The 71,688-nt window shown below is 45.3% G+C and overlaps 5 protein-coding genes and 2 pseudogenes across 8 annotated transcripts; 5 read left to right on the forward strand and 2 right to left on the reverse strand.

Annotated features, from left to right (window-relative positions):
- Window positions 1-11,644: 11,644 nt before the first annotated feature.
- Window positions 11,645-14,194, forward strand: LOC136476570 (uncharacterized). Its single transcript, XM_066474452.1, has one exon. The coding sequence runs from the start codon at window positions 12,429-12,431 to the stop codon at window positions 13,395-13,397; it is 969 nt and encodes a 322-aa protein (XP_066330549.1). The 5' UTR covers window positions 11,645-12,428; the 3' UTR covers window positions 13,398-14,194.
- An 841-nt stretch (window positions 14,195-15,035) lies between these two features.
- Window positions 15,036-22,824, reverse strand: LOC136476569 (putative 1-phosphatidylinositol-3-phosphate 5-kinase FAB1D). 4 transcript variants are annotated; one of them, XM_066474450.1, is made up of 13 exons: window positions 22,276-22,824; window positions 22,033-22,126; window positions 20,783-21,484; window positions 20,536-20,680; window positions 20,081-20,428; window positions 19,007-19,927; window positions 18,554-18,909; window positions 18,325-18,451; window positions 18,066-18,236; window positions 16,585-17,982; window positions 16,243-16,503; window positions 15,326-16,154; window positions 15,036-15,099 (listed from the first exon to the last, which is right to left on the reverse strand). In XM_066474450.1, exons 2-12 carry the CDS (start codon window positions 22,071-22,073, stop codon window positions 15,795-15,797), a joined length of 4,830 nt encoding a protein of 1,609 aa, XP_066330547.1. In that variant the 5' UTR covers window positions 22,074-22,126; window positions 22,276-22,824; the 3' UTR covers window positions 15,036-15,099; window positions 15,326-15,794. The 4 variants fall into 4 exon arrangements, with proteins under 4 accessions (XP_066330547.1, XP_066330545.1, XP_066330548.1 ...); XM_066474448.1 differs by having other exon boundaries at window positions 15,037-15,099; window positions 22,033-22,123; XM_066474451.1 differs by having other exon boundaries at window positions 15,039-15,099; window positions 18,554-18,888; window positions 22,033-22,123.
- A 13,322-nt stretch (window positions 22,825-36,146) lies between these two features.
- Window positions 36,147-36,903, forward strand: LOC136476572 (ferredoxin). Its single transcript, XM_066474454.1, has one exon. The coding sequence runs from the start codon at window positions 36,288-36,290 to the stop codon at window positions 36,708-36,710; it is 423 nt and encodes a 140-aa protein (XP_066330551.1). The 5' UTR covers window positions 36,147-36,287; the 3' UTR covers window positions 36,711-36,903.
- A 570-nt stretch (window positions 36,904-37,473) lies between these two features.
- LOC136476571 (ferredoxin-like) lies at window positions 37,474-38,121 on the forward strand. The gene has a single exon (XM_066474453.1). The coding sequence runs from the start codon at window positions 37,574-37,576 to the stop codon at window positions 38,012-38,014; it is 441 nt and encodes a 146-aa protein (XP_066330550.1). The 5' UTR covers window positions 37,474-37,573; the 3' UTR covers window positions 38,015-38,121.
- Window positions 38,122-40,305: 2,184 nt separating this feature from the next.
- Window positions 40,306-41,000, forward strand: LOC136472382 (ferredoxin-like). The gene has a single exon (XM_066470089.1). It carries the CDS (start codon window positions 40,397-40,399, stop codon window positions 40,826-40,828), a length of 432 nt encoding a protein of 143 aa, XP_066326186.1. The 5' UTR covers window positions 40,306-40,396; the 3' UTR covers window positions 40,829-41,000.
- A 21,552-nt stretch (window positions 41,001-62,552) lies between these two features.
- Window positions 62,553-62,973, forward strand: LOC136469262 (SEED MATURATION PROTEIN 1-like; annotated as a pseudogene).
- Window positions 62,974-63,917: 944 nt separating this feature from the next.
- Window positions 63,918-65,536, reverse strand: LOC136469263 (uncharacterized; annotated as a pseudogene).
- Between the last annotated feature and the right edge of the window lie 6,152 nt (window positions 65,537-71,688).

Genomic DNA, 71,688 nt, shown 5'->3' on the forward strand with positions numbered 1-71,688 from the left:
TGTCTGTCATAGCAAACTCACGTTGTAAGGAGGTAATGATATGTTGAAGAAACCCAACTGAGGAGGTAGTGAGAACAATGTCATCAACATGTAATAGCAGATAGGCGGTGTCGGAGCCCCGATGGTATATAAACAATGAAGTATCTGACTTGGCCTCAACAAACCCAAGGGACATAAGGTGTGTGGCAAACCTGGTATGCCAAGCACGAGGAGCCTGCTTTAGACCATAAATAGATTTGTTGAGTCGACAGACAAAATCCAGACAGGACGAGTCAACGAAACTGGAAGGTTGACACAGTAGACTATCTCTGTCAGAGTGCCATGTAAAAATGCATTCTTGACATCAAGCTGATAAATAGGCCAATGCCAAGAGATGGCCAAGGACAAAACCACCCGAACTATCGTTGGCTTGACCACTGGACTAAAAGTTTCGTTATAATCAATACCGAGGTGCTGTGTGAAACCCCGTAGAACCCAGCGAGCCTTGTAGTGATCAAGAGAACCATCGACGAGCAGCTTATGACGATAAATCCACTTGCCGATTACCAGATTGACGCCAGGGGGCTGAGGAACAAGACTCCAGGTGTCATTGGCGAGAAATGCATCATACTCAGCTTGCATAGCAGCACGCCAATTGGGATCTGACAGAGCATCCCAAACAGAGCGTGGCAATGGCGACATAGGCACAGCGTGGAGGTTTAGACGATCCACGGGCTACGTAATGTCAGCCTTGCCGTGCGTGCGCATTGGTGACCGGGGTGATGGAGATCGGCCTGGTGGTAGCAGTGCGGCCAGTGTTGCTGGCAACAACCTGCACACGAGCGTCAGGGGTAGCAGAACCGGCAGCACTCAGAGGCGCCGTGGAGGACGAGCCGCCAGCGCGGCTGGCAACAGCCTGTGCGGGATGCATAGGGGTAGCAGCGCTGGTCGGTTGGTGCAACACAGTAGAACTAGGCAGTAGTGGCCCGGGCGACTGTGGCATAGGGGCATGCTCCGGAGCAGCTACAGGACCATGCACATGCACAGGGCCATGCATAGCATGCGGCGCCGATGGTGGTGAACCTATAGGTGCGGCTATAGGGCCACGCACGTGCACAGGGCCATGCATAGCATGCGGCACGCCGACAGCTGACAGTGGAAGACCTGCAAGCCAACACGGGCTCCAGGGAAGGGAGCGGTAAAATCATGTTCATCAACTAAAAAATCTAGGGCGAAGGATGCCATGGGTGTGGTGGATGTGGTAGGGAAAGAAAAAAAGATTCATCAAAAACGACATGTCGAGAGATGAGAATGCGATTGGATTGGAGTTCAAGACACCGATAGCCCTTGTGTTCCGAGGAATACCCAAGGAAAACACATAAAGAGGAACGGGGGGGTTGAGTTTGTGAGGTGCCATGGATGACGTGTTGGGATAGTAGGCATAGCCGAAAACCCGAAGATGGGCATAAGAGGGCTGAGTGGAACAAAGAGAGGTGTGAGGGGTTGAAAAAGCAAGGGTTTTAGTGGGGAGCCAGTTCACAAGATATGTCGTGGTGTGAAGGGCCTCAACCCAGTAAACCGGATGGAGGCTCACCTAAAACAAAAGGGAATGCAGAATGTTATTGATGGTGCGAATAGAACATTCTGCTTTTCCATTTTGTTGGGATGTATATGGACACGACATGCGGAGTGCAACACCGTGGGAGAGGAAGAATGTGCGGGCCTGAGAATTGTCGAATCCTTAGCCATTGTCGCACTAGACGCTCTTGATGGTGGTGCCGAACTACGTGCGAATATGAGCAAAAAAATTAGAAAGAATAGAAAAAGTCTCAAATTTGAGGCGAAGAGGAAAGGTCCACATGTAGTGCGAGCAGTCATCGAGAATAACAACGTAATACTTATAGCCTGACACACTAACAATAAGAGATGTCCAGAGATCACAGTGTATTAAATCAAAATTATGAACATGCCAAGAGCTGGAGGAACTAAAAGGAAGACGCACATGACGACCAAGTTGGCACACATGACATATGTGGTCTAGATCATCCTTATTACAAGAAATAACACTGGAACTAAAAAGTTTGGATAGAGCTTCACGCCCAAGATGCCCAAGACAACGATGCCAAAGGGAAGTGGGAGCGGCGAGGAACGCGGTGGCGCTAGTGGAGGTGGGGTAGAACGGGTAGAGGTCGCTAGAGCTATTGCACCTAGCGATCACATTCCTGGTGTGCAAGTCCTTCACAGAAAGGCCAAAAGGATCAAACTCAATGGAACAATTATTATCGGTGGTAAAACGACGAATGGAAATTAGGTTCTTAATTATGTTTGGAGAGACCAGGACATTGTAAAGAACCAGATTATGATGCGGAAAAGAAAGAGTGTGTGATCCAGTAGCAGTAACAGGAAGGAGCACCCCATTGCCCACAATGATAGATGAAGGAGTACTTGATGAAGGTGAAAAATGGTGGAGAGTTTACCAGCGTTCGTAGTCATATGAGAACCAGCACCAGAATTGGCATACCAATCAGAGGAGGGCGCTGGCGGAGTGAGTGTCATGGTGTTGAACGATTGCGCCAGTGAGTCCTGATTCCAGGAGCCCCCTTGGATAGGGTTCTAGGGTGTCACTAGGATCGACCAGGGCACCACCGATGGAGTTTGGAAGGCTGGCGAGGCCCCCTAGAAGGCTGGTGGTGGTGGTGAAGCTTCCCCATAGTACGAACTGTACGGGGCAGGGCCATAGACGCCGCCGTAGGTGCTGTCGTAGATGCCACCGTGGTTGTCGCCATAGTGTGGTATGACGGCGAACGCAGGTGGAGCTTGCAGAGGGCGGCCATACCTATCATATGGCCACATATGGACGGTACCCGACCACGGATGCATGAAGGACGGATGAAGTCCTAGTGGAGAGCCACCCGCAGGTGCATTTGAGGCACCACGACCACCACGGCCACACCACCGGTCGTTGCGCTGTCCGCCGCTGCCAGTGGTAGGCGGGGATGGGACACTAGGAGGGCCCACAGGGAGAGGTGTGGGCGGCCCCTAGCGCGGTGGTGCTGAAGTCCCTAGAGCCGACAGGCGAGGTGCAATAGCGACGAGGGTAGAGGACAACGAAGGTGGTCGTGCATCGTTCTCGATCTCCTCCAGCAAGAGATGAGTCCAAGCCTCCATAAAGGTCGGGAATGGACGCATCTTGAGGATGGAGACCATGTGGCGGAACTTGTCGTTGTGGCCACGGAGAAGTGTGAGGACAAGCTATCGATCGCCGTACTCGGCAAGCGAGGTGGCCATCGACTCAAGACAATGGCAGTAGTCGGTGATGTTCAGAGAACCTTGACGGTGGTTGTGAAACTGCATCTCGAGGAGGAGCACGCGAGATTCGCTATGGCCAAGGAACTTGCCTTCGAGATAGCACCAGACATGGCGAGCTGAGGACTGCTGCAGGTCGTTGGAGACGGTGCCGTAGATCCACGTCAAGACGACGCAGTCTGTCTGCACCCACACGGGGCACGTGGGGAAGGACGCGTCCTTGAGGACATGGCGAGTTAGGGCATATTTGCCTAGGATGGTGAGGAACAAGCCATGCCACTTGGTGTAGTTGTTGGCAGCCTGATCGAGCATGATGGGGATGAGGGTGCGAACGTTGATGACGGCGGTGGCCTATGTCCAGAGAGCCTCGTGGGCAGACTCGTATACATCCATGGCGGCGGTGCGGAGGCGCGCCTCCTCGACGCGACGGGCGGCCTTGGCCTCTTTGGCGAGATGGCGGTCTTCAGCAGCGTGGCAACCATGGCGGCCGCAGCGTCATCATCGTCCGGCATCAGGATGGGGAAGGGCAGCGTGGCGAACCAGCGGCTACAAGGGCACTAGCGATTGGATCAGTGACGGCCCCCTACGATGGAGTCTACGGCGAGGCAGGCGATCGTATCGGCGGCAGTGGCTAGCGTTGCAGAAGGGAAGCAGATCGTAACCACGACTGATACCATGTAAGTATGATTAGAATACCTTGTCATTCATATCTTGTACAGGTGTACATATAGTCGGGGTGGCATGCAGCCAACCACACAGGCAAGATTACAGGCACAATCAATCAAGGACAACCTACTATAATTACATCAGCCTACTATAATTACATTGTGCTAACAATTATTATATTAACATACATACTACATCGGACAGTTTCGTCGAGCACACCCCAAGGGAGAACTCGAGCAATCCACGTTTTTCACCTAGGATCCAATAATGAGTATGAGCTTACAATACTTAGTCCATTTCATACAACAAGAGTTCTCAGAAATACATTATTACAATACCTAGTTCAAAGTGCGGAATTTAAACAGTGGAATTGAAATAAACATCTAACGATAAGATACAAGGATCTATTTATGCCCACCAGAAGAATCCTCCACACAATAGTCACTCCTCAAGCTATACCTGCAACAGGGGTAAATAAACCCTGAGTACACAATGTACTCGCAAGACTTACCCGACTAGTGAGAATAATTTCCCGACTCCAAAGGATATGATAAGCTTTATGGTTTGCTGGGTTTCCTTTTTGCGAAAAGCATTACTAGTAGTGAATCCTTATGTATGCATTTTATTAGCAGTCATGATTAGTTCATTAGCTAACCATTCTATGTAAGCTCCTGTTCTACTTTCAAGCAAGAGTTGAGCGATCAGATCCATTCATCCCCTTTCATCTTTCAGTTCTTACTACGGTGCTAAATCATAGCCAAATTGTACCATATCACATGGCGATTCATGAACCAATGTATCACAGCTGGGTACCCCAAAATACACGCCCCGCTTGTACCCTAGGCACAAGCAAGACCAACCCACCACTCTCCTGTCAAGGGGTCCAGGTCCTCGTCCAAACTTGGACTCCAAGCCCCCACTCCTGAGTCCCGGACTTAGTGTGGTGCTTAGACCTCCACCATCCCCGCCTCTAATCAGTCGGTCTAAAAAGAGCCGAAACCCATGACAAGAGAGCAATGAGTCTTTCTGCTCCCATAAGCAAGTATGTGCTTAGGATAATAAGTCTATGACCTGACTACCATCCACAGCAATGGACAGTCCTTAACCGACACGGATAGAGAAAATAGTGTAACCAAGCTATGCCTCGTGACCACGGGACACAACCTATTACACCCACCAATACCCGTACCATATCCCTGCCCGGTCTCCATTTCCGTTCACCATTTTATCATGAGTAATAATAATAATCACCTATTATGAGTAACGGTAGGTTACTCACGCTACCGATAGCCCAAGCATAGCAGCTACTCGACCTATGCAAGTAGGACTCATAGGTAGGTTATCTATGCATGTAGTTTCAATATAAATCCTGTAATGTAAATGCACATCACATATATATATATCCAGTGATCATTTAAAATAAGGGTTATGCACCGGGTCTTGCCTTGGGTTGGCAGGGTGTCAGCTAAGTCAGTCAGTGACATCTCTGGGACCTCCTCCTGCATGAGGGCCTCCTCCTCTTACTCCTCGATCACCTCTTCATACTCCTGCTCTCCGGCGGTCACGAACTCCACCAACTCGTTCTCTGCATGCATGCAATGATGATGCAGCACTTATTATTTTGGCAACAGCAACACTTAAAATAAGAATACACATGCTAAGCTACTAAGCTAGCTCTAATGACTAAGATACTAAACTAATCATTATCTCTACCAAATAGATTTCAAGCTTACCCTATAAGTGCTTAACTTTTATAAACCAACATCATGCCATTATTCCTTTAGCCTTAATGGGTATTTAGCTACCATATTAAGTAGTCTATTCTAGGGCTACAAAATACAGTGAGCACATAATAATACCAGAAAACTACCATAAAAATTTCAGGAGTAAAGCTATCACCAATTTACCACAAAAATACCTACAGTATTTAATCTAATAATATTAAGCACTCTCAAATGATTTAATAGCTCCTAGTATCAACATATATTTATATGAACTAAATGCACTAACAGATAGAGCACAATTTTAAGAACTTAACAAAATTTATTACATAATTTTTGGATACCTACATGATTTTATATGATTTATCAAATATCAGCTTAAAATTAAATCAGAAAACTATTTCTAATTCCTTATGAAAAAGAAAAACGAATTCTCCCACGTGGCCCACACGTGCGGTCCACGCGATGCAGCGCACGAGCACGAGCACGTGCGGCCCACGTGAGGCCGACCTACAGCCCGAGGCGGCCCACGGCGATGGAATCCCTCGCGCGCTGGCATATTAGCAAAAACGCCCCTGAACTATGAACAAAACAACCCAGATGAAAGCTCTAGTTTGGTTTTGGTGAATTGATAAAACCCTAAGTGCTAACCTAGTTTATCAAGTGATCTTGAGATAGGTAGCACATTCCAAGTGGTGAAGCAAATGAAGATCATGACATGATGATGGTAATGCTATGGTGATGATCAAGTGCTTGGACTTGAAAAGAAGAAAGAGAAAAACAAAAGGCTCAAGGCAAAGGTATAAATGGTAGGAGCCATTTTGTTTTGGTGATCGAGACACTTAGTGAGTGTGATCACATTTAGGATCGATAGCCGTACTATTAAGAGGGGTGAAACTCGTATCGAAATGCGGTTATCAAAGTGCCACTAGATGCTCTAACTCATTGCATATGCATTTAGAATCTAGTAGAGTGCTAACACCCTTGAAAATATTTATGAAAATATGCTAACACATGTCCACAAGGTGATACACTTGGTGGTCGGCACATTTGAGCAAGGGTAAGAAACTTCACCGACAAAGTGTTCGCCTATAGAGTGTGGACAGTCCGACGGTGCCACCGGCACCCTATACAAAAAAAGATAGGATTTTATAGAGTGACCGAATGCTGGATGTGTGCGTCAGGTCCTGCTGATGTGGCAGTGCACAGAGGAGACAGAGGAGACTGTATATGATTGGACGCTAGGTGAGTCTGGTCGAGCATGACCGGACGTGTCCGGTCACGAGTGGAGGCTTACTGGAAATGACCGGACGCTGGGGTCCTGTGTTCGGTCGTGATCCAACTAACGCGTCCGGTCATAGCTGGAACCTTAGTGGAAGTGACCAGACACTAGGGTCCTGTGTCCGATCGTGGCACTATGCTGTGTTCGGTCATCACTTGATCGTTGGGATCGGGCGCACAATATTTGAAGAGAGGGATGACGTGGCGGCCATCCGTTGACCGGACGCTGGCAGGGTGCGTCCGGTCGATATGATCGGAGCGTCCGGTCATCCCGTGTTGTGCCCAGTGAAGGGATACAACAGCTCTATTTCGTGGAGGCTTCTATTTAAGCCCCATGGCCGGCTCTAGCTCACTCTCTTGGCCATTTGTATTGACATAACAACCATATGAGCTTAGCCAAAGCCCTCCCACTCATCTCCATCATAGATTCAACCTCTTTGTGAGATTAGGAGTGAATCCAAGTACATTGCTTGAGTGTTTGCATCTAGAGACACTTGGTGTTCGTGTTTCACTGCGGGATTCGCTTGTTACTCTTGGTGGTTGCCACCACCTAGACGGCTTGGAGCAGCGAGGATCATCGAGCGGAGGTTGGTGATTGTCTTTGGGTCCGATCGTGATGATTGTGAGGGGTTCTTGACCTTTCTCCGGCGTAGAGCCAAAAGGTACTCTAGTAAATTGCTTGTGGCTTATGTGATCCTCATCTTATGTTGGTTGTGCAGCACCCTATTGAGGGTTTGACGTGTGATGCCAATTAGCGCGTGAACCTCAAAGTGAGTGAATCGCCACAACGAAGACTAGCTTGCCGGCAAGCAAGTGAACATCGATAAAAAATCATTGTGTTCATCATTTGATTTTGAGGTGATTGGTCTTCATTGGTATTCATTCTTATGATTGATTGGTTCACTCCTCGACACGGCGGTATAAATAAATTGCTCACTCTCTTTACATTACCGCAAACTAGTTGTCAAGCTCTTTAGTGTAGCTAGTTGTGAGAGCTTGTTAGTTTGGTTAGTGTGGCTCTTTAGTTAGCCTTTGAGAGCACACTAACGTAGTGTAGTGACATAGCTATTGTATGGATAGAAACTATATAAACTAGAATTGTGATAGGTGGCTTGCAATTTTAGTAGGCTAGCGCAATACTTGCTTCGCCTCATAATTGTCTAACCGGTTTGTTAAGTGTTGTTGTAGAAATTCTTAATAGGCTATTCATCCCCCTCTAGCTATTAGGACCTTACACCGGAGTCCATGTTACTATTGCTAGAGACAACACCTATGCAAAAAGACCCTTGTACTCTCTCCTCTTTTACAATGACATGGTCCCTGGCCTCCCCCGCACACTCCGGCGTGGCAAGCGGTGGCACTAGCGATAGCGCCGGCCACCCAGGACACATGCTAACCTAGCTAAGAGGCCAAATCTCATCAAGGGTTCGACGCGAGGCGATGTGTAGCAGTTGCATGAGTCAGGACGCCGTAGAAGGACGTCTCCATGACGGCAGGCACCCTACGGCAATAGCGACGGCGTTCAAGTGAGATGCAGCAACAACACGACAGTAGGGGTAGTGGGTGAGCAACGATGACTCACCAGTGACCTAACCGAGGTGTCGACTCGGCCAGAGATGACCCAAGCAAGGCTGGCCACTTGCGTGCTGCGAGGTGAACGGCGGACCGCAAAGGCACGGCCGTGTCAGCGGCGAGGAGGCAGCACTAGAGCTGCGACTAGCGTGCGCACGACGAAGAGGGGTTCTAGGTGGGGCTAGTGGTGTGGTCAATTCAACATGAGATGGCGAGGTTGGAGCTAGCCACGATGAGGCAGGCTGGGCCTTAATGGCACGACGGTGGGAGCAAAGCTCCAAAATTGGAGCTTAGCCTGGCCGTAATCAAGGTGGGGTGGGGGTGGTCGACAAGAGGACGTAAAGGCAGAGACGTGGGCACGAGGAATTGATGATAGGTGCTCGCTCTCTGGCTCACCGTGACCACGACTCGACGACGACGGAAAGCAGCGGGAGAAAGAGAGAAACAGGGCACGACAGGTGGGCTCAGTTTGTCCTCGCCTTAGCGGGACGTGAGCGGTTGTGGCCGAGGGACCTACGTCCAAGCACGAGGGGATGAGCGCGAGCGTTCGTGATCGGCCATGGCCCGCGCGCCACAGTGCCATTAATAGCGTGACGACGGCATGCACAGCCATGTGCGGACGGCACCCAACCGGGCCAGGGAGGGGGCAGCGCGATGCAGCGAGCAGACATGAGTATGGGAGTGACACGACGGCAGCGACAGCATCGCGACATGAGGTAGCAGTGGGCGGACGTGACGGCAGCAGCAGCGCGGGGTAGGACAGTAGGGCGTGGGGCCAACGACTCGCTGCGGCCGGCCTTGGCCAAGCCCAGGCAGCCCGACCGACATAGCGTGGCGGCGCAGGGTGACCGCGCGAGACGTGACCATGTGCGCTACGTGGGTAGGCCGCGCGGTGACCGCGCACCCGGCGCCAACCAACCCGAGACAAGCACGAGCACGAATTTTAAAGCGCTGATCACGACCAAACCGTTGCTCCTAAACCTAAACCGGCTTCGCTACACTCAAGATGGCATATGGAACTACTAAATCGAATCATAGCACTACAACAATCCTTAACCCAATCTCTCCAAATAAATTGCTAAACATAGCAGCGTCTAGCTGTTGACAGACTTGGAAATTTTCTGAACTTGATTTCAATTTGCGATTTCTAGGCTATTGAAAATATTACAAAGCAATATTATTTTTAAAAGCAAATATTTCATTGTCATCTACAAACACAGCGTTCGGCTGGTAGGGTCTCGGCTCGTTTCAGCTTGTTTCAGCTTATTCTCTCTCACAGAATACTATTCAACCATCCAAAATCATCCAAAACCAGCCAAAACCTGACCAACCGAACGCCCTCAAAGTTTGTACTTCAACTTTATTTAAGTATCACACACATGTTCTATAGTATTTTTGCTTAATAAAAATTGGTTGAAACCATACTTGATATGCATGAACCATCGAACCAACTTTTGTTTAGCATTTTTATTGATCATTTTGAGTTATAGAAATTGATCTACATACTTCACCACATGCATTAACACAAGAGTATGATGCTCATGACATGTTTTAGTAGATGATTAATGGGGTAACACCGATGGTGTTACATAAGTCCACTTATCTTTGTCCTAAACTTTTATTTTAGTTTTGACCATTAATGGCTAAAAAATATGTATAAGGTGATAGTTTTGACAATTAGTGGCTAAAGAATTATATAAATCGATAACATGATGATGTTTATATCTTTGTTTATCATGGAACATACTTTCATGGAGTAATATATATCCTTTTCTATTCAAAGCAACATATTCTTATAGAAATTATTTGTCAAAGTGCACTGTTGAAGATCGTGTCGATGTATTCTTATAGTATATAACTCTATAGTAAAAGAATTATTTTCTTATATAGATAGATATTATTAGTCAAAGTGCGGCATTGAAGACCGTGCTGATGTCCTAATTAAGGCAATTCCCAATATTATACTGTGATGCTATATCCAATACTGGACCTATGGGTACACCTAGGTGTTTGGTTGATCTATTTCCTTTCTACTCAAGACAGAATTATTAGTTTAAATATGCTTTGATTCAAACACATATACTCTAGAACGGATGGCCCTCTCAAAGTTAGAGATGTGCCAAATAATAGAGCCTTATTAGGGTCTGTCTGGAACGCATTAATTATTTCACAAGAATTATAAAGAAATTTTATCGAAATCAGTTCAATTTAACAGAAAATGTAGGACTGAAGTAAAAATCCCCTCATCCCAAACATGGCCAAGATATGTATTTAATTTGCGACTAGAGAGAGTACTTGGTTTGTCATGGGTTGGGTTTGGGAGGGCCAAAGGCAAAGGCAAAGGCAAAGGCAAACAATAACATACAACATGCTAGCTCTTTGCATTGGTACGGTTTCCCAACCAATGCAATCCTAGTAACACATATAATCACACTCTCGTTCTCCTAAACCCCACGAGCGCCTAGACAGTAGGGTTATTAACATATGCAGTCCATCATAGAAACTGCTTGTAACAAGGAGCTAGGAGGAGGCATGATTGCTGGGTTGGTTGGGTTGACGGTTGGTTCTTGGGGATGATGGGGAGCCCCGGCCCTGGCCCGGGTGAGAGGAGAGGCTGTCTGTGCCTGCTTGCTGGCTGCCTCAAAAGGCGGTTTGCGTTGTAGCGGCCAGAGAGATTTGTACGGGTACAAGGAAACCCATCATTCCGGTTGCAGCGACGCAGCCTCAAACTGATGCCCATTTCCAGGCCATCCATCATCCTCCCGCCCTGTGCCATGGGGACTTGGATTCCCTGAATATACTCTCCTCAGCCCCCTAGAGAGTAGAGACCGGGCCTGTGTCCTCTCTCCCCAAAGACAGATCTCTCGTACTCCCTGCCCGCCTTTGAAACCCTGTCTTTCTTCCTTCTCATCCTCTCGGTAGTCTTGGAAACAGACATTCTTGCTAATCATCACTAGCGACGAACTGGACATCTAGATAATCTCACGTGGAAGGGGATGCTTTTTACACTAGACTAGACGCTCAGTAATTTCTGAAACGAAGACGCGTATAATACTTGCTGAACGGTGACAAGCGCATGTATGTACCGCAGGATCGGAGTATTTTGCAGCTGCGACGGAGGCCATGGTACGGGCTCCAACATGGCCGGCCTTGTGAGTTGTGACGCCAACATGGCAGGGGGTCAAGGGCAGACAGAGGAGAGGCAGCACAGCTCAGAGACCATACGTATATGCAGGGATGAAGGGCGCAGCCAGCCGTGAATTGCAGCTGCTACTGCTACGGTCGTCTCATCTCATCTCTGATACGATACGCATGGTCGTCTCATATTCAGAGTTGCAGCCTTGCAGGCCAAGAGTAGACTAGGCTGTTGGGTTTTCCGATGCCGGACGGCTGCTCTGCTCCTTCATCCTGCATGCCATCACTTGTTCTTGACTGGGAGCAAGGAAGCACGGAGGTTGGCTCACAGGGCGAGGCGACCACCCAAGCAGAAAGAAGCAGTGGGCATCTGGCAACCGGCATACGGAGTACTCTGGCATGGAAGCCATGGATTGAAGCCAGACTGTGAGAGTGAGACTGGTGCAGCAGCATCGAAATGAATCAATCATCGTTCCCCCTGCGCAACAGACACCCCATCATTACCCATTACCATAGTCCCTCCCCTCCCCTGCATTGCTTTCACTCCCAGCTCTGACACCTCTCCTCTGATGGCCCAGGGAGTCTGTCGTGTGTGCCTGCGCTGCGGCTGCCTGCCTATAAAACCCAGCGACCAGGCAGAGGCAGGCTCAGCGCACACCGCACCAGTGTCCTCCTGTCCATAGTCCATCTGTCCAACATCTATCTGTCCATGCACAGCCACCGCCACCACCATTGAGCAGAGCAGCCAGGAACAGCAATAGCAATAGCATGAACGCGTTCTACTCTTCCATGGCGCACGGGCTGGACGCGCTGCAGCGCAGCCAGCACGCGTGCCTATCGGCGGCCTTCCTGCAGCAGGTGGCGGCGCTGCTGCGGTCGCTGCACTCGCAGCTACTCCACCTGGTGCAGCGCCTCCACCTGCCGCCGGGGGAGAGCTGGCTGGACGAGTACATGGACGAGACCTCCCGCCTGTGGGACGCCTGCCAGCTCGCCCGCGCGGGAGCCGCGGGGCTCGACGCATACTGCGCCGCCGCTGCACGCGTCGCCCCCGCGCTCCGCGACTGGCTCTACGGCTCCAGCGGCTCCGGCGGCTCCCACTCCCACGCCGCGGCCGTGCGCCACCTCCAGCGCGCCATCACCGCGCCCAGGCGCCACGCCGTCGCGCTCCACCAGGATAACCGCGCGCTCGCCGACGCCAGGCTCGACCCGGCCTCGCTCCTGCTCGACGACCGCTCCCCGCTCGAGTTCAAGCTCAACGCCTTCAACGGCTTCCGCGGCGTCCTCTACGCGCTGCGCAACGCCACCTCCTTCCTCCTCGTCCTCCTCGTCTCCGGCACCGTCACCTGCCTCCCCGACCTCACCGCCGGCTGCTCTTCCGTCACCCACCACCAGCTCCGCGCCTCGGGTGGTGGCTACGTTGCCTCCGTCGCCCACCTGCGACAGCGCGTCGCCCAGGAGATGGAAGGATGCATCATTGGCGGCGGGATCATGATGTACGAGTTCCGCCAAGCCAGGGCTGCCATTGACGGCCTCAAGCAGGACTTCGACAGGGTCGTTGCCATGGGCGGCTACCGCGACGACATCAGCGACAGCCTCGGCCAGAGAGCCGAGATCATCAGTGGCTGGGTTGGGATGCTGCGATCAGGAGCCGAGGCCGTCATCGCTGAGCTCGATGACTTCTTCGACGAAATCGTCGAGGGCAGGAAGATGCTCTCCGACCTCTGCAGCCATCGCTAGCTAGCTCCTCCCGTCCTTAGATTATCAGCTGGAACAAAATTAAACTTCACAATCACAAGATGAGTTGTTCAGAGGAACGGTTTCAGCAGGCAGCTCCACTTCTTCTATTCTATGCCACCCTAGTAGTACTAGTAGATACTCCAACAAGAGGCTAACAAATCTAGGCAACCCAAGAAAAGGTGCTTTTTGTTTGTTTGTTTAATTTGTTTTCCTCTCCCCTTCTCTCGTTAAGTGCAGTGCAGTGCAGTACGTGCTGTTTACTCTCTAGCTAGCTTAGCAAGCTAGCAACCACTCTAGTAGGGTGTCCATACTTTAAGTCATGCATGTAGCAGCAGAATCATCATCCTCTTTGTATGCTTCCCAATCAACGGCGGTACTGCCACTTCCTATTGTGCCTGCCTATTGTCAGAATCAGAACCAGAACATATCTCTAGCATTCTTTTCAACATAATATACTTCAGATTTAGACGTACTTTTAGTTATAGTATATAGTTATATATATATGGTAATAATATCACAGCTGATGCTGAAAAGGAGAATCCGCGAGTGCCACCAATCAGACCTCCGAAAAAGGAAAACCAACTCTTCGCCCTTTTCTATAACTGGGAAAGCACTGTGGTGGTGCGGCCAACTTGTTGGACATATATGGGAGACAAAAAGGAAGAAGAAACTAGACTTTTCTGTTCTTATTCTTTTTTGCTTGTTCGTTTTGTTTTTGGTGGTAGGCTTATGCTTTCGTCCATTGAACCGTATCGTCGCTTCCCACCAGCCCAAGAATATGGTGAATGGTACAAAAAAGACCGGTCATTTTAATAAAACAGAGAAGATGAACAAACGGCCTAAGGGAGGGATGGTTGTCGTTTTAACAAAACAGAGAAGATGAACAAACGACCTAAGGGAGGGATGGTACCTTTGTGGCCGCTTTTGTGAGATTCTTTTCTTGTGATGCTTCTCTTTGATATCTGACCCCAGTCACCATTTGGTTGTATAATCATGAGGAACAGCCTTCTGGAATTGGAACAGAATGATCACTTTGTGAACGTCTTTTGAGCCAGAATCATCCTCTGGACCTCAATCTTATGAAGAGAACCACTGCCGGCAAAGTTTGCAATGCCAAATTGATTGAGCTGCCTTGCAGGGCCAAAAGCAAGCGATATCACGGTAAGCAGCAGGGCAATCCATATTCCATACTTTGGGTTAGGGCTCTGCCTCTGGTGGGAAAAGCTGAGCTTCATCAGCCCACCAAATCCAATCTCTTCCTCAAACAGACACAATGATCACCTCTTAAAGCAGCAATCAGAATCGCTTGACCAAAATATAAGCTGCTCATCATGAATTCACACTGAACTGAAAAATCAAAATACTGATTGATTAGAAAAAGGTCAGGTTAATATTCAGTCAACCTGCTGAGCCAACAGAAGAAAAGTTCTTGGTATCAGTTATCTGGTCAAGCAAAAATTATATTACAAGCTCCAACTTAGATGATAATGTGCTTTGGCTCAAGAAGGGAAAGTAGCATATAATTAAGTACTGAACTGATCAGTGAAGTTTGTACTCAGTCATGAATTGTCACAAAAAAATTACCTCATCAATGGTCCAGGCATACCTGTATAGCAATAAATTAGCACATAGAACAGCAATCAGTAGGCACATCACCAGGCCTGTACTGCCTGATGCAGAACCTCATCTACAGGGAAGATATCTGAAAAATAAAAAAAGGCATAAATGCGTATAAAAATGGTTTCAGGGCATACATGCATATTGAGTGAAATTCCAGAAACAGAACAATTAAACTTAATTACCCATTCTAAGTAACAATGGAACTCCGTTTATAAAAGAAAATACAGAGTAGCTTGCAATATGTTCTATACCAGATCTGAAAAAGCTGTACATTGTGGAGAACCAAAAAGAAGTGAAAGGGGGCATACCGAAACTGGACAGTATCCATCAAACACAAAATCTGTATTGTGCTGTGTGCAACAAGATCAGAGGGCAGGCTTTTATACGGCGCCGCTTTCAGATCCCAGCAAGTACACTGGGGGTACATAGTACAACATAATACTAAAATTGACCTAATTTCAATAGAGGTGGGAAATGTCTATCTTGGACAGTTAGTCATAAGTGAAGAATAGACTGCTTCAGTCACACAAGTGGTACGTCCAAAAAATGATCATATGAATTCTTAATTTCACTATAATAATTATGAAATTAACAATGAACATTTGTATAGGTACACGTCATGTAGACCTCACTTGCCCAACAATTTGCCTAAAAACCGCAAACTTTTGGATAGATTAACAGTGAGGTCCTCCTATGTACACCATTTTACAAAGTGAAAAGTAGCCAAACAACAATGGGATAGACTTCAACAAAACTGCCAGGAAGTCCTGCACAGGATTAGGTACACCCCTCAGTTTCATTTAGGTGCTGAAGCAGGTTATCACCATTCTGGACTTCCGCCAAGTTGTGATTGCTCTGACCAAGGGATTTGCATTGCTTAGAAGAATTATCAGGACTCCATGTGTCTGGAACTGACAGGAAGTACTTCGCCATGAACTTCCTAAACCTTTTCTTGTATTCCTTGGGGGAAATAACAGTTGGTGAAACATTCTTGGGTACTACCAGAGAAGTCTTCACCCATGTCTCCAGTTGTTTGTCCCAAGTATATTGCCTCAGATAATCAATGATGCCAAACACAAGTTCGTGCTTCTCTTTGTCCACTCCCACAAGTAGAGAATAGTCCATGACATTCACTGACTGCAAGTACAATAATTATGTTCACAAATGTTATCATTGAAAAAACATAACTGCCAGTAACTGTGGCAAAGATGTGTTTTATGCTTACAGTGAGGAAAGCTGTGTCATTCCAGATTGCGCGCTGCAAAAGATGCTTTGTTCTTCCACCAATATAGATTGGAGAAAAACCCATGTCCTCAACATAATTTTGGTCCAGGTAAACAGTATCATGATCATTTGAGTCAGTGACGCGTCGCGAAAAAGTAGCACCTTTGAGGTCATAAATTCGTGAAATATTGTGGCCAAAGAGAAGATTTTCCATCACCATCAAGTCGATCTTTACCTCTTTGCCATGCCTAATTTGCTTAACCTGAAACAGGCAAGTGAGTCCACATGAAAAAAAAAGCAGGAAAATGAATCGAAATCAAACTCGAGCTCTTGATATAACTACCTGATAGATTCCTAATATCTTGGCAAGGCAAGTTTGGCTTCCAGTGTCCAGAGAATGGTAAACATGCTTAAAGTAATCAGGGGCAAATGTAATAAATGACTCGAACTCTGTTTTCTTGATTTGCTTTATGATGAACCTGTCATCTGTCGTCTTTGCAAAATAGGCCTTGCTCTTTCCACCTTGAGCATTCCACTTCTTGCAGCGGCTTAAGGAAGTAATATATGCAAGCTCGGATGGGCAACACTTTTTTCGGAGTGCAAAGAATTGATTGTCATATACAACAGTGACCGAATATTTGCCTCTGAGAGTCACTTTCCCGTTCACAGTCATTTCTGGATGCATCGGGGACAATAAAGATGAGCTATCATAACCAGAAAAGTCATCAGATGAAAATGAAGACACAGATGACAAGCTTGCTTCAGAATCTGTAGATGACCATGACGACGAGCTGAAAGAATTTTCAGACAGAAAACTATAAGATTTCTCCATTGCTTTAGCATGCTCTCCCTTGGAATAATCCATTCCATTCTCAAATTTTAAATCTATCAAATGGCGGCGTTCATCAGATATGGCAAGAGCACGAGCTATTATGCTGGATATCTCATCTTCCATTATGCACAAAATATTACCACCTGGACCTACCGCAAACTGCGGAGCGTATGCCTTGTCATGTTGTTCAAACAAGGGAGGAAGATAATGTGGCAAATAATTGTTAATGAGTTCAAACTTTTCCAAATATCCAATTTGAATGTCATTCCTGTAAGCCAATTGAGACTTGGCAATTGAATTCCAAATCCACCTTTCCCTTTCATCCCAATAAGGATATTTGAACTGTTGGGGAGTGCTACAAGGCTCCTGTTCCATGGGTATTGGATCTGCTACTGTGTCATTGACCTGGACCTCATTATCATTGGATATTTCGGAACAAGGATCATTTGTGCTTTCTATTGTGCCATCTACCTTTATTTGACCATGAGCAATGGATGATTCTTCAGCTTTACTACCTCCATTGCAAGTTAGTTCCGAGTGCCCAGCTTCCTGGCTTTCATCAAGCAAGGGTGCTGCAGCATCACATGATTGAGGATCAAGTTTGTTACTTGCAGACTCCGTGGTACTGGCTACCCCCAAAGCTTTTGTAGTTTTGTCATATGTAGATTCACTGATTTTTTTATCAATACCAGAGTTATCGCCATAGATCCCATCAATAGTGTCAGCAGGATTCTTGTAATTAGCAACACTTTCTAGTTGGACAGATTTACAGTAGAATAATTGATGTAGACGGTGGTCCCAAATGTAAAGCTTAAGTAGAAGGTCCTGATAGTACCAATTTATATTCAATAGTTCATGCACAGACGACGAGAGTATCCCATTTTGATCAGCGGCCTTGTCCACAGAACTCTGCAGGACAACACAGATATAAAAATTCAATCAACAATAATAAACAGAACAAACACCGAGGCAAATAGAATGCATATACCCACCTCAAACTGGGCCTTTTCTTTTATCAACAACTCTTCTAGTTCAGTGAAGTCCTTAACAGGGAGTGCGAGGCCACAATTGATTGCTAATGTTATTGCATCAGGATGTTCATTCTTCAAGTTTTGTAGAAATCTTGCAACCCCAGAGAAAAGTGCCATACCTTTAGCATGAATCTTGAGAGATGGAGCATAATCGTCAGGCACCATTGTACAATAACTGAAGATAAGTAATGAAAAAAACAGTCAAGAGAATGAACCATACATTTCTCCTTTGTCCTTCAAACCAATCCTGTCTGATGGGGTTGATGAACTGGAGAGTAGGTTGTGGTTTGCAGGTAGCGTAAATTTCAACTGATGAGTACCGGAACATAGCAACTTTAGAGCCCAACCTGAAATTAGTAAGAATGAGGAAGTATTCATCACCAAACTGCAAAAAAGGTAGTTTCCATGGAATTGTTATATGAAACCCTAATGGCTAGCAGGAAGTTTACCCGAAAAAGCGCAAGCAATCCCTGTTGACCAAATGTCCACATATGGATAACCTTCTTGCTGCAGAGTGGCTCGAAAAACTGAGTTCAAGGAATTTCCCAAACGAGAGGTTGCATGCTTCAGCTGATATTAGTACTCTTGGAGTTGGTTTGGATACCCCATGTTCATGATCACATCTTGAGCACCTAGTCCACATCCATATTTTTCCTTCGGATTCACCTGGTAAATGGTGTTGGGGCACCAAACGTTTCACTAGAACGGTCAAATTTCCATTTCGGTGCGTGTAGGAGTACATGTGCGACTCTGGAGGCTCTCCACATGAGGAGCAACTCAGTTTCTGCAAGGGAAACATTAAAAGCTGAGCCTCCAGCAACCGAGTCAAATTGTATTACAAACACAAAACACAGATATTTCACGTAAGAACAAAACACTAGAAGGTTATGAAATAGTGTCACCTGATTCTGCAGAATGTCTTGCAAATATCGCCCCAAGGACACATCAAAACTCCCATAGTATTTTATACGGGTTAAATGGCTTTGTTCACAGATAACCTGCTTTTCCGTGCACTGGCTAGACATCAAAATCAGTATGCTGTGAGAATCAAGTGCATCATCAGTTTGATCATCGTCGACATATTTCTCTTTGATAACAATACTTGTAGTACTATGTGCCCCATTGTCTTCCATAACAGGTGATTCTCCATTTTTACCACTTACAGAAGAACTACTCGGCATTATCGCTTGAGTAATTTCTTGTTTCTGGGCATCATTTATGGACTCCCCATTTTCAATGGAAACCGCAGACTCTTCTATCTTTGGCCTATGGAAACCATTACTAACAGTTTCTTGACCGGATTCAGCCCTGACTTCCTTCCTATTATCATTTGCCTCTTGCAATGAAGTAACAGGTAAGTAAATATTCTGGTGTAACATGTCAGCGAACAATTTCCTTAGTGGCCCTTGGACTGGTAATGTTAACCTCTCAGTAGTATTGAGCCTTGCACCTTGTTCAAGGTCATTTGCAGAGCTGCTGGATACTGAACTGAATGCATCCACATTTCTTGGAGATGTCAAAGGTTTGTTCACATCAGCATAGCTGTTAGAAGTGGCATGGAACAGTCTAAGTGCTGGAGAGTCATCATGTGAAGGAAAGCTAGGGATAGCACCACTAAGAGCAGCAACATCATAAGCAGTTGGTGATGTCCCTTCTGTAGCAGTAACAGAAGTTTCTTTTGGGGTACTTTTATCATTTAGAAAAACCCTTTGATCTTCAAAGAAAGATGTTTCAAGGATCAAGTGATATGCTGCAAAGACCGTAAAATGCATTACTTGTTTGACTTTCTTCAATTCTTCACTGTTTGTTCCTTTTAGCAGTATCTGAAAAAGAAAGAAAACCACTCTAACTGTAAATATTAATCCAAAAGGTATGGAATACCAATCAGTTTGGGACTTGCTACTAATTCAATAAATGGTATTAGTGCGCATGGAATAGACTATTTCCAGTATACAATGAGCATGAACTATACATACCGTGCAACCGAGTGGACGTGGAAAGCCTTCCAAGAACATTAATGTTTTAGATGTCATCTTCCCACCCTCACTGGCGTTGTTGTGCTCCTCGATAAATTTTTCGATATGAAAGTAGTCACATTGCTTCAGCTTTGGTTTATCCAAAACTTCTGAAAACGATATTATGGGAGAGCCTGTACAGCGTGCAATTCTTTGTAGCCGGTTGAGTTTCATATCAAGAATTAGCGTGACACCTTCTTTCAGAAGAAGTTCTTGAATGTTTCGTGAAACAGTTTTCTCGACCAGAACAACATTGGGACTGCATATCTCCATCATTTTACCAATAGCTCTCTCCAACAGATCCTTTTCCTGATTGTTAGAGGCATAGAAAATAGAAGGTATTATTCCTCCGTGAAAAAAAAAACAGAAGCCGAGGTTTAATATTTGCATACATATATAAATATGTAGCATCTAACCTGATCCATTGAATTAAATGATGACAAACCGACATCAGAATGCCCAAGGACTCCTTTGAGAAGTAGAAGCCTAGGATTGTGGCAATTTGTCGGCATGTGCTTATGAGCAGCATTCTTCTTGAAGACTAACCCCTTGAACACCTCACTGCAACCAAACCAACATTGCCACAGGTTAACGGATATAGTTTGAAACAGAAACAGAAATCCTATTCCTATGTATTGATGTGAAGACAAATTATTGCTTCACCTTTGCCGGCGAGTACCAGATGCTACGCATTTGACTTTGATGTAAGAGCCAGGGTCCATTTCCTTTCCCATGCTACCATCAGGTTTAATAAGTAGCGCTGCTTCCCATGACAGGGAGGTGACGATGTCAAGCCAGCTATCGCTACCCTCTTCGTTGGAAGACGGAATGCCAGCAGATGCGAGAAACCGACTGACAAGTATCTTCAGCTGGCCATTCATAGCTTCTAACATCGCCTTCTCTCGTTCCTCCCTATGATTGCTAGTGCCGGAGTCATGCTGCTTACCAGGGGATGGGAAACTTGACTGGCCCCACTTTATCCCGTCACTATAATCATCGTCGTCGTCGTCATAAGCGATGCTTGTAGCAAAACTCTGGGCCTCATCCTCCTTATCTGCCGCTTGAGGTGGTATCCAGATTGTCTCATTTTCTAGAAATGAGATCTCTGTATTACTGCTTCTGCCATTGGTACTCTCGGCCCCATCAGAATCGTCACCGGACTTGATGGAGCGGTCATCAACAGAAGATGTGGATGCATGACGGCTGATACCACCTTGTCTGTGGCCTGAAGCGCTGGGGGGAACATTGTTGTCATCTGTGGACTGATGATTTATATGCTTATCGGCATCCGCAGCCTGACTCTGCTCGTGATGATCCCCACCATGGGGACTGCGATGGTAACCATTAGCCTCTGGTGCATCCTCCCTGTTGTGTTGGGCAAAAGGGAAAAGGGTGAGGATGGGGGGCCTCCATACATATCTATGTGCTTTTACACTGGATTGTTAATAAAAAATTAAAGCTGTACAGGTTTAGCTAGTTGTTAGCAGGCAAAGAAACAAAAATATCCCTATTCAGTGTTACCAACACATAGAGTGCCAGAGAATAATTGAGTTAGATTCAAGCTCTGCAACACTAGTTTTCAGGAAAAAAAAGGGACATATGCTTAAGAAATAGATGCTGTATAATAACATAGCCTGTTGGTGGTGGTGGTAAAAATAAAAAGGCTAAGGTAGGGGAGAGTATTCTGCAAAAAGGCTAAGGTAGGGGAGAGTATTCTGCAAACGGTCCAGTAACATGAATGATACACCTGGACCTGATTGAGGAGGGGAGGAAAGTTAAACATGGAAGCAAGCAAAGTAATAATAAAGTGGATTTGTTAATCTGATGAATTGGTTTGGTTGCAACCTGAGCCAAGCCGGAGGAGGAGGCTGAGGATTGATTAAGCTCGACGCAAGAGAAGAGAACTGAAATACCTGGTTGCGTGGTGGTGGCGCTGATCCATGTCGGAGCACATTGCCTGTGGCGAAGGCAGGCGGCAGCTTGTCACATGCCCTTGCGGTTGGTCTGCTGGAATTGGTTATGGGCCAATGAAAAAGGGGAAAAACCCAAGTTAGTAGCAGGCATAATACACTTGTAAATTACTACTCGTAACTTTAAGGAATTGGAGCAGATCAGATCCGAATCCGAATGCATAAAGGAAGGGAAGAGAAGGGGACCTGGTGGGTGTTCGTCGCCGGCGAAGGACCTCCTAGACCTGGGCACCACCTGGCGCAGGGAGGGCGGCGGTGGGCCGGTTGCGGTTGGCGGCAGGAGCTAGCGCTTGCGCACGTGGGGCGAAGGGTAGCTGAACTCCAATCCAATCGGAATCGTGTGGATTGGATGAGGAGCGAGGAGGGCGGCCGCGCGCACACCCCCGAGCGATCGATCCTGGAATCGGAATCCCAATGGTACGGTACGGGGTGCCTGCAAGCAATTCGGCGGATGGATCTCTCTGCTCCTCCGTCCCGTACCCCGAGATACCAAGCCGGTGGTGGAGGTGTCTACTAGTGCTCGGTGTCGGGCGCTAGAGTCCCGTTGCTCGACGGCGCTGGAATCCTCCCCGGTAGCTTGCGCGGGGGCTCTGGCCGCAGCGATTGGACCAGCTAGGTAGCTAGGTAGCAGAAGCACGCACACCAGGCACACCAGGAGAGGAGAGGAGAGGAGAGGGGGAGTCCAAGGTAAGGCAACAAAGCCAAGCCAAGTCTAGTCTAGAAACGAGAAGAAAGAGGGAGGAAGGCGAGCAAGGAAGACGACGGCAGGTGAGGAACGCTCTCCCTTGGTCGCCGCTGGGCCCCACCTGCCTCGAGTGCCGTGGGGCCCGCGCACAACTATCTTCTTCCCTTTTTCTTTTTGGGTTTGGAATTAATTAATAATACTGTACGCGCAACTTAGAATTATAATAATTACTGTATTAAATTCTCCTGTACGGAGCATATCTCATTTTAATTTTTGATTTATGTATTTATACGATCATTAGTACTGTGCGTAGTAGTAATTGCAGACAGACAAAATATAAATAAAAAAATAAAATTGGTAAGCGGCGGGCGCCGACACGACGACACGGTCAGGTCAACAAGAAGGCCTCGAGATGGCGTCACCACGATAGGCAGGGCTGACTCGGCTCCCTCGATCTACTGCCTGAGCCGTAGGAGTATGCCCCGTATGTATATCGTAACACCACCGGATGGAGTAGATTCTGGCCGGACGGAATTCACGTAATGTCGTTGTCTATCGTAACAAAATATCTGGTTAGACAAGCACTTTTATCATAGAATCAACTTTCACGTGTAATCCGAAGCATGAGTAGCTCTATCAAATAGGCGTCTAGTCTTAGGACCCATTTGACATAATTCTGCTCCACCTCTGACAGACGGTAGAAAAGCTATACCCAACACTTTATAATTTAAGGCTTCTCCTCAAGTGCTCCATTTGAGGAGGTGTCAGGATGCTGAACAAAACCCTTATTCTTATTGCCTATGCTGCTATAGATGGGATACCACGATCGTTGTCGTCTCTTCCAATTTTTTCCAAATATAAATTTAATGCTGCCAAAGAAATCTACTCCATGACCCATTCATATTTCCCTTTTTTTAAATATATCTAAATCTAGTGTGTTGTCAAAGAAAAACCTATTCAACGACCCATCCCGCCAATTAAAAATCCTGTCTTACGTGTTCGTTGCTTTATCGCTTTACGGTTGACAACTCTCATTCAGTTTTCCTACCTATTACCATGTCCTTGCATTCTTTATTTTTTTACAGTAAGACCGCTATCAAACAGAGAAGGACGATCTTTGTCTATTGTACTACGACTCCTATTGTCTTATCACCTCCTCCTTCGTCTTTCATCGTACATACATATATATATGTATAAATAAATAAACATATAAAAAAGTTGTAACTCTCGATCAGTTAGTTGCTTTGCGGCACCGACTAGCTAATTAATCCATGGCGTTAAGTTTACAACGTCCCTAACAGGCCACCAGCTCCGCGACAAAGTCATAGATGTGATGATGTGATGTACCTTCGCTTCGATTCTCTTATTGGAACAACCAACCAATGCAACAAATAACACACCACCAAGCAAACGCAAACAATCATGGATCACCAAGCGGGAAAAATACCAACACGTACTACTTTACTCTTCATTATTAAGCAAAGCATGCATGCATATTACCAAATATGACCAATCTAACTTTATCCACTACTAACAAGTCACGCCCTGCTAAGACCCTAGTAATCAAATCATTCACCCTAGCTAGCTATAAGCTATCACCGGTGACAAATGTCAATCATGCTCGTCTTGTTCTCCATCATCATCCACTTGACTTCACCACACACAATATATCTTTGCATCTAAACCTAGGGAAATGCATGGTGATAAGTGTGTATGATAACCTTATCCACTCTACTCTGCTTTCTGGATATATATAAGCTGAAAGGATCTATCACCGATGACAAATCAGCAAATATGAATGATTTTTTTTACCGTCAAGGTGCACGGTGGTAGAGTGATCACCACTAGGTCCGGCACAAAACGATCATCTCTTTTGGCATGACAAAATGATACTCAGGCACCTATGGTGCCTCAATGTCAATGAGCATATCGTCTATCATTAAAACAACTGTGTCACTAAATCATGCATGGAATAAATTAGAAAAATGTGGGCTCCATCGCTCTAGATCTGTCTCTCAGTTTTTTTGGATGTGTGCACGTAAAGATAAGTTATGCATTCATAGAGAGCCAAGTACACATCCATATATATATATATATATGTGCGCGTCTGCGTCTATGCTGCGATTCGTACAAAAATTACACTCAAGCACAATGCAGCAAAGAAAAAAAATCTATTTCACTTTGTCAACAAAGCACATTTAGGGTCTATTTGGAACCATTTTTAGTGATAATAGTTAGTAGATAAACATTACCAGGAGAGGATCCAAATGGGCGTGCTAACTATTAGCAAATGGACGTGCTAGTTCATTAGTTGGTGAAGAGGTGCTAATAGTTAATATACACCTTCAACCAACAACTATCCAATCACCTATTAGAAGGTATGTATGTAACGGTCGGGTGGCCCAAGAGAAGATGAATTAGGCTCGTTTAAGCAACAATCTTAGCCATCAAACTGGATATGAAATAGGGTTTTCCCAATCCCATCAATTATAACGTGTACTTTTGTTTAGACAAAGCCTTCAAGAGCATATTTAGCTTTTCCTAAATTTATTTTAGAATAGTACAGTCTCCCTGTACAGTGTACTAAAAATTTACTCAAAATAAACATCGTTTTGAGAAAATGTTAATCCAGTCGATGCATCTTTTATATGCTAGCCTTGCAGATAATAAGCAAACTAGTTATTATGAAAACATGTTTAAAGTGTGACTTAGGAAATTAAAATAGACCGATAAAACCATGTGTGTAAACGAAATTGCCACTTTCTCATGTATATCTATGTAACCTACATTTTTCTGGCGGTTACAAAAAGAAAAACTTACAGAAAAACAACAATTAACTTGTCTGCCAAGAAGAAGAAGAAAAGCAATGCAAGCACCAAGTGATCGTCGATGTGTTGCTTATAAGCAAAGAGCAAATGATTCAACCGTCGGCCAATACCTCAAGTACGGATGGAGGCGAGTGGTGCTTAAACACTCGTATTGGGGATTAACTATTATGTATTAGTTTATCAGCCAACCACTTTGACATGAGCAAGAATATTCCTTGGAACATACATCCTAGCTAGTTGAAGAAAAGGAAATATAATCAAAGCTAATTATGAATAGCTAGAAAACTTAATTAGTACTCGAAGCATGAGTGTATGCCAACAAAATAAGTCTGAAAAATGTCTATCAATCACAATTCTGATAAACTATATACAAAAAGAAAAGCAACTAATATCAAATATCATTTTACATTATTAATCATAACATATATTTTATATTAAATTATTTAGAGATACAAATGTTGTTACTTTGGTACCATTTCTTATAATCCTAGAAATGACGTAAAATTATTATTTTTTGGAACTGAGGTAGTAGAGACCAAAAAAAGGTGTATATTAAACAGGGGCGGCGGAAACAGCAATAATATATGGCATGCACAGCATGGTTTGAGGGAGACCATTTTCAATTGTGTCGGCTGTGCTGCTTCAATTCATTTGCTGTGCTGTGTTGGAGCAATCTTCACGTCTCGTACAAAAGATTCTTCGTTGTCCACAAACTTCTTCTTCCCTCTTTGCTGCTCCGATCCAGTCCTGTTTTTTCTTTTATTCTAATCCCTTTTCTAATAGATAATCGGTTGCTAATGTCTCAGGCTAGAAGCACTGATATATATACAGTGGAGTACATATTTTGCCGATCCATTGCTTACGCGTAGAAAAGCGGTGCTAATTTGATTTGCTGGTAGAGGAGGGAACATGACCGTAGAAAAGCAGCCGGTCCGGATGGAGAAAGAGAAGCACATTAATACACACGTAATGTATTAGCCATAAACAAATGAAATAAGCAAAAGCTACTCCCTCGGACTAAAAAAATATACAATTCTTAATTTTTTCTTGGGAGTTAATTTGTCTCAACTTTGAAGAAAATATAAAAAATTACTGATACTATGATGCTCACATCAGATGAATATTAAAGGTGTTTTTATAATAGATTTAGTTAGAGATATAAACACTACAACAAATCTGTTAATACATGACAGTTATATTCCGTCACAGATCGCTAAAAACCATCATGAAACAATATTTGTGACGGTTTCAAATATTGTCATGTATTAACAGGTTTGGATTGTTTGGGGTGGGAGGCTGTGGCGGCTGGTGCGAGAGGCATTCGTCCTTTTTTTTGCTCCTTAATATACGCGAATAGAGGTTGGGCCTTGGGCTATGTATCCATCACTATACCTTGGTGCATTGTTAGAGGTGATTCATTGTTAGTGACAATATCTGAACCCGTCATGGATTAAAGCATTTGTTGTAGTGAAATATCGATGCTATTTTCTATAAAAATCTATCAAATTTAAGAAATTTTGACTCACTAAAACTGATGTTTTTTTTAATGGAATGAGGAAGTGGTAAAACAAAACCCGCAGGTGGTTATGTAGTCGTGTATACGTGGTAGACAGATAGCGGCAATATGAAAATGAATTAAAACGAAAGTGTCCTGATTAGGAAGGCAAGCATGTACATGGTGATTGATCAGATCAGATGAGATGGCACGTTGTACAACCATGCAGCATGGATCTCCATCGATGGATCTGATATGGATTGCAGCTTGAGTTGGACTAGGCATCCATCCGCTGAGACCGAGTCATGTGATGCAAAATTGGCGGACATCTTTTGTCATGGGTTCAAACTCAATCTAGACTGATTGATCCGGCAAACTGAACAGGCTAAATGTTTCCAATACAGTTTGCCTATTGTCATGCATTATTGCAGGAGCTAGCTATTTTGTTTCATCATTATTTCAATACCCTCTACATGGCATTGTTGGAAACAATTAACTTCCCACTAAGGATAGCCTAGCTAAATTAAATATGTACTCGAGATCCTGTTTTTGGAAAACAAAAAAGACATATAAGAGTATATCCAAGAGCATTTCTAAAACCTATTCGCTAAATTATTATTTGGAGAGTCATTCGAGTAAAAATCGTTTTCTATATCTTTGTATTCGATAATCCCTTGCTCTTCTTTTTTTTTCTATAGACGAGGCGATGATATATAAGACAGTTTTTGGTTTTGGTGACAAGAATTACTGAAGGATGCGTGGAAACGGATGAAATGCTGGCTTTTAAAAAGAAAAGTCTGCACGCACAGCTTGCGGCACAAAATATCTATCTATTTATTATCCGAGAGAGAAAAAGTCAGAACAAAGAACATGCTTCGCAATCGCATAGCTAGCTAGATCATCTTGATAGCGAGTCATTTTCTTCCTTCCTTTCTTCTCCGCGTGAATGAATTGAAGGAGAAAAAGAGAGAGACGATGGCAATGGCATATTCCTCTCGCTCCTCCCATTTATCTGCACCTGCACCTGGACACAAGTCGCAGTCACGTTTGGGTATGCATCGTACTGGGCTGGGCTGGGTATGTACGCACTGCAAGCAAGGACGAAAACGGAACGGAAATATCCCGAACCGAATCGTATCGTTTTTTATATTTAATCCGATCGAATCCGCATTTTCTTGTCCGACTTTACCGTTTTCGCTTTCGCATTTCAGATGTTTCGTATTTCAAATGTAAAAGTAGAAAACGGTTTAGACATTTTTCGACCGTTTTCTACTTTTCTACTTTTAATTTGAAATATTCCGAATTGAAAATGCGGATTGTTCACCATGCAGCTGCGTTCTTTCTACCGGTGTCCAGCTGTCCTCTCTTATAGACGGCGCCCAGCCTCATCTCTCTTCACCTCACGAGATGGTGCTAAATGTCAGGAAACCAGCAGCATCTACACGAAAGCCCACCTTGACCATAGCCCATCAAGCTCATCAGTTTAACCCCCACCTGCAAAGTCAATCATTTGATAGTTTTTGCATTAGCCGAATAAATCTTTGTTACTCAAAAGAAAAATCTGAATAAATCTTTAAAATAAAATACTACATCTATTCTAAAAAGATTAATAAAATTATTCTGACTCAGTTCGAGTTCATGTTTCTATAATATGCACTTGTTAATTATTATATGCACTTGAACTTGATCATGTATGCACTTAGTCATGCACTTGGTCTACGGGTCGGTATTCCGTATTGAGTTTTCGTATATTGACCGTGTTCGACATAAATCCGCTTGAATTGGTTCGTTTTCGAAATTCTCGATAATTCGTAAGTTCGCGTTCGTTTTTGTGTCCGGTTTTACCATTTTCGCTTTCGTTTTCGTATTTCAAATGTAAAAGTAGAAAACAATTTAGGAGTTTTTCGACCGTTTCTGACCGTTTTCATCCTTAGCTGCAAGTACCAAATAAAGCCCATCAACAGAAAAAGAGGCCAGGGTCCTCTCTCGGCCCGACATACAAAAGGTAAGACTCCCATGCGGCCATGCGTTGGTGGCCTCAGCTAGCAGGCCCGGTGGGCCCCGGCGGACTAATAACCGTCCTACCGCTGGGAGGTACCAGGAGGATTTTTGGGCTTTTGGCCCATTCACGCGGTGGTGGTGTTCTCGTATTCTAGACTTGCTGGATACGTACGGGTGTCACCGGCCCTTCCTTTGAAAGACATCAACGTCGCACACACCCTCTCTCTTGGAGGGTATACCGCACAAAAAAACGATAAAAACTACTTCCTCTATTATAAATAATAAAAATATTTTAGCTTTTTTTGTATATACAAAACTTTTACTATGCACTTAGATATACACTACACTATATCCCGATACATATAGCAAAAGCAGTAACATAGAAAAACCAAGAGGTTTTATAACTTAGAAAGGAGGGAGTATGTGCTAATTTGATAAACAATTATAAAATTTACAACACAATTCGATATACAATCACTAAATAATATGACAAGTATTCAATTGGAAGATTAAGTTCGAAACTTCCATAAATCGCAATATATAAATAGTTCAAACACCATACTCACAGTTCGAACTATAAGAACAAAAAAGACTAAATACTATTTGTCTGACTTTTCTAGCGACAATTGAATAAAGCAGTATACAAGTACCTAGAGTTTTTCTATACAAAGAATGAGAGTTGATGATTACATATTAACCTCTCACCATAGCGGCTTGACCATTCTTGATCGCTTGGCGATAAGGCCATAGGTCTAGGGAAACCGCACATAGGGACAGTGCGGCCGGCGTGGCGTCAACACACGTTTTGATAACAAGTAAACACCATGAAATCGAGACGTCGTTGTCCCCTATGGCATATACGCCCCCATGCTCCTATGGTCGAAAACATTACGAGTGTCAGGGTGATTGCAATCGAGAAGGCCAAATGCAGTGCGAGCGATGACCGTTTCTCAACCAGATAGGTAAGTTTTTTTCTTACACACATATATGTATATATATCCACCCAACTAGGGCGGAGAGTATGCCCCCTGAAAGCCCTAGTTTGGTTTTGGCTAATTGATGAAACCTATTTGAACTAATCCTTGCATCTAAGTGTGTGACTAGATAGGATGTTCTAACCCAAGTGAAGGAGCTAAGTGGCACTCATCGAGGGAGATGGCCACATGAAATGAAGTCCATGGTGGTGGTATGAACATGTGATGATGATCAAGCTCCGGGACTTGGAAAAGAAGAAAGAGAAAAATCAAATGGGCTCAAGGCAAAGGTGAAATCCAAAGGGCCATTTTGTTTTGGTGATCAAGACACTATAGAGAGTGTGATCACATTTAGGATAGATGATCATACTATTAAGAGGGGAGCTCTTATCGGACAACTCGATCATCTAGTCCACTAGGTGTTGGAATACTTGCATTGCATTTTAGGCCTAGTGCACAATCGGTGAGAAGTGATTAACCTTTGAAAAGTGATTGTGAAAATGCTAACACACTTGCACGTGATGGTGAAACACTTGGAGTGTTAGCACATTTGCAAAGGTGGTGAAAAAGGTGAAGAGAAGGAGGCGTAGCCGGGCTCGGGGTGCTACCACGGGGGCACCACCACCCCCTGTCCGGTGCATCGCCACCCCTATGGCGGTGACCGGCAGAGGAGGCCAAGAGGGAGGTGCCTAGCTGGTGGCACCGCCACCCCTAGGGCAGTGCCCACCTGGACTCAGCCGAGAGCGAGCTTGTGGAGGCTGGCACCGCCACCCCTTGTCCGGTGGCACCGCCACCCCTAGGGCAGTGCCCACTTGGACTCAACCGAGAGCAAGCTTGTGGAGGCTGGCACCGCACATGGCGGTGTGCACCGCCTCTGGTGCAACGGTGCACCGCCGCGGTCACCGCCACCCCATGGCGGTGCACTGTCCCATTTATCTAGAGAGGAGGGAAAATGGGGGGTTGGCTTGGGGTGGCACCACCACCCCCTAGCCGGTGCCCCTAGCCATTGGATGACCGTTGGAGGGGCACCACCACCCCATGTCCGGTGCGACACCGACATGTCCGGTGCCCCCGCATAAGTTGACTCCAAATGGTAACTGCTCTATTTGCTTGTGGGCCTATAAATAGAGGGGTGGCCGGCCTTGGCCACTCTCTTAGCACTTCTAACAACTGCATACACCCTTTGAGAGCTGAGCACACCACTTCACTCACTTGCACACTTGATTTCATCATCTTGAGTGAGATTGGAGAGCCTCTAGTGCATTGCTTAGTGTTCTAACATCTTGTGGCACTAGTTGGGCGATTTGGGCTGGTGGAGTTGTTGTTACTCTTGGTGTTTGCCGACACCTAGATGGCCCGATGATTGGTGTATTGTCAAGTGAAGGAAGGTGATTGTCTCCAGCTCCGATTATTGTGATTGTGAGGGGTTCTTGTGCCTTCCCCGGTGGAGCGTCAAATGCAACTCTAGTGGATTGCTCATGGCTTGTGTGATCCTCATCTTGTGTTGGTTGTGCGGCACCCGGTTACGGGTTTGACGTGTGATGCCAATTAGCGCGTGAACCTCTAAGTGAGTAAATCGCCACAATGAGGACTAGCTTGCCGACAAGCAAGTGAACCTTGGTAAAAAACTTGTGTCACCTTATCCGAGGTTTTCTTGGTATTCATTGATTGATTGTGATTGATTGGCTCCATCATATTGTGATTGGCTCTATCCTCGACACGTCGGTATAATCATCACATCCCCTACCTTGCATTTACATTTCTAGTGTTACTTCGCTCTTTAGTGTAATTAGTTTTGAGAGTAAGCTTATGTCGGGTCTAATGGTTAGTGTGTCTCTTTAGTTAGCCTTTGAGAGCACACTAACTTAGTGTAGTGACTTAGCCATTGTTTGCTTAGAGATTGTAGTCACTAGAATTATGGTAGGTGTCTTGCATTTTTAGTAGGCTAGCGCAACACTCGCTTTGCCATTTAATTGTCTAACATCTTTGCTAAGTGTTGTTGTAAAAATTTTAAATAGGCTATTCACCCCCCTCTAGCCATTAGGACCTTTCACCCCCCTAGCTAGTGTTCGAGAATTTGCTCATGGACCCATTGGCCTCTCCGTTCAAGGCTTTCCGTTTTCTGCCCTCGATTGTGCTCGTCATCTAGCTAGGATTACTCCTCTAGTCATGAAAGAACATCCAAGCCTCTAAGATATTTTGGTGTATTCATAACCACACAAATAAGGGTCTATTGATATCTACAAGATGATAACATGTTATAATTCATTGTGGGAGCATGACAACACAAGGAGACCTCCAAATTCATTTGGTTGGTGTTGACGGTAATTATCATACATATTTTATCCATCAATTAAACATGCATAAGGGTATAAATGAATCACTAAAGTAGACTTAGGGGTTTAAATTGACAAATTCTATGAGTTTTGGTGAATCTGTATTTTCAGCAGGATTTAATCAGAAAACCGCCAAGGTGGACCTAATCATTAAAGAAAAACACGGAATCCCGCCGCGGTACTTACATGGGAAGACTCTAGAAGGATCCGGGAGCCACATCATAGAAGCAGAGGACTAGAGGATGACATGTGGGGCCGCTTGGCCCCACTGTCAGCCCGCTCGGCCCCTGGTGGGCCCACTTGTTAGCTAGCTTCCTACGTCGGTTTTCCACCGTCTTTGAGGATGCATTTAGGCCATTGCTTAAGTCGGTTTGATCCAAGGGCTCACGTTGGACCCTCAGGGCTATATAATCCAGCCCCTACCTCTCCCCCAGGCATAAGCCTCGTTTGATCCTGAGAGCTGAGAAGCCAGAAACCCTAATTCATATGTCCACCAGGATCAGGCTAGCAATCAAGAGAAGATTAGTCCTCGATAGGATCTAGTCTTGCATTAGAGATAGAGAGATAGAGTGAGAGGAAAGAGTTTTGGAGGTGTCTCAACCTATCGGTGCTCTCTCTATGGCTTGTACTTGGCGGAATCAAGTTCTTCTTAAGCTTGCTTCTAAAATTTCTCTGGTAATCAACTTCTAATTCAAGTAAGCATCTTGTTCATATTGTTCTTCCGGTTTGTGATTCTCTTTTGAGTACTTTAATCCTAGTAACTCCTAGGTTAAAGTAGTATTCATAGTGTAAGCGTGGTGCTTAGACTCGGTTACTCATAGATGTACCCTATTTTCTGGATCGGTGGTAGCTCGCGAGGGTGACTCTTGTAGCCTCGTTGAATCCTCTGTAGTCCACCTCCCGTTAGTAGGCCTAGCAGGACAGTATTGCTATAGGAAACATACTCTATTTGTGTTTTCTCTAGTCTTATCCTCATAATTGAACAATAGAAGACAAAGCTTACCGAAGTTAGAACTAGAAGACTTTTGTAGTCTCCTCTACGCTCCTATTATCTAGCCTTGATTGTGAAGTTGGGATAAGTTAGATTTGGTTATTCTCACACACGTTTCCTCAATTTCGATATAAAACTGGGTACTCCCGATGAAGTGCTACATCGGTATAATATCCGTGCACTTTCGAATTATTCTGTGTGCATTAATTTATACCAACAGTGGGCAAAAGGATAAATGATGGATTAATTATATTTATGTTTGGAAATTCGGTATAGGAAAAGCTATACTATCAATGGAAACACAAATTTGGTAGCTTAAGGTGATCAAGTGCTCAACTTCTACCCAAAAGTCCAGATATCCACCTAAACAAACCAAAGGCTAGATTGTGCTCTCTCTCTCTCACTCCCCCAATGATCATCTTCTTCATTCACTCTCCCACCTGCCTTAGGGACAAGCTCCACTCACTCCACTGAAGGCTCACCAACCTCTCCCTTGATTCTTGGTGAAATACTTTGTGAGATTGGGCTAAAAGTGAGTTAGAGAGCATGTGAGCAAGAGATCCAACCTTGAGCACTTGGTCATCCTCTAGCTGCTGAATTTGTGTTTGTTAATCTTGGAGCTTTGGATCCTAGCTAGACGACTAGGGTTGCCTGTTGTTGAGCGCTCATCATTTGTGAAGCTTGTATTGCCCCAAAGAAGCTAGTGGAAACCTCAACCTTGAGCTTTGTGATTATCTTGATAAGAGGATAGGGTTGGAAGAGACCCAAAGCCTTTGTGGCTTCCTTAACAACGAGGATATAGACAAGTCTTGGTGGCTCCGGTTGAACCTAGTCTAGGTTAAATCCTGTGTCTTGCCCCTTGTTGTTGTTGTGGTGGTGTTCACTTTCATATTTGAATTCATTTCTACACTTGATCTAATTTTCCTCTAAGTTCTAGCTGGCTGTGGTGCAAAAGGAAGGAAATACATTCACAAATCTTGGTATTTAACTCAACCTAAGTTTACTCTTTGTCAATTTGAGTTGTAGTTGTTTTCAACTAGGACCAGCAAAACTTCCACAAATTTGTCTGGAACTTTTGCATACTGCTAATCTGCCACATCGATTTTTAAGTTTGTACATGCCTATTCACCCCTCTATAGGTCGTGCATGATCCTTTCAAGTCATCGGTGGCACTCGGCCTATAGATAATTGCACTCATCATTAAGCTTTGTTTGCCGTCACTACTTTGAATTCCCATCGTCGAGGATGTAATGTCCTGGAAGAGGTAATAACTTCACATATTATTAATGCTCGAGGATAGGTAATAGAAACTCGACGACAATGTCGACCATACAGAATGTGTTCCAACTAGCTTAGGGACTCAGGGCCATGTTTGGGTAATAGATCCGCATGCTAAGGTGTTAACTGCTGGGTGATGGTGACCGAGTCCCTAATCCTTAATGGGAGCTCGAGCAAAGGTGAAGATAACTTCTCCACAGACTAACCGAGTAGTAGAGATAAAGCTTGCTAAACTTGTTGATGATGAAGTCTAAGGTTTCAAAGTGGAACTCCTGGTCCACAGTGAATGCCCTAATAAGGGATATATGTTGCCCGCCGAGTCAACGACAAAGTCTAGACTTCAGAAGCGAAGAACCTAGCATGAGATGAAGTAGATTCATGATCCCTATCATGATAGGAGCCATATAGCCTTTGCAGATGGATCAGTGCGTGTGTTCCCCTATCTAGAGTGCCAACTTTCGGTGTTTTGTTACCAGTAATACAACTATAGGGTTGATCCGCAAATTAAATAAAACAACTATACGGTTATATCCACGAGATTAAACAAGACAGTTCCACATGATATGGACTTTATACAGGTTTAAGCCCTTGAAGAACATAATATATATCCTACATCCTGTCTACATCATGTGTTTAATGAATCACTGGTGTCTAAGCACCTTTGCACGTAGACGTACCGTTGCAACAGTACGTACGTAGCCACGAAAAAAATTGGAGGCAAAGAAGGGAACAATGGGAGCCGCTGTGCAAACGATGAGAGATGGTTGGTGGGTGATAGCGTCTCTATGGCGATGTCAGTCACACCAACAATATATATAGCGCTTATGAATTTGTTATTACAGTTATATATGGAGAATGAATATCTACCACCACTTAAATTGAAGTACTCGCGAAGCTTCCAGATTTTACATTCCTAGCTAGCTAAGCTAGTGGCCGCCAAGGATCCCGTGACCTTAAAACCTCAATCCAGCCAGCTGCATCCAATGTGTGGTGTGGTCGTGTGGACTAACACACATACCACAAGCATATACACCTATATCAGACTATTTTTTTTTCTAGGTACCTTATTATACGCATTGCCTTTGTATATATGTATATGTTGTGGTTATATATATGTATATATAAATATAAATATATGATTGCTCAAAATTAAATAAAGCAGATGGATAGATAAGGATGGATGGAGCACCAAGAGCCACCAAAAACACCGGAAGAGGACGCACATACACAGCGACTAGCTAGCCTAGAAGACTTGGTATATGCGTTTGTAGTGGTATGTGCTGCATGCATATGGCCTCCACACGCCCATCGACAGACACACTCTGAGGTATGTAGATAGATAGATAGATAGATAGATGGATGGCTGGAAGCGACGATGAGCAACGTGTGATCCTCGTTGCACAAAGCGATATCCCTCCGCAGATAACCCGAGCACTCACCGCCACCCCTTCCTCCCTCGCCCGCCAACGATAAATCGCCGGCAGCCATACGTACTCTCCATTGTCCCCTAGCTAGCTGTAGCAGAGCAAACAAAACACTCCATTGTCGCTACCCGCCCAGCTTCTGCTGCGGCAGCTACCTCAGCTATAGCAATCACACACTACAGTCCAATGGCCACCGCCCTGAGCAGCAGCCTCCGCGCGCCGGCCTTCTCCCTCGGCCTCGCCGCCGCCCCGGTGGCCACCGTCGTGGCGCTGCCCGCGGCCAAGCCGGCCCGCGGCGCCAGGCTGCGCGCGCAGGCCACCTACAACGTGAAGCTCATCACGCCGGACGGGGAGGTGGAGCTGCAGGTGCCCGACGACGTGTACATCCTGGACCAGGCCGAGGAGGAAGGGATCGACCTGCCCTTCTCCTGCCGTGCCGGCTCCTGCTCCTCCTGCGCCGGCAAGGTCGTCTCCGGCACCGTCGACCAGTCCGACCAGAGCTTCCTCGACGACTCCCAGATCGAAGGCGGGTGGGTGCTCACCTGCGCCGCCTACCCCACCTCCGACGTCGTCATCGAGACGCACAAGGAGGAGGACCTCGTCGGCTAAGCAGAGCATATGCACCACGCTATGCATGCCATCATGAGATCGATGTATGGGCCAAGCAAGCTAGCTAGCATGCATCCATGACAGCAGCTCTCTGTTATTTATTGGTCTCTACCAATTTTACTGCGGATGCATGATATGCTATATGAGTTTCACTGCTCAACCAAATCAAATAAAAATGTTTTTTTCCTCTTCAGTTTTATTTATGCTGCTGTATATTTACTACATACTTAACTGAACGTACCAAAATTCAGTCTTAATATATGCCTAATCCTTGAACCTTCTGTACCCGTACGAGTTAGAATAACACACGTCTAGGTACAATAGACTGGAGTTCAATTTCCAGAAAAATTGAAGCGCATGATGTCTGTGAGACGCAAGTCTCTCAAGTATATATACGCAACAATATAAACTCCCGTTGCAACGCAAGACTATGTTTGCTAGCAATATTTTCACAACCATTCAATGAATGGTCTCGTGGCCTCCACACGCACAATAACCAATCATCAGTGGCCATCAATTGGTTTCCACATTTTATTTTCCATGACTGAGTCACTACTTTTGCTCTCAGTAAATATATATAAAGTGATTGTGAATTTCCACAACATTAAAATTCATGGCCAAAATTGTTGGGGACGTGATCAAATGAGAGGTTGGAGTACGTCCGTTGTGTTGGAGGCCCCACCAAGAAGATAAGCCTGCACGCTGCATTCACGCTATCCCTTCGTTTCCTTCTCATCTGGGCCTGGGGCAGCGCCGCTACCTATCTATCTGCCTCCTCCGAATTCCAGCAGCCGCTCCACTCCAGTCTATCATTTAGCTTGCTCCTCCTCCGCAGCCCGCACCGGCCGGCACCACAACATACAATGGCCACCGTCCTGAGCAGCCTCCGCGCGCCGGCGTTCCCCTCCTCCCTCCGCGTCGCGCCGGCGCCGGCGCTCGCCACCGTCGCGCTGCCAGCAGCGACCAAGGCGGCCGTGGCCCGCGGCGCCAGGCTGCGCGCGCAGGCCACCTACAACGTGAAGCTCGTCACCCCAGAGGGGGAGGTGGAGCTGCAGGTGCCCGACGACGTGTACATCCTGGACCAGGCCGAGGAAGAAGGCATCGAGCTGCCCTACTCCTGCCGCGCGGGGTCCTGCTCCTCCTGCGCCGGCAAGGTCGTCGCCGGCAGCGTCGACCAGTCCGACCAGAGCTTCCTCGACGACGACCAGATCGCCGCCGGCTGGGTGCTCACCTGCGCCGCCTACCCCACCTCCGACGTCGTCATCGCAACGCACTTGGAGGAGGAGCTCACCGGCGGCGCCTAATCATGCTTATCTCTGTTCGTTGTTAGCTTCTTATTGATTACGCGCGTACGTACTGTTTGTTGCTTTGCAATTGCAATTATATTATTCATGTAAGCGTTGAGTTTTCATCCGTGGATCGAGAGACGCCCTACCAACCTTATCTCTTCTTCGTCACGCCAACGCCCTCGCAAGTCACGCGGCTCGATCTTCCGGTAGGTAGTAACTTCGATGGGTAGAGAACTCGACGTTCACGATCCAGGCTTCGAACCAAGTTTGATTTGGACCCCACAACCATTACACCACTGCTCTGTTGGTTATTAGCCACGCAACACGACTGATGTGCTGAGGAGGCTTTCCTACAAGCGAATGAAGAACTCAAGTAAGAGCGGGATGAACACAATCTTAAATAATTGCAAGTATGAATGAAGTATATGAGTTGATAAGAGATTCAAATCTTGATTCAAAAGGACTAGTCGACATAGACAAACATGATCAAGAATAGGGGTCTGGTTCACAACAGTCGATCTTGACGATACAAGTGCAGCGTACAATGTCTGTTTCACGAAGAAAACAAGAACGCAACAAAACCCAAACCCTAATAAGAGCGACGGCGGCTAATTAAAGGGTCTTGGGCGTCATCACCCCTGGATGCGCCCCTAATACGATATACGGCCCAACGGACCAAAAACGGTGTCGCAATACCCTGACAGATTCTGAGCACTGACTTATTGTTTCGACGATTCCTGTTGACTTAGGACGAATCAAAAGCCATTGGTTATCTTATCAAATTATCTTTCCATGCATATGTGGATCATCAAGAACGGAGTCCGTATACGTCCTGGACGTCGATTTTACCCAGGATTGCTCCTAAAATCCGAGATGGAGTCCAACTTTAGTTGGACTGGGACTCCACACCATGATGTGGATGAGTTGGATGCCCACGCTGGTTCTCCTAGTCTCTTTGGATTGTACTTGAAGTAGTGTTGTCCTCATCACACCCCTCGCTCCGCCATTGCTGGCCCCCTACACCACCGCCACTCGTTGCCCACTCCGGTGCCGGTGTCGCATGTTCCCCGCACCACCACTGCCCGCCTGCCCCTACCTCCCCATAGCAGTGAGGAGGTCTCCCCAGCCACCATGACCCCATGACCTCTAAGGAGCTCTCGTCCGTGCATCCATGATCCCTAGCGCGAGGAGGAACCCGCCCTCTCTGCTGCAAGATCCGACTCAGTGGTGCAAATGACTTCACAAGATCCCACGCCTCTTGTCAAGCTGTCCGTGGGCCTCGACCCGCACCACTAACAACTCTCATGCAGCCGCACCGTGTTTCCCGCGTCTCTGATGACCCTGCTTGCCTCCGACGACCACAGGCAGAAGAGTGACACCATGGACGAGCGGCTGCCCCCTCCGCTCGATTTGTAGGGATGGCATCCTGCGTCCCCCAATATGAAGGAATACACCCTCGCTGGTGTCCCCCTTCACTCGTTGACCCTGAATCAATCCCCGTCTAAAATGGGATGGACCCATCCAACATCACTTATCCTCAAACCAAACGCACAATATATGTTCAGACATGGTGTGGATCGAGGTCAATCCTAAAATGAATTGGAATTTATGGCATCATAATTGATAAATCTACAACCCTCCTATTCCCATATAAGTTAGAGCAGCGTATATCCTGGCACAATACAGAAATCGATTCTCATGCAAATTATTAGAACTATATACATGGCCAGAGTACACCCAGTCATGACTTCTGGCCTCCACCCGCACAATAACCAATCAGTGGCCATGCATCAATTGGTTTCCGCATATTATTTTCCATGTACTGAGACTCACTACTTTATTTGCTCTGTCTAATAAATATACTTGCTCTGTCTAATAAATATACTTTCTCTGTCATAAAATAAGTGCACATTTCGTACTTTGAGGAGTCAAATATTATCAAACTTAACTAGATTTTTAGAAAACAATGTTAACATTTGTATCTCTTAATAAGTTTACTATGAAAATATATGATGTGATGTATCTAATGATGTTTGTTTGAGATAATAAACATTAGTACTTTTCTGTATGTATTTGGTCAAATTTAGTATTTTGGGATTGAGGGAGTATATACGTTGTTCGTTATTCACATTACACAACAATGTGAATTTCCGGTGATGTTGAGGGCCGGTAAAATTCGTGGCCAAAATTGTTGGGGACGTTATCACATGAAAGGTTAGAGTACGTCCGTTCTGCTGGAGGCCCCACCAAAAAGATAAGCCTACACGCTGCACTCGCGCCATCCCTTCGTTTATCTATGTATTTGCCGCCTCCTCCTCCGACCCAACTCCAGCAGCCGCTCTCCCCTAGCGCACACAGCGTCTCTTAGCAGCTCCCGCACCGGCCGGCACCACAACAATGGCCACCGTCCTGAGCAGCCTCCGCGCGCCGGCCTTCCCCTCCTCTCTCCGCGTTGCGCCAGCACCGGCGCCGGCCACCGTCGCGCTGCCTGCGGCCAAGGTGCCCATGGCCCGTGGCGCCAGGCTGCGCGCGCAGGCCACCTACAATGTGAAGCTCGTCACGCCGGAGGGGGAGGTGGAGCTGCAGGTGCCCGACGACGTGTACATCCTGGACCAGGCCCAGGAGGAAGGCATCGACCTGCCCTACTCCTGCCGCGCAGGGTCCTGCTCCTCCTGCGCCGGCAAGGTCATCGCCGGCAGCGTCGACCAGTCAGACCAGAGCTTCCTCGACGACGACCAGATCGCCGCCGGCTGGGTGCTCACCTGCCACGCCTACCCCACCTCCGACGTCGTCATCGCGACGCACTTGGAGGACGAGCTCACCGGCTAATCATGTGTTATGATTGATTACGCGCGTACACTGCTGTTGCTTGTTGGTTTTGCAACTCATGTAAGGGTTGAGTTTTCATCCGATCCACGGAGAGACGCCCTACCATTGTGCGTGTGTGCTTATATTTGCAATATTGAGTTGTTAATTAATATATGGCCTAATTGTCCAATAATCTTGTTTTGCATGCTATTTTTTTTGTTCATGCATAAGCAAGACTGGTTATTGAATGTCTTGAGCTCACCAATATCAAGTTGTCCTCGTCGGTTTCTTAATCACACAGCTCGCCCAAATTTCAGTTGTTGATGAATGATGAGGTTGCTTCAAGCTCGATCTGTGTGTGAATGAGAGCCACAGAGCAACGGTATGTGCGAAAGGCAGTCGACAATGACAATGGTTGGGGGGGGGGGGGGGGGGGGGGGGGGGGGGGGGACGACAGCCACGGTAGCAGTGGCGGAAAACATCCAAAAGGGAGAAGGCGTGCTTGAATCAGTTAGTGGTGGGTTACGTTGGTAGAAAAGTGTGTGGTGAAACTAGAGAAAATTGAAAGGGGTGCACTTGCTTTGTGGTGCATATAGGCTTGTGCTATAAGAGATACATACATAAGGTGAAAGTTTAGTCATAACGATTGTTTTATATTTTTGAGGCGGTGTATTTGTACCCCTAAGCACTATACATAGCTTCGCTCCTGATGTGTGTGAGAGAAAGAGAGAGAGATGAGGTATGTTCTGTTGGAATGTGATCGTTTCAGCTAACCCCGAACTTAATTATGAGGTTAATTAAGCGTTAGGTTTTTGGTCCACCCACCTGTCATTTATTTCCAACTAAATAAGATCTACCGTGATCGACGGCAATCCTTAGACTTCTAGGGTTCGGCACCCTGGCTCACAACGCGATTATAAATAAGAGGAGACGCCCCTGGTAGCTCGCCCCCCATGTCACTATTCACATAACTGATAGCTTAGGCACTGGAGGATTTAGGATGGTCCATTTCCCGTCCAGGCCAGTGCCGGTGGTGAAAAATGGTTGTCTTGGATTGTTGGTGTTTTGTAAACCGAACTAGTAAATTTATACGATTGCTGCGCTGCTCTAGGAAGATGATGGTAGCATCCAAAAGACACAAGAATTTATACTGGTTCAGGCCGGAGCCCTATGTCCAGTCTCAGAGATGATCAAGTGCGTGTTCCTCGCTTGAATGCTTTGAAATTCTTACAATGGGGGTGCAAGAATGGTGGAAGAGGTTGGAGAGCTACAGCTAGGAGATGGACTGCCTAAAGGGAAGCTCTAGGAGCCCTACTACGATGGAGAATGAGTAAAATGGTAGAGGATCAAATGGTTTCAGATCCCCCAGATGGGTGCCCTGACTGCCCTTATATAAAGTTCGGGGCCAGGGTGTATACAAAGAAGGAGGTTCTCCCGATCAAAGGGTCGTGAGCTTGAGGGAGGTCCTAACTAACTTGGCTTGCAAGCTATGCTGTCTTGTGGAGCATGTCTGGACGTGGTTATTATCATGGTCTTGTGTCCACGTCATGGCATGGTGTGACGTGATGCTACTATGTCGGCCGTGTGAAAGGTCCTTGTTTGGTTTTAATAATTGAGTGACAACCTAGGTGGACTAATATGTTGTTTAAGTGAAATACATAGGTGATTAGTCCACATGAACACTTGTGTGAGCAACTCATGCCATGATAGTGAAGATGGCTTGGATTTGTTGCAAGACTCACACATGTGATGAAGGAGCTCATTGCATATGAGACATGACATGGAGTCATGTGACTAAGGTGGAGAAGATCAAGATGAGGTTTGGCTTGATGGACTGGTTGCAAGAGTGAAGGACAAGTCGAGGACTTAGTGCCGATGGACCGAGGCAACGGTGAAGAGCAAGTGAGGTCAAGATTGATGAACCAATATGGTAATGTGATGATATGAAGTGGATCATATCATTTGTTGATCAAGGTTGGTGCATGTGTTGCATCAACATCAAAGGAGATGGAATAGATTGCGCAAGGCAAAGGTATATTTGTAAGGCATTTTATTTCACTGGTCATAGGTGTGTAGAGAAGTTTATGACCGGGTTTAGGATAGATGGACATACTATCAAGAGGGGCAAACTTGTTTGCATATCGGTCATCTAGTGCCACTCGAGTGATCTAACTTTGCATCGTTGCTAGGATCGAGTGGCGTGGTGAATTGAGTGACTAATCCTTTGAAAAATGATTGTGAAAATACTAACACACTTGCACAAGATGGTGAACACTTGGTGGTGTTAGCACATTTGCAAATGTGGTGAAAATGAAGAGATAGCACATAAAATGATGATTTTAGTGGTGCTAACTCTCAACAAGCAATTCCCTGTGTTGGCCAAGAAATTCTTGTTGATGAATAGTGCGGGGGACATGTCTGTGTGTCAGTGAGAGAGAATAAGCTGAGCCGGCAATTCTCATTTCTCAGCAAGAAATTCTTGTTGAGGAATAGTAAAAGGGGACAAGTTTGCATGCATGTCAGCGAGGTGTCAAGGAGAGAGAAGAGGCTCAGTCAACAATTCCCGTTTCTCTCCAAGAAATTCTAGTTGAGGAATAGAGTATGAGAGAGAGGCATAGAGTGACCGGACGCGAGTCAGGTGGTGTGACCGGACGCAGTCACGCGAGTCTGATTAGCTTTGTGACGCACTAGTGAGTGGGCGCGGATGGACCAGGCGCTAAGGCGGAGTAGTGACTAGACACGCCCAGGTTACTGTTCATGTAAAGTTTGGCACTACACGCAAAGGCGACCGGACACACTGGCGAGTCTAGTCAGTAGTGACCGGATGCGTCCGGCCGCTAAAATTTGTCTCTGGATCCTCTCTGGACTCGATCGGACGCTGGAGTTTGAGAGTCCAGTCATTTCGAGCGTCGAGTCTGGTCAGTTGCTGACTGTGCGCGCACGTTGGGAGTCATTGAGCGACAACGGCTAGTTTCAAACAGTCAGGACATGTGGCAGCCTAGGAGCGACCAGACTCTAATGACCTGACGTGTCTGGTCATCCCTACAGTGAGTCCGATCGTTACGCAGAAAAGGTATAATGGCTCTATTTGGCCTGTGGGCTATAAATAGAGGGATGTCTTGTCCATGGCTGAGGTTGAGCACCTTGGGGGACTTTGTGTCCTTGCTTGAGAGTGCTTAGGAGCCATCTAACTCACTTGTGCTTGCAAGAGTGCGAATCGATTATGAGTGAGTGATTCTAGTGCGATTGCATTGTGAGATTGCATCGAGTGGCACTAGGTGATTGAGTTGTAAGCTGGTGGTGCTTGTTACTCTTGGAGGTTGCCACCTCCTAGATGACTTGGTGGTGGTCTCCGTCGAAGCATGCAAAGAAGATTGTGCGGTGCTCTGGAGAAGTGATTGTGAGAGGGATTGTGCTCACACCGCGGGAGCCACAAAGAGAAACTATAGTGGAGCGAGATGCGAAGGGCAACAAGTGGTCTGACCGGGTCAAGTGCTAGAGCTTGTGATAAGCACTCCACATGGGAGAGTGTGACTTGCGGGTCACCACTAGCATGAGGACCGGCGGCAACCTTGGAGCTTATCTCAACGGGGACTAGCGTGTTGGCAAGCACATGAATCTCGGGATAAAAATCACCGTGCCATCCTTGTCTTTCCGTTGGTTTACATCCTCGTTACAAAAGCTTGTATTTACTTTATTTACATTGTGCTTGTGTAGTTGCTCTTGTAATTAGTTAGCTTGTGTAGCTTGCTAGTTACCTTCTTACTTGTGTAGCATAGAAGTAGCTCCCTTGCACAACTAATTTGGCTTGAATAGCCTTGTTAGTTGCATTGCTTAGTTTATGTAGCTAAGTAATTTGCTCTCTCTAATTAGGCTTGCGTAGCCTTGTTATTGAGCATTGCTAGTGAGTTTAGGAGCTTTGTGTTTTTGCATCACTAGTTGTGTAGGAGCTCCCCGGTTTCTTAAAGTACTAGTTGCATAGGTTTGAGTGACCTTGCAAGCTAGAATTATTAGGTGAGCACTAGCTAGCCTAGCACCTTTGTTGCCTCATTAGGATCTTTGTAAGGTGCTTGTGAATTAGAGGGGTGTAGTCTTGACTAGACCGATAGTTTTAATTTCGTATTTGTTTCGGTTAGCTGATGCATTTAATTTTAGAAAGGACTATTCACCCCCTCTAGTACACCATCTCGACCCTACATGTGGTATCAGAGCTAGGTCTCTCATTTGTGGTCTTCACCGACCCGAGAGGTTGGTGACTTATGGGCTAGATGTTGATTGTCCACATATTTTTTATGGCACGCACTTTGCACGGTGGAAAAATTGGATGATATGCAATTTTAAGTTTATTTGCCCTCAAATATGGTGGATGGTAGATGTAGGCTTTTCTCATATGTTAGATGAAAATAATCTAACTCAAGCACAAGAGAAATGACTAGATCTCGACACCCAAGCTATTGACATCATGTATAGATCTTTGGATGATAGCATATTTGAAGAGATCATTAACATGAAGACCGCCCATGAGATTTGGATTCATCTCAATGAGAAGTATGGGACGGTCTCCGATGATGATGATGAGCCCAAGAAGGAGGCACATGAGGATGTTGATCACAGCCACAATTCAGTGATTGTGGAAGATTGCTCCACCTCATGGTCAAGTGATGATGATGATGATCATACCACAAGATCACTTGACAAGATTAATGATGATGCCACAAGTGATGTAAATGATGATGCTACTCCATACACACTTGTTGATGACGATGATGGATATGAGAGTGATGTCTCTACAAGCTCATCTGCTACATTTCATTGCTTCATGTCACAAGGTTACACCAAGGTATCTAATGCATATGTGATTGATCTTGATTCATATGAAGAGCTTCTAGATAAATTTGGTAGGATAATTAAGGCTTTAGAAAAAGAGATGGCTAAAATAGAGAAATTGAAAAATAAAAACTCTTTTCTAAAGATCACACATATGAACAACAAAAACATCTACTTTATGTCACTACTTGTTCACATGAGAAGCTAAAATTGGCCCATGAGGAACTTAGTGTTGCTCATGATGACTTAGTACAAGACCATGCTCTTCTCACTAAAGAGCTTTTAAAAGAAAAATCTAAAACTAGTGAGAGCTCATCACATGGCTCAATTGATCAATCACATATTATTGTTGCTAACCCTTGTGATGTAGGCAAGAAGCATGTATCCACCTCTTGTGATGATTTATTAGCTATGCCATATTCTTCACATATAGATGCTTGTTCTACTTCCTTATCTTGTGAGACTAACCTTTTGAAGGAGAACAATGAGCTCAATGAACAAGTCAAGAATTTGAGCAACAAGTTAGAGAGGTGCTACAACTCTAAAGTCACCTTAGAACATATGTTGAAGACTCAAAGAAGGTACGGTGACATGAGTGGCTTTAACAAGAGCAAGATCAAGGGCAAGAGATGGGGCAAGAAAAGATATGAAAGAGAGATGAATAAGCAAGAACACGAAAAGCTCTCTCATTTCATATGCTTCAAATGCCATGATGAGGGACATCTTGCCAATGGTTGCCCAAATAAAGAAAAGCTCAAGTTGAAGAAAGAAGAAAAAGAGGCTAAAGCATGTCAAATGCTTCAAGTGCCATACATGGGGTCATCTTACCTCTATGTGCCCAACCAAGCAAGTGGTGAAGCAACAAGAAGAGCCTCAACCAAAGCCATAAGTTGAGCAAGAAGAGAAGCCCCAAGTTCAAATTAAGATCAACCATGAAGATGATGGTGATTTGATGATGAAGAAGAAGAAAACAAGAAGGGGTGAAAAAGTAAGAGAAAGAGCAATGCGTCCAAGAATGAATCAAGATGCAAAGAAAGTAAGCAAGAACAAAGAAGAGAAGGTGAAGGAAGTTGCTCACATCAAGTGCCATAGTTGTGATGATTTGGGCCACCTAGCTTTGGGTTGTCCAAACAAGCTTGAAAAGAAGGCTCAAGAAAACTAGGAAAAGCAAGGCAATGGGAAGCACCACATGAGCAAGGAAGAGAAGGCTCAATTAAAGAGAAAGTGCTACTCATGTCGAAAAATGGGACACATGACAAATTCATGTCCTCTAGGTAATAATTCTAAGTCTATTTCAATTGATGATAATAATGTGCTTAGGAAGGATGGTAATGGTACCTCTTTGGTTGCTATTGCAAAATATCTAGCTATCCATACTAAGGCAATGCCTAAGTATGCTGCACCTAACTTGAGAGGACCCAAACTAATTTGGGTACCATCAAAAAGTGGATGATTGATTGTAGGTACCATTGGCATTGGAGGCTTAATTCAATTGGTTTCATATTATTCATCATGAGTTGAGTCAAGTTAAGAAGCTTATTGCATATCCCATCCCAATGCCAAGTCAAAACAAGTGAAGTCCAAGTACTACAACAATACAAGTGATATTGTGAAGTTGTGGATGATTTATTGGATACATTTGATGGCTTGCAAATGTTTGAGTTAAAGCTTGCTATGGATGATTATGAGCTAACCAAGGTATATTTTCTTGTTGATCTAATTGATTTGGGTACATATGAGTTGATTGAATTGGATAAATATGCATACGTTGCTTGCTATAAGTGGATTGAATGGATTAATTGATTAGTAATCAAGTTTGGATTGATTTATGTTGGATAAGTTCATAAAATGACTTTTAATAAGTGTATTGAATGGATATATGTCATGTGAAAGTATTCAAACAAGTCGATTTCAAGTTCGATTCAATTTGATGAAGAATAGCTCAAGTGATTGAAATCTATCCTTTATTGAAAATCTGAGTGAGCTGTGATTAAGTCTGAGTTTGAGAGATCAAATCTATTTGGATTGGCTTGAAATTTGGTATGTAGGCTCTAGACATATGGTATTAGTTTTGTACAAATTTCATGAGAATTGGATAAGAGATGCTTCGGTTTTGGAGTAGATTTTGTCAGCTATTGTGCGACAGTTTTCAGCATGTAGCAGTATAGAAAGATATGAAATCTGGTAGCAATCTAGAAGTTAAATGAATCTCAAATTTGTACAAATGGTATATGACTTAGTGAATCACATCTCCACCAAATTTCGTGGTATTTATAGCTGTACATTGGGAGTTATGGATTAATCTTTGAAGGGTACAAAATCTGCCAGAAAAGTGATAATTATTGGATTGATCAAGAGTCACTTTGATTGAAAGGTTCTCAAGTTGGAAACATGTTTATAAGAGATTGAGGTACCTAAGTTTGGTTTTGAGATAATCTAGAAGCATGACAAGCAAAGCGTATAAGGCCATTTGATTGTGGAGTATACTTGGCATACATTTAGTACTCAAATTGAAGATCAAGATCAAACTCAAGATGAAGATGAAGTTTAAGTTCTAGTGACACTTGGAAATCATTTGGTAGAAAGAAAAGGATTTAAAGAAGAATTCAAGGTTACTCATCAAATTAAGTCCATCACTTGGATCAATCAATCAAGTCATTTCAAGTGAGTGTCAAGAATGGTTCTTTGGAGAGATCACTTCTCCCTATGTGTAGGGGCTTGCCGCCTTTTATAGGTAAACCAAGTGTGGTACTTGGAAGGCTAACATAGAAGTGGTAATCTAAGGGACATTTGAGATGCTTAGTTGAGGCAATCAAAAAGGTTGATCTAGAAAGCAAGCAACACCCAAAAGAGAGCTAGTCATTGGAATTCAAATACTATTCTCACATTTGGTGCTCTCATGCAAGCATTGATAGATGATGAGAAGCAAACCAACCACAACTCAAGATAGTGCACTTGATCATAAGTGGTTATCAAATCATATGGGTGAAGAATGGAATTCAGTTATTGATAATTGGTCTTCATCAAGCTATAAATTAGACTTCACATTGCTATTGCAGAACTTAATTGGAAACTAATGACTATCCTATACTCCAACATAGGAAAGGTATCATTGTAATATGCATGATCATTTTTATCCCTTACTAGTATGCGGATAGTGCATATAGTACAAGCTTATTAGGATCATGCATCACAAATGAAGTTTTAAAATTCATAGCCTACCACTATTGCTTGAATGATTATTTGAATCTAGTGGTAGTTAGGGATGAAAACGGTACGGATATTTTCCGACCATATTCGAGATCGAATCCATTTAGAGGGGTTCAGATCTGTCCGTATCTGAGTCTGGATATTTAACATTCGATACCGTATCCGTATCCAAATACTTAAATCACATATTTATGATGTCGACATCCAATTGTATCCTATCCGGCATGGCTCACAGTATCCGTATTCGAATCCGAATCTAACCAGAATTATGAAAACAAATGTAATATCAGTGATATCTGACCGTATCCAATTTGTTTTCATCCCTAGTGGTAGTACATGAGTTTGTTCATGAGCTAGTGAACCCAAGTACTTAATTTATTTTGGATTGCTAACAAGTGACAAGTACAACCTTGATAAGATAACCGCTTAATGTGTGTGAAGAAGCTTAGAGAGGGTTCAAACTGGACTTGAAAACTTAGGCAGATCAATTTAGTTCAAGTCAAATACTAGAAGCTCATGAAGATGGCAACTGTTCAAGAAATAATTACAATTGACAAACCCTACAAGTGGTTCCATAATTGTTCTTACACATGGTATCTAGATTATCACCTTGTTACTAGTAGCATTCATACAAGTGGTATCTAGCACATCAAATGGTGGTTCCACAAGTGATCCTCAACTTTAAGTGATCATCGAGTGAAGAAAGTTCCCTCACATACAAGAGCTCAAGTTTATCAAATGGATGACCCGTGCTATGACATAGGAGGATGTGCGCCACCAATTGGTATCAAGATCAAAGATCCTACATGAGGTATCTCATGAGCTACAAGTGGTGTCATTCCAACATTTGTGGTGTCCATAAAAAATGCAAAATTCAAGTGTCAACCATCTACCCCAATGCAATCCTTTGTATCAATGAGAAGCACACCTTTTATGGAAATTAATGACAAAGGGGGAGAAGTTGGAACAAAGATATAAAAATGCATCATGAGGAGAAGTAGAAGTTGGACATGGACAAAGAGGGAGCAACATTGAAGAATGAAGAAGACATGGACAAAGAGGGAGCAACATTGAAGAATGAAGAAGGATCAAAATTCTTGGATAAGAGAAGCACCTAAGTAGGGAGAGCAAGCACATGAACTTTGATTGGTTGCATTTGATATGTGCATATTCATATGCTTGCTTATATTTGCATAAGTTTTAAATTTAATATGCATGCTTGTGTGGTGTATGCTAGTTATAGAACTTGAATGATGATTTGATAACTAGCACGCATAGGATGATAGCTAGACACTTGGTATGTTTTTCAAGTAATACTAGTACCTTGCTTCTAATGTTGATCTCATGAGGTATCTAGTGTTTTGTTTCCAAGTGGTATCTAGCTAACCATGGTGCTAAGGATGAACTTAAAGGTGCAACTCCAATTGGTATCACGCTTCAAAGGTTTAGTCTATACACCTTAGCATCATTCGGTAGAAATTACTCTCCCACAATTCTAATCTATACATATGTGCAAGCTTAAACCAAACACACTAGCACATATGTAGGGGGAGCTAATACTACCAAATTGGGTTTGTGGTACTTGTCCAAAATCATTTACACATGGTAAAATTGCTTGGGCAAGCAACATGAATCCAAAAGTGCTTAATTTCCATATCCTTATAGAGTTGTCATCAATTACCAAAAAGGGGGAGATTGAAAGGTCCTTGTTTGGTTTTGATAATTGAGTGACAACTTAGGTGGACTAATATATTATTTAAGTGAAATACACATGTGATTAGTCCACAGGAACACTTGTGTGAGCAACTCATGCCATGACAGTGAAGATGGCTTGGATTTGTTGCAAGACTCACACATGTGATGAAGGAGCTCATTACATATGAGACATGACATGGAGTCATGTGACTAAGGTGGAGAAGATCAAGATGAGGCTTGGCTTGATGGACTGGTTGCAAGATTGAAGGGCAAGTCGAGGACTTGGCCCCGATGGACCGAGACAACGGTGAAGAGCAAGTGAGGTCAAGATCAATGAACCAATATGGTCATGTGATGATATGAAGTGGATCATATCATTTGTTGATCAAGATTGGTGCATGTGTTGCATCAACATCAAAGGAGATAGAATGGATTGCGCAAGGCAAAGGTATATTTGTAGGGCATTTCATTTCACCGGTCATAGGTGTGTAGAGAAGTTTATGACCGGGTTTAGTATAGATGGTCGTACTATTAAGAAGGGTAAACTTGTTTGCATATCGGTCATCTAGTGCCACTCGAGTGATCTAACTTTGCATTGTTGCTAGGATCGAGTGGCGTGGTGAATTGAGTAACTAATCCTTTGAAAAATGTTTGTGAAAATACTAACACACTTGCACAAGATGGTGAACACTTGGTGGTGTTAGCACATTTGCAAATGTGGTGAAAATGGAGAAGAGATAGCACATAAAATGATGATTTTAGTGATGCTAACTCTCAACAAGCAATTCCCTATGTTGACCAAGAAATTCTTGTTGATGAATAGTGTAGGGGACATGTCTGCATGTGTGTCAGTGAGAGAGAAGAAGCTAAGCCGGCAATTCTCATTTCTCAGCAAGAAATTCTTGTTGAGGAATAGTAAACAGGGACAAGCTTGCATGTGTGTCAATGAGGTGTCAGTGAGAGAGAAGAGGCTCGGCCAGCAATTACCATTTCTCTCCAAGAAATTCTTGTTGAGGAATAGTGTATGAGAGAGAGGTAGAGAGTGACTGGATGCGGGTCAGGTGGTGTGATCGGACTTTGTCATGTGAGTCCGGTCAGCTTCGTGACACACTAGTGAGTGGGCGCGGAAGGACCGGACGCTGAGGCAGAGTAGTGACCGGACGTGCCTAGGTTACTATTCATGTAAAGTTTGGCACTGCACACAGAGGCGACCGTACGCACTGGCGAGTCCAGTTAGTAGTGACCGAACGCATCTGGTCGCTAAAATTCATCTCTAGATCCTCTCTAGACTCGATCGGACGCTAGAGTTTGAGAGTCCGATCATTTCGAGCGTCGAGTCCGGTCAGTTGCTGACTGTGCGCACATGTTGGGAGTTGTTGAACGGCAACGACTAGTTTCAAACGGTCAGGACGCGTGGTAGCCTAGGAGCGACCAGACTCTGATGACCTGATGCGTCCGGTCATCCCTGCAGTGAGTCCAGTCGTTACGCAGAAAAGGTATAACGGCTCTATTTGGCCTTTGGGCTATAAATAGAGGGTGTCTCGGCCAGGGCTGAGGTTGAGCACATTGGGGGACTTTGTGTCCTTGCTTGAGAGTGCTTAGGAGCCCTCTAACTTACTTGTGCTTGCAAGAGTGAATCGATTACGAGTTTGTGATTCTAGTGCTATTGCATTGTGAGATTGCATTGAGTGGCACTAGGTGATCGAGTTGCAAGCCGATGGTGCTTGTTACTTTTGGAGGTTGCCACCTCTTAGACGGCTTGGTGGTGGTCTCTGTCGAAGCATGCAAAGAAGATTGTGTGGTGCTTCGGAGAAGTGATTGTGAGGGGGATTGTGCTCACCCTGTGGGAGCCGCGAAGAGCAACTCTAGTAGAGCGAGACGCAAAGGGCGACAAGTGGTCTGACCGGGTCAAGTGCTAGAGCTTGTGGTAAGCACTCCACATGGGAGAGTGTGACATGCGGGTCACCACTAGCAAGAGGACCGGCGGCAACCTTGGAGCTTGTCTCAACGGGGACTAGCATGTTGGCAAGCATGTGAACATCGGGATAAAAATCACCGTATCATCCTTGTCTTCCTGTTGGTTTGCATCCTCATTACAAAGGCTTGTATTTACTTCATTTACATTGTGCTTGTGTAGTTGCTCTTGTAATTAGTTAGCTTGTGTAGCTTGCTAGTTACCTTCTTGCTTATGTAGCATAGAAGTAGCTCCCTTGCGTAACTAATTTGGCTTGAATAGCCTTGTTAGTTGCATTGCTTAGTTTGTGTAACTAAGTAATTTGTGCTCACTAATTAGGCTTGTGTAGCCTTATTATTGAGCATTGCTAGTGAGCTTAGGAGATTTGTGCTTTTGCATCTCTAGTTGTGTAGGAGCTCCTCCGGTTGCTTGAAGTACTGGTTGCATAGATTTGTGTGACCTTGCAAGCTATAATTGTTAGGTGAACTCTAGCTTGCCCGACACCTTTGTTGCCTCATTAGGATCTTTGTAAGGTGCTTGTGAACTTAGATAGAGGGGTATAGTCTTAGCTAGACAGATAGTTTTAATTCCGCATTTGTTTCGGTTTATAGTTTTAATTCCACATTTGTTTCGGTTAGCCGGTGCGTTTAATTTTAGAAAGGACTATTCACCCCCCTCTAGTCCACCATCTCAACCCTATACCGTGGCGGCATTGTAGGCACGGTGGTGGTTCGCCAGCCATCCTATGTGATGTGGTCTCTGCCATGGTCACCGTCATCGCCTCCTGGTTTCCGGGGCAATCGTATAGGAGTTGGTAACCACCCCCAGGTCGTCGATCGCCCTGTGGGCTTGAGAAGCTGAGGGCCACGATCCCGACCATTGGGGTTGTGGCTCCTACCATGTTGGATGGCTTCTAAGTCAAGGCCCTCATCGTGGATCCCATCCCATAGTGGGTAGAATCGTACAAGTGTCTTGTTGGGCCGTATCTAGACGGTGGGCTCTGTACCAGCCGTCATCGCCTTGGGTGGTGTTGTCTTGTTCGTGATGCGCGGCGCAGGGGTGGCGTCTGACCGGACCGAGGTGACCACTGTCCCCTCAGTTCTTGCGGGGTCAATGCGGTGTGCCTCCTCTTGTTAGAGCAGGCAGGTTTGGCTAGGTGTGACCTCTCCCCGTTCCTCCTAGGGGTCATGATGGTGAGGAGGTCATGAGTCTTCTGCTCGTTATCCGGCTAAGACAGAAGGAAGGTGTCATGGCTAACCCTGGCCTTGGCATCTGGTCTAGTTCGCTTGGCTTAGCTGGGCCTCGATCGTTCGGGCCTTTGCTAGCTAATTTGTTGTGGGCCACATGACCCGCCAACTAGTCGGTGCCTTGAAATGCCCAGGGGTTATAACCCCGACATGGATGGAACAAATTCTTTCCTCTAGAACTTCAGAAGTGCTACTGAATGGTGCCCTAGGCAAAACAATACATTGTAGAAGAGGAGTAAGACAGGGAGACCCTCTATCACCTTTGCTCTTTGTTTTAGTAGCTAATTTTCTTCAATCCATGGTTAATAAGGCAAAGGACATGGGGATACTAAACCTTCCAATCCCTTTAAGCTCCAATAGGGATTTTAGAATTCTACAGTATGCTAATGATACACTGATCATCCTAGAAGGCAATGTCAATCAACTATTGTTTCTGAAAGCCCTGTTAAACTCTTTCTCAGCTTCTACTAGATTAAAGATCAATTTTCAAAAATCAATGATGGTCTCAATTAATATTTCCGAGGAAAAACTAGACCATTTAGCCAGAACATTTGGTTGTGACAAGGGATCTTTACCTTTCACATTCTTGGGGCTGCCTTTGGGTATCACTTAGTCTAAAGTGGAAGACTTACTGCCCATGGTGAACAGATGAGAGAGAAGGCTTGCAAGTGTCTCAACCTTTCTTTCCCAAGCTTGCAGATTGAAATTAACAAACTCAGTCTTCTCCTCAATGCCAACCTTCTTCATGTGCAGCTTAACTTTGCCACCATCTATGATCAAGCAAATAGACGAATACAGAAAGCACTGTCTTTGGAGAGGGTCAGAAGCTAATGACAGAAAACCACCCAAAGTTGCTTGGGAAATGGTCTTGCTTCCTAAAAAAGAGGGTGGTTTGGGAGTCCTAGTTTTGAGGAAACAAAATGAAGCTCTTCTGATGAAGAACCTACACACAATTTTTCTAACAGACTAGATAACCCTTCGGTCAACTTGGTATGAGAGAAGCTTTACCCAAATGGAAACTACCTAGCAATATTATGAAATGAAGCTTCTGGTGGAGGGGAAACATGAAATTTTTGAAGGATTTCAAAGGTCTACTGTAGGGGCTTCGACCCCTCCAGGCTCTTCCAAAATTTGATAGTGAATGTAATCATCTCCACAGCAAGGCCACAACCTCGTATCTAGACCCAAGTGTCTTCTCGAGACCTTGTCCTAGTGATATCATTTCCTCTCAACACAACTTCTTCCTCTCAAAGTCTTGAGCTCCAAGATGGCGAGGCCACAGTCTCCCATTTGGCTCCAAACTGCCATATTATCCAACATCCCTTCCCAACGCTCTTGCCTTTCTTGGCACTCTCTAGGCGGCGAGAAAATGTAACACCCTGATTCACATTTTGTAATATTTTTTTTGGAATTAATTAGCTACCGCATAATTATTAAAGCAGGAAAACATATTTTGTAAAACTAAAATAAACATGGCAAAGAGGTATAAGAACTTTGTTGCATTCATGTCGTATGAAAAGTGTTTGTTTGTGTGCAAAATGATTTTAAAGCGCGCTTACGATTGATTAGAGTTCTGAAATCCTTCTCCAAATTTTTGCAAAATTTAGGAAAGACAAATAATATTTCCTTCCCCAAGTAACCTAACTTTCATCCTCCCTCCTCCTCTCTGAAGCCCACCCCGGCCGCCCTCCCACATCTCCCCCTCCCCGACCCCGTCTGGGCTCGGCCGAAACCCACATCTCTCCTCACCCACGCATGCCATCACGTCACCCTAGGCCCCACAGCCGCTTGATTTTAAGCTGTCCATTTCCTTTTGCCACCTACAGTCACCGCATCCGGTTCCGCGGTAAGGAGATTGAATAAAAAATTACTAAAAGAACTTCTGGAAACAGGACACCAGGATAAAACTCGGTTATTGTTAGCATACCCGGTCTACACCGGGAGTAAGAGCATCTCCAAGAGTTCCCTAAACATCCTCCTAATCCTTGTTTTTTAGAAAGATGAGGAAAAAACCCTCTCCAACAACTCCTAATATTTACTCCTAATCTTTTAGGACTTGGGAAATTCCTTCCTCTTCTGCGTAACTTTACGCGGATGAAGCCACGCGCGGAGACGCCGTTCCCTAGTCTTTGAGCTCATCCGTCTCGCCGTCCGCCGGTCATCCATGGAGATCGCCAAGAATGGCATTGCGAGCGGCAGCATCCGTGACCTGCCGCCATCGAAGCGATTCAGGCATGTCGGCTCCCAGCGTGCTGCTGCTGACCAAGAAGCATGTGCTGTCACCGCCACAGCCGCCAGAGGAGGTAGCATCGCTATTTGCTATTGGCGGGAATCGATCACAAACACACAGGAATATCAGTGGCTAGCCTAATGAATCGAGCACAGATCAAATCGGGTGGAAGAACAGCAAGAACATGTGGTAACCGCCACCAGGACAATAGGGTGACTGCGCCCCTTTTCGCTCTCTACCACGACAAGTATAGCACACGGATACAAGTGTCTAAGACTCTTCCTAAGACCTCTTACATCAGGGAGCATACATCAGCCCCTAACTCACACACTCACACAGAGAATAAAACTGCTAGACGTGATACAAGATGCTACAAAACACACTCTTCAGGCAACTGCATGTCAGTGGACGCGGTGACCGCGAACTGCCATTCCCTCTTGACTTGGCAGGATCCAAACTTGATTTCTCCCGCCTTCTCCACCTTGCCTTCGATTGAATTAGGCTTTGAGCATCAACACTGATAGGTTTACACTAACATTCTCCCCCTTAAACCAGTCAAGCAGTAGCACCAAGATCTCTGACACCTAACAAGTGCCTCATCACCACCAGTTTCCCCACCGGCTGTGCCTTGGTCAAAGCATCAACTTTTTGTTCATCAGTACTAACTCTCTTCACAATGATCTGACCCCTCTCCACACACTATCTGATGAAATGATATTTGATATCAATGTGTTTACTCCTTCCATGAAACACTGGATTGTTCATCAGAGCCCTTGCTGAATTGTTGTCAACATAGAGAGTTACTGCACTTGGTTTTTCTTCAGTGATTTCACTCAGCAGATTTCTTAGCCATAGTGCTTGCCTTGCTGCAGTAGTGGCTGCCATGAATTCTGCTTCACAGGATGACAGAGCAACAATCTTCTACTTCTAGGAACACCAGCTCACCAAATTCTCACCTAGGTAGAAAGCCATTCCACCAGTGCTAGTTCTCTCCACTTGGTCAGCTCCATGATCACTGTCAGTGTATCCCACCAACATCCCTGTTCCACCACCTTGAACATACACCAATCCAAACTCAGTGGTTCCTCTCAGGTATCTCATGATCTGTTTGACTACCCCAGCATGCAACACTGTTGGTTTTTCCATAAACCTACTAGCTAGCCCAACTGAGTATGACAGGTTAGGCCTAGTATGCAGCAGATACCAAAGACAACCAATCATCTTTCTATAATCTATTGCATCAACCATCTTTCCTCCCTTGTCTGCATTCAGTTTGTTTCTAGGCTCCATTGGAAATTTACTAGCATTGCATTCTGCCATGCCAAACTGCCCCAACACCTTTCTAGCATAGCATGTCTGTTTCAGAGTGATATGGTCATCTTTCTAATCAACTTCTATACCAAGATAGAATGAAAGAAGACCAAGATCAGTCATCTCAAACTCACTCATCATCTGTTGCTTGAATAACTTGATATTTTTTGGATTCCCTCCTGTGACTATCAAGTCATCAACATATACACCCAATAGTACTGCATCTGTCCCATGCCCTCTAGTGTAAACTGCTTGTTCACTAAAACATTTCTTGAAGCTCAGCTTTTTCAGGCTTCTGTCTAACCTGACATTCCAAGCCCTTGGTGCTTGTTTAAGTCCATACAGTGCTTTGCTCAGTTTGAGTACACACTGTTCCTTCCCTTTCATAATGTATCCTTCAGGTTGTGAAACATAGACTTCATCCTCCAACTCACCATGTAAAAAGGCTGACTTCACATCTAAGTGATGAACCTTCCATCCTTGATTAGCTGCTAGAGCCAACAGTACCCTTACTGTATCTAATCTGGCCACAGGTGCAAATACTTCTTCATAATCCACACCAAATTTTTGCACATAGCCTTTAGCAACCAATCTGGCTTTATGTTTCACCACTTCCCCATCAAATTTTTTTTTAGTTTGAACACCCATTTCAAACCAATGGGCTTTTTCCCTGCAGGTAGCTTGACTAACTTCCAGGTATTGTTCTTTTCTATGGACTGCATCTCCTTGTCCATTGCATCAACCCAATCTAGATTGTCAGCTGCATCTCTGAAACAAGTTGGCTCTTCCATTTCAACTAGAAGTGCTTCAACATTTTCATCCATTAGCTCCACCTCATAGGAATCATTATAGACTTCATTTAGATCCCTAAACCTGATTGGGCCACTGTCCAAGTCAATGGTGTCATCTACTTCCATACTATCAGAGCCAAGGCCTGACAGATGTGGTGAATTATGTGGAGTCACTGGCTCCTGCTCTGTTGTTGGATTTTCTTCAGACGCTGACTGACTATCAATGTCATCAGCATTTCCATTTCCTCCAACTACAGATTCCTCTCCACCACTACTTGCTCCCCCTGTCTCACTGACATCCTGAGCATCATGTCCAACACCAACACCACCATCAAGATAGTTATAATCACCAGAGAAGAATTGACCATCCTTCTCATCTCTGTTTTCAGAAAAATTTTCATCATTAACAGCTTCCTAGCTCCATTTCACTGTCTCCTCAAACACAACATCCCTGCTAACCACAATCTTGTTTATTTTTGGATTGAACATTCTATGAGCTTTGCTGCCTTCTTCTATACCAAAATAGACCATTGGTATGCTTCTATCATCAAGTTTTTTTAGATGTGTCCCCACAACTTTCACATGTCCTTTGCAACAAAAAATTCTTACATGCCCCAGATGAGGTTTTCTTCCATTCCAACCCTCATATGGTGTTCTGTACCCCATGGACTTTGTTGGAAGTCTGTTTAGCAGGTACACTGAATGCCTAACAGCTTCTGCCCAGAATATCCCAGGGATTTCCATGCTCTTCAACTGGGATCTAGCCATCTCCATCACAGACCTGTTCTTCCTCTCAACCACTCCATTTTGCTGTGGAGTGTAAGGTGCTGTAAACTAATGTTTGATCCCAGCCTATTCACACACATTTTGGAAAGAACTAGCTAGAAATTCTCCACCTCTATCTGATCTAAGAATCTTGATCTCATGGCTAGAGCTCTTCTCTACCTCTGCTCTGAACTTGATGAAAGCATCAACAGCCTGATCCTTTGACTTCAGCATGTACACTGTAGTCCATCTAGTGTAGTCATCCACTAGAAGCATGAAATATTTGTTGCCTGCTAATGTGGATGGAGTAATGGGCCCACAAAGATCTACATGCACAAGCTGAAGTGGTTCATCTACTTTCCACAGCACTGACCTTGGAAAAGGCTTCCTAGTTTGTTTGGCTGTCAGACAAGACTGACAGACCTGATCTGGATGTTGAATCAGTGGCACACCCCCAACCATATCCTTGTCAACAATTTGCTTCAATGCATGAAAATTAACATGACCAAGATGACCATGCCATAACCAAGCATCATCACTAGTATGACTCAAAAAACAGGTTGGCTCTACTGACGCTAACTCAATTTTATACAATCTGTTTCCTGTTCTCTGAACTTTCATGATCAATCTCCATGGGTTTTTCTCTGACACCTCAATGACATCGTCATCCATCACTACCCGGTGCCCAATTTCAGTTAGTTGACCCAAACTAATCAAATTGCTTTTTAACTTAGGAATGTAGTAAACATCTCTAAGCACCCATTGATCACCAGTCCTCCCTTGAAACAAAATTGAGCCCTTTCCCATTATCTCTACTGATGAGCCATCACCAAACCGTACCTTGCCAGTAGCAGTCTAGTCCATGTCCCTGAACTTGTGGCGATCTCCAGTCATGTGATTGCTAGCACCATTGTCCAGGTACCAGACATCGTTCATGACCTCCCCCTCGCCGACAAAGTACAGCTCCAGCAACACTTTCTTCTCCTCCAACATCACTTCAGTATGCAGGTTAGTGCACAGTGCAGGCTCGAGCGGTCCCTGCTTCTCAGTTTCCGCGAGCAGCACTGCCGGCTCCATCGCCACCGTCCTCGCATGGTGTGCCTCCTCGTCCTTCTTCTTCTCACCGGGACAGCGATTGGCATAGTGCCCATAGCAATGGCACTTAAAACACTTGATGTGACTTTTGTCACGCTTCTTAGTGCTTTCCTTCCCTGCATCGCCGCGTCCACCACGACCTCCCCGGCCGCCACCACGACCACGTCCACGACCTCGGCCGCCATTGCTCGGAGACCTCCCGCCTCTAGAACCTTCTCCACTCGACTTCTTCTGGCGTGCCTCCCACTCAGCTTGAGTGAGTAACACCTGCCCGTCACCAGAATGCAACCCACTAGCTCCCCGCCTGGTTCACTCCTTGAACGCCTTCAGTCGGCCAACAGCTTCGTCGAATGCCAAAGTTTTGAGATCATAGAACTGTTCGATCCCGGCTATGACATGAATGAATCTGTCAGGCACGGTGTTGAATAGCTTCTTCACCATGGCCGAGTCCTCCAATGTCCCGCCTAGGTTCCCATACTTGACTGACATAACCGTCAGTTTTCCGGTGAACTCATCTACAGTCTCCTCCTCCTTCATCTTCAGCGCATCAAACTCTGCCTTGAGAGTCTGCAGGCGCGCGTCCTTGACACGCTCAGCGCCCACAAACCTCGCCTTCAAAGAGTCCCACACTTCCTTCCCCATCTTCTTCTTCGCCACTTGCATCAGCAGCTCATCCGACAGGCATTGGAAGAGATGTGCTCACACCTTCTTATCCTTCGTCGTCTGCGCCTCTGTCAGGGCTCCCGCCGAATTCCCCTCCGGCGGCTCCATCACTTCCCACCACCCTTGCTCCTCCATGATCGCCTGCACCCGGATACTCCAGCTGGTGTAGTTGGTCGCCATCAGCATCGGGAACACCTGCCGGTGCCCACCATCGCCGCTCCCCTGACCTCCATCAGCAACCGTCAGCGACATGGCAAAGCTTTCGGTGGATCTTGCGTGTTTGACCGGCTCCGATACCAAATGTTGGCGAGAATCAATCACAAACACATAGGAATATCAGTGTCTAGCCTAATGAATCGAGCACAGATCAAATCGGGTGGAAGAACAGCAAGAACATGTGGTAACCACCACCAGGACAACAGGGTGACTGCGCCCCTTTTCGCTCTCTACCACGACGAGTACAGCACACGGATACAAGTGTCTAAGACTCTTCCCGAGACCTCTTACATCAGGGAGCATACATCAGCCCCTAACTCACACACTCGCACAGAGAATAAAACTGCTAGACGCGATACAAGACGCTTCAAAACACACTCTTCAGGCAACTGCATGTCAGTGGACGCGGTGACCGCGAACTGCCGTTCCCGCTTGACTTGGCAGGATTCAAACTTGATTTCTCCCGCCTTCTCCACCTTGCCTTCGACTGAATTAGGCTTTGAGCATCAACACTGACAGGTTTACACTAACATTTGCCTCCCGGTGAAGAAGAGAGCAATCGTGGCGCCGCGGGTTGAGGTGGCGGACGCCCCGTTCTGGCTCCCGGCGAAGAAAAGATCCATCCTGGCGCCGCCGACGAAGGACACGGCGCCCGCGTGCCTCCCCGTCAAGAAGCGCGCCTGTGCAGCACCGGTGGATGCTGCCGTGCCGGCGTGCGTTCCGACCCAGAAGCGCCCGTGCGTTTCGCCGCCGCCGCCGTCGGGTGTGTTCGCTTCGTCCCGCGTCTCGACCAAGAAGCGCGTCCACGCGCCAGCGGCTTGGGGCGATGCCGCCGGTTCTGTTCCGGGGCCAGCTGAGGGAGCGGCTGCTGCTGGTGCTGGGCAGGCTGCCCGCGCGGGAGGGACACGTGCTGAGGCTACGCCACGGGCTGGAGGACGGCCGGTTCAGGTCGCTGGAGGAGATCGGCGGCATGTACCGCGTGTCCAAGGAGTGGATCAGGAAGATCGAGAAGTCCGCCATGGCCAGGCTCAGGGACGACGACGACGTGCGTCGCGATCTCCACGACTTCGTCTGCCGCTTCTGATTAATGCACTGAAATTTTAGCGACAGTATCAGAATGAAACTGAAGCTATGCTCGTAGTACAATACTATACACACGTATTATACAGGTATACATACATACATGCATGATAGAAATCAGCCAACACCAGCCCCGTTCGCTTGGCTGATAAGTTATGGCTGAAAGGCCTGCTTGCCTCGTTGTCGACGGCTGGGCTAGGGCAACACGACGGATGCAAGCGGCGGTGGCGTGGATACGTGCGGCGACGAAGAGGTTCGCGTGGAAAAAAAGAAGAAAAAAACGTCAAATGGGACCATCATTTGATTTTTTAAAGTTATTAGAAACTATTGGAGATGAACTTTTTTTTTCTTTTAAAATTTTTTTATGAGTTGGTAAACATAAACTTTTTAGGAGAAATATTTAGGAAACTCTTGAAAATGCTCTAAGCATGCATGGCAGGTGGCCAGCGCAGCACAAGGGTGGGCAGGCACGTCGCTCCCGATGCGAACCTTCACCGCTCCAACGTACCTACTGTACTAAATACGCAGCCTGCACCACCGTAGACAGTACTAGTACTACCACTCGCCCAGCAAGAACGTACACTAGCTAGCTACTACTCAAAACCAGTAGGATCTGCAGTCTGCATGGCCGTTGTCTGTGCTAGTACGTACACGACGTCCGATGGCGCACAGCAAGCGCACGATCAAGCCCGGGAGGGCGCACACACCAAGGTGTCCGGCGACGTCGAGATGCTGCGGACGGGCTACTACGACGGCACCCCGCTGGAGGGCGGCAAGATCGCCGACTCCCAGCCCGTCGACCTCTTCGCCGCCGCCCGACGCGTCGCCGGCGCCGTCCCGTATTATCACTCGCAGCAGCAGCAGAAGGAACAAGCAGCAGCAGGCGAGGGGACGACGACCAACAAGAAGAACGTCATCGCGGAGTCGGAGCCCGTCGACCTGCCCGCGAGCACTGCACACGGGGCGTGGCGGAGGCTAACCCTGCTGCGACGGCGGCGACGGAGCAGGCAGGCCGCCGGCAGGGCGTGGCCGAGCCCGCCGCCGGTGGACGTCGCTTGGGAGTGGGACGCCCGGCTTATTAACAAGTGGTCGATTTGATTACCAGCGCTACTCTACCACCGTACCACTGCAGTACCTGCTCTGCTAGTGTCTTGTTTCCATTTTCTTTCTATATATATAGGCAGGTTTTATTTGCCAAACTTTTATACGTTCAGTGTGCGGTACTGTGATGAACTATGTACAAAGAGAATAAAATAAAGGCCTCCCACTACTGAAAACTAAACCCACGGAAAAATATGAATACCCATAGAAAAATATTTTTCTGACGGTGTACCGTCAGAAAATAACCCACAGAAATAGAATGACAGAAAAATTGAATTTTTCCGTGGGTTTGCTGTCAGAAACAATTTTCCTATGGGTCTCACGCGCACAGAAAAATTACGTTCACTCAAACTAAATATATTTTTTTTCGTGTGTTAATCCTCACAGAAAAAAAGAAAAGCCGACAAAAAAATGATTTTTTCTGTACGTTTGTCCCGTGCACTCACAGGAAAATTGTATTTTTCTGTCGGTTAAAAGTGAACGCACGAAAAAATTGGGGCGTTAACGGACCACCGACAGAATAAATACACTTACCCATATAGCAAATTAGATACAATAATTATATACAAACAGTAGCAACAACATATTAAAATATGGATTGTCTATACAATAATTTCATCACAACATAATAAATAGCATACATATAAAGATCCAAATGTTTAGCACATTCATTCATAGCATCTGGGCTACATATAGATGATGTCCAAATGGTCCGGCATCAATACATTCAAAAGCATTACCATCTCAACTCAGCAGTTCAAATCTCAGCCAAGATGAATAAAATACCAGCATGCATCATTGAGTCATATTATAGCTAAAACTAAAGCTAACATATTAGAGCCATCTACTAGTTAATGTGCAAAAGCACAACTCTATAAAAGAAGAAACCACCACCACATCCATGTTTTGCAACTAAACACAACCATCACATCATCAATGCATGATCTCCATTGTTGTCGGAACCTTGATTGTTGCCAACGTTTGCAGCATGAAGATCCCCATTGGTGTGTCCAACATCATTAGCATTGTTGGCAGATTTTGAGGCAGCATGAGAAGAACCGGTTGTCTGAATGTGAACAAAGATATAACAGTAAGTGGAATTGTCTCTCAATAATATAACACTTTTAGCAAAGCCTCTAAATTTGAAGTGAAGTCATTTGAATGTGGTACCATGAATTAGACAAGGTTTAAAGTATTCAAACTGCTGGTTTTCAAGGTGTGAAACATTACAAACCAACATAAGGCCACTTCCTCACTGCAATAGCCATGCAAATTCACTTGAGTAGCTATACAACAATCAACATGAGGCCACTTCCTCACTGCTGCACTGTGTGTTGCCATTCTGAATAGTACCCCACAAAATACTAATTAGTTTCTACTTCCTTTTCATCTTAAAATCTTTAAGTGATGGATCTGACAGCTACAAAACATGTTGATAGCGGAATGAAGATATACTCACAATTGCTTGCATAGCGGACAAGCGTCGTAACGCTTCTTCTGGTACAACCCTTCCTGAGTCATGATAAAGTTTGTATAAGTGCATTGCAAGCACAGATATTTCAGATTCAAATCATTAGATAATTCACATATAATATTAGGGATGTATTTACAGGAGCAGTGCACATACCAGTACCAAGTCTACAAGAACTTTGTTTTGTTCAAGTGCGTTGTCCTTTTCACGATTCTCTTGCTCTAGCCTTCCATTTGCACAACGTAGCTATTCTATTTCGCGAGACATGTTTTGCATAGTCATTGAATTTGATGGACGCACACTTCTTTCCCTTCTGGCTGCCTTGACATCTGAAGACTTAACTGCACCATTTGCTATGGCATGGCGCCCATGCTTTCTCGGGCCACCACTAGACACATCATATAGTGCCTTCCCATTCAAATATTGCTACTGCTCAACCTCATGCCCATCCACTTCCATGTCTGCAGCGTCTCCATCCTCTTCGTTTGCACATTCTATCCTCTTAACAGCAGCAAGGTAGTCATCCTACAAAGACCAGATCAAGGAAACATGTTCTATAGATGTACAGATAGCCAAAACATGCTATCGAAGTATTCTGAAATTTCTGGACAGCAGCAAGATAATCACTAAAATAAATCATAACTAGAGTTCTAGATCATAGAAAAGTATGTTCTTTAACACTTTGGAAAGCTTAAGAAGTTATCCACATCTTTCTAGTTATAACATAGACCTGGTTCTTAAGTTAACAGGGTGAAAAAACACAAAGAAGCATTGTTGCGCAGATATGAACATAACCTGACAGGAAACTTTAGAAAATTATAACTCCCATGAAATTTTAGGACGGTGAAGATACTTGAATTATCTACAACTTTTGCATTAAGAAGTTACACAAAAGATGTCATTTAAATACTCGAAGTAGTATACACACTAGAATTGTACAAGCAGAAATTTTTAGCACACATGTCAATTTTCATAACGAGACATCACATACATACCATCCGTGTTTGTGCCTTGCGGATACTGATTGGACCACATCTACCATTGCTATCTAGGCTTTTCAAGCCAGATTTCATCGCAAAAGTATTAATAGGGGTTGCTTTCTGTGGTCCAAAGTTAGCTTCCTAAAAAATAGTAAATTTTCAAATGAGATATGAATATACAATAGGCTACTAAGTTCCTAAAAAGACATTAAAGAATATACACAAGCATACCAGTACTTGTTGTGTCTCTGTGAATGGTCTAGATCCTCCTCGGTTTTGAGCAATATCTTCATTACTTGAGCGAGAAGTTTGCCCCCTCTTACGTTTTACCTTGTAGTCATCTGAGCACCAATAAGCACAAAGGAGGAGCCACACCTCATCATTCAACCACTTGAGCTTTCCTTGCTTGTATTGCTCATACTCAAGGTCAATATGGCACGCTAGTGCATCTTTGATTTCTATGTGTTTTATTTCCCTGTAGTACTGCTTGACAGCATCCACACGGACTTGATACATCATGTCCTTCACCCTTTTCTTCAAAAGGCCTTCTAAAACAAGTCCGCATCTTTCTGGTCTCCTGCTGCAACTTGGAACAAACGCTGCATGTGTATAGAACCATGAACATAGGTTTCAGATTGTATAGATTTCAGAAATTTCAAGTTTTAGATGTTGCTCAGAAATTTCAGATTGAACATCTTACCCAAAATTCGGAAACCACATTTTCTCCCCTTGTCATTCCCTTAGCACCAGGACTTTTATGGAAATAATCAGCCCAATCCAGAGCTGGGCGCTTGAATTCATCACCGTTCTCATCCACCTCCACAATCACACCTGGATATTCTCTTCTAAGTATGACCCCAAGCTGAGTAGTGTATTTGTAAGGTAGCGGGTAGTAAATATAATTGAATTGCCTGTAAATAAATATTATACAGTAACAGTCAGCACAAAAGGTTGGCTGTAAGGATTATGTCATATGCTAGTAAAAGGACATCATGTGCAGCTGCTAGTAGATACAAAAAACTGCACACTTAACTGAGACAGTGACAGATTGCTATGCAAAGAAGAATCAAGCTAACAAATTACTAGCACCAAAGATCAGGAGCCAAAGAACCAAAATGTTCAGGATTGGAACCATCAAAAGTTGATGCTGCTGTAGCAAGAAATGGCATTTCACAAAAATAAAAGCATTGCATGCCAAGCTACTGCTCTCAATCAAATTGCATAGTGCAAACCTGAAACTAAACAACACACTGAACTAGTGTAAATATGTTCTGTTGCCTTTGTGGACAGCAAGATATTGACATACTTTCATAAATTAGTAAAACAGAGTACTAATAAGCCAAAAAGATTAGCATGCACTCACTCGTCGCCACTTGGTTTAAGAGCCACTTTAACACCACGTGGTGGTTGTTTAAATTTTGTTCAGGACCCTGGCTTCCTTTCTCTTTTTTTGGGTGGATCTGTTGGGGGAGCTTCAAAAACTGTTGTCGTTTGTGAGGCATCGCCTACAGTTCCAGAACCTTCATTTGTTTGGGCTGCACTGTTGTTGGCTACACGGCGTGTGTGTCGAATGGAATGGACCATGGAACCGCCTGCACTTTCAGAACCATCATTCCTTTGGGCTGCACGATAACTGGGTACACGTTTGTTGCGTGTACAGACCATCTACAGTTGATACAATATGTTAGATCCATCTTAAAACAAATAGTGCATCAGACAACAAATTATTAGAGGGGCAGCAAAACTAGGAAACTGTTATATTAATAATTATGGACTGCTGGTTGCATATTCACAAAAAAATACTGGACTGCATATATTCAAATATATTTTGGACTGCATATTGCATTAGATAAAGGATTGAAGAGAAAACAACATGAATTTAGATTTAGTAATACCGAAGCACACATGCAAACTGCTATATTAATAATACTGGACTGTTGGTTGTATATTAAAAAATAGTTACATAGGATCTTATGCATAACAAATAGCATAACTAAAACATATATTTTGGACTGCATATTCAAAAATCATTTGGATCATAAGTTTCTTCATCTTCTTCATCCATTGCTTCTTCATTCTCTTCCATTTCTCTCTTCTTCAATAGCTTCTTCATCATATTCCTCATCCAAAACAACTTGTTTCTGTATTGCTTCCAAGTCTTTTGGGTCAGTAATATCATCTGGTCTCGTGGCAATTATGGAGTCCAAGGCATCACTCAAATCAATGACAAAGGTGCCATCCAAACCATCCGCTTGGTAGACATCCTACACTACCCCTTCCATATTCATAGCTTCACTATTGCTTTCATTCATAGGCACACATCCATGTGGAGCAACATGGTAGACAACCCACCATGGAGACAACTCCCTATTCTTACACAGGTATGACAGATAGTTCACTTGAGTAACCTAACTAGCCATCACAAATGGGTCAAAATTTGATAATCTTAATGTATGACTGATCTCTACCAAGCCTAGATCTTCAGTACGCCTTAATCCATTGGGTGTTGGATCAAACCAGGAGCAATAAAACAGCACCAACTCTAGTTTCATGCTGACTTCCCACTCAATTTTAATTATATCTTCTATGTGTCGGGTTCATAAACCCGAGGTCCTCGGTGGACCCGCTTCCCTGCAAAACCTGGCCCAGCAGGCGGCGCAACGACAACGTGCACCTGGGCTGGCCTAGATACATAATGATAGGCCGAGACAATGATCTGATCCCCGACTAGAAGGCCTGGCCAAGGTGGAACCGTAGTCCGACTCTAACCTCTTTCTCCAACTGAGGATATGCTGGACCTCGGCTCGCTATTCTTTCCTGAGCGACACGGTTGGGACCGACTGGGAATGACCGATCGGGGACGCCCGCTCAGTGAGGGCACGGGGATCAGGCGGAGCAGATAAGGTAAGGCGCTCAAGTCAACTGCAATACCGAGGACCATACTCTGCCATGCCCTGCACACTTATGGGATGGTGCTTCCAGGCCATGCTAGATGGGCACTATACAACTTTCTAGATGCGTCAGAGCACAAACAGTATTGTAGGCGCCGATGTTTGCCATACCAGGCGAACATGGTAGAGCCTGCCAGATGTGTCTGAACATAAATAGTATTGTGGGCATCGACGACCATCTCATACCCGACAGCGTGGGCAACAAGACTAGGTAGCACACGTATGCACTTTTTCTCTTTCTCTCTAACTTGTAAGGCCATCCCTTTCAACTATAAAAGGGGATGCACTCTCTCCCAACTGGGGGGCTAGATGATTCGAGGACTCAACAACTTGAGGACTCGAACAGCTCAATAGCTCTAGAACTCGATAGCTACACAGAGCATACGCTCTAATACTTAGTGCATGTTCGAGCACCCGTCACTCTCGCTCATTCGGTTCAGAGTCCGACCGGGCCATTAACACCCTCCTTTTTATTCCTAATCGTTTGTAACCCCACAGCAAACTTCGAGCACCTAGGCTCAGGAATAAAGTTATCGACCGACTAAAACTAGACATAGGGCACATTGCCTGAACTAGTATAAATCCTATGTCATTGAGTGTTAGGCCACATCTGATCACAACACATGGCAAAACTACAAATATTTACTTGTTGGTCAAATTTCGCACCGACAGTTGGCGTCGTCCGTGGGGAAGACACCATGCGTTCATGCTTTTGGTAATCGGATGGCCCACCTTTCCACCATTTTTGGCATGACGGGTTCTAGCGATACAATTCGCTTCGGCTCACTGGAGTTTTCCAAACTCCCACCTATTGGGATGTGGATTCCTCCCGTCTTTGTGCCACTCCAGACCTTCCTCTTTGGGAGTCTGGACTTCATCGCCGACCACCTTGGTGTACTCCGCCTCCACAAGGAGGCACTCATCCCAGTGTCCACTAGAGGAGGACCGCCCTCCACTGGCCCCAGGCCACTCGACGACCTCAACATTGAGACACTCGCGCTTCGCCTCGAGCCCATGCTAGGCTTAAACCCCACGGTGACTAATGTATATATTGTTCTTTACTCACTATTTAGCACCTTCCATTGACTCTCCAAAGGGACCCTGTTGTCGCCACCGCGACCGCCGTGCGACCGGTTCCCCTATGGCTTCATGTCCCCTATGGACGTGTGCTCGTGGGGGCTCTAAAGGATGCTGACACTGCCCCCTTGCACGTCTGAGTTTGTGGGGATGGTGGGCTATGCTCCCACCTCCTTCCATGACCTCAACGATGATGAGGTCAAAAGCGACGGTTATAGCATCGTCGACGTCATGGCACCTGGCCACCCTCTGTCCCGAGAGTGCGCTATGGCGGACACACCAGGACAACCACCGGTGGTAGTGGATTCTCTGCAAACTCACACCCCTCTGGACCCCTGTGCAAAGGCCCTAGCATGTGCATAGGAGCACGGCGAGGAGTTACGACAAAGGCGGCAGAGCCAGCCACCACCTACGACGGCGCACTCGGCGTAGCACGCTGCGCCACATGCGTGGAACCCGGCGAGCGGTGCTTGGGGTCACGCTTGTCAAGTCTAGCATAACATCCTGGATAGAGGGAATGACCCCCACAGTTTGCTTGGGATGGCCAGAACATCGTTGTTGCGGCAATGCTTCTGTGCGTCCTCCCTGAGCATACTAACCCCTAGGAATATGCAATCCACTAGAACCTCCGAGCGCTGGTGGAGACCACCGCCGTTTGGCAGGTAGAGAGCTTCGCATCTCAACATCGGCTCATGGCCTCTTTCCCCACTGGGGGACTAGGGCCCCACAAGTCGAATAGCTCCGTCCACTCACCACTGCAGTTGCCGAGCGTGGGGTAGGAAGCCATGACTGCATCGTAGCCTGACCTGGCGCCTGCTCCATGCCGACCACCTATGCATGAATGGCTCGGGCCCAACCATGATGCTCGTAGCATCATCAACATTCGATGCCACGCTCGGCACGATGATGACGTCCATCGAGTGGTGGTGGGAGCAAGCGGCATGGGCCTCGGTTTGACCATCGAGGAGTGCAGGGACACGCACCCTAGGCATGGTGGCCGACCAAATGATCGGAGCCCCAGCCTAGATGGGCTAGGGCCACAGGACTTTGGTCATCGCATCCAGAAAGTGTCGTTCCCACAGCGCTTCCGACCGGCCACCAACATCGCCAGATACACTAGGGAGACAAACCTCGGTATATGGCTCAAAGACTTCTGGCTCGCCTACCAAGCCAGAGGAGTGGATGATGATTACTTCATCATCCAGTACCCCCCTATTTTGCGTGGGGGAGCATGTTCCATCATGGCTCGGATTCCTTCCGCCTAACAGCATTCGTGACTGAGCGGCTCTCAAGAGGGTCTTCATCAGAAATTTCCAGGGAACGTATGTCCATCCTAGAAATTCCTGGGACCTCAAGAGTTGCCAGTAGGAGCCCAATGAATCCCTGTGGGATTACATCTGTAGGTTCTCAAAGCAGTGCAACTCCCTTCCTAATGTCATCAACGTGGACATCATCCGCATGTTCCTCTCTAGGACAACCTGCAAGTCCTTGATCCACAAGCTTGGCTATGTGAAACCCCATACCACTCGTGACCTGCTTGATATCACCATGAACCATGCCTCTGGTGAGGAGGCTGTTGATGCAAAAGTGGATCTGCAAACACAAAGGGCTAATACCCGAATCGATATCCAAAGTGTGCTAGTCGATTTGACCTGTTAATCGACAAGGATGAAAATACGAGCACTTTGGTCCTGACAACAGCGATACGCCCGGAATTCACGGCCAAGAGGTACTCATACGGAACTCGAGAATCACCGAAGGTCGCACTGAAGCTATGCAACTCGCCGAATCAATGAGAACTCGTAAGAAAGGAAAAAATATGCAAATTGACGAAGTCACCGAAAAGTAAGTAGATGCAAATAGTAGTAAAAATTGGTTTTGATATTGATTGATATATCTATTACATTGCCCCTCAATCTATATTTATACCCTGATCTAAAGAGACATAACCAAACACAACTAGGACACCAAGTCCATATCTAAGGAAACACGTGACTCTCACATGAATCATACTCTAACACACATAGAAAAGGAAATCAACTCCTATCTATTTCCCTGTCCGCCTCGATTACGATGGAAATCTCACCGACCTCCTTTCCATCGGCATACTTCCTGTTTCATCGGTAGTAGTCTTCAAGCCTTCCTTCATCGGCATCGACAATAACATTTCCAACCTTATCAGCAACGCCCGAGTCTAAATCAACCTCTCCATCGATC

The sequence above is a fragment of the Miscanthus floridulus genome, chromosome 8, assembly GCF_019320115.1.
Source record: "Miscanthus floridulus cultivar M001 chromosome 8, ASM1932011v1, whole genome shotgun sequence".
Taxonomy (NCBI): Eukaryota; Viridiplantae; Streptophyta; class Magnoliopsida; order Poales; family Poaceae; genus Miscanthus; species Miscanthus floridulus.

Coding starts and splice junctions, on each gene's coding strand:
- LOC136476570 (XM_066474452.1), top strand. CDS start 12,429: ATGAACGCGTTCTACTCTTCCATGGCGCACGGGCTGGACGCGCTGCAG.
- LOC136472382 (XM_066470089.1), top strand. CDS start 40,397: ATGGCCACCGTCCTGAGCAGCCTCCGCGCGCCGGCCTTCCCCTCCTCT.
- LOC136476572 (XM_066474454.1), top strand. CDS start 36,288: ATGGCCACCGCCCTGAGCAGCAGCCTCCGCGCGCCGGCCTTCTCCCTC.
- LOC136476569 (XM_066474450.1), bottom strand. CDS start 22,073: ATGTGCTCCGACATGGATCAGCGCCACCACCACGCAACCAG. Junction 18,237..18,324: donor TTGAAGGACAAAGGAGAAAT/GTATGGTTCATT, acceptor CCATCTCTCAAG/ATTCATGCTAAAGGTATGGC. Junction 16,504..16,584: donor AGATATTAGGAATCTATCAG/GTAGTTATATCA, acceptor TGCCTGTTTCAG/GTTAAGCAAATTAGGCATGG.
- LOC136476571 (XM_066474453.1), top strand. CDS start 37,574: ATGGCCACCGTCCTGAGCAGCCTCCGCGCGCCGGCGTTCCCCTCCTCC.